Below are 72,089 nucleotides of genomic sequence, written 5' to 3'. Positions count from 1 at the left end.
TCATGACGTGGTTGCCCTGTTCCGTGGAGCAGCATTCATGTGGAGATACAGCAGGTGCTTGCTATCTGTACTTTTCGGAAACAGTTGAAGGCATTTTCGTTTTGAAAAGCTTTTTCCAGCTGCATGAAAAGGTTTATCTCCCTTAGATGTTCATTTTGGATTGTTTTTAAACCCTGTGCCATTTCTAGAAAAAGAGGTGCTGGAACTCACCATGAATGCCTCCCTTGTTCTCTTACAATGGCAATGGCGCCCACCTGATAAGTGCCAGAACGGATTTAAGGTGATTTCCAGCTGAAAGAAAGAGAGAGCCCTGTAGAAACCTATCTTCCATTACTTTTTGTACATTGTTTTTAGGTGTTTTGTATGGTATGCTTGAAAATCCCATTGACACACATGTAAAAGGTGATTCAATATATAATACGTTGGGTGGGATTCAACGTGACATTAATAAAATGGGTCTGTCACTGAAAGCATTTCTGATTGACAGACGACACAAACTCTCCTCCATGATACCTGCACACTGTTCTGGAGGTTCCCCTGCCCCCACCCCAGAGCTGATGTTGGTGTGTGTTCCCGGGGCTTATGGGGGGAGGGTGGGGGGAAGTCTTGTTGCGCTAGGTATAGAATTGAAGCCTAAGGCTATAATCTTATATCCAGTTTCTTGGGAGTAGGTCCCATCGACTTCTTCTGAAGAGAAACATATAAGATTGTGATGTTAGAGGTGAGAACCTGACATGGCTAACATGTAGTGATTTCACTCCAGGCTATCACTGTTTCCTGTCCTTGCAATATACCTGCAGAAACCACCCTGAAAAGATGGGTTGTCCTAAACATCTCAGTCAGTTTCTTTCCATTAAATAAACATGACTTTGGAGATTCTTCTGGTGGCTTCCCTATATGGATATTTGCAGAGCTCTGTGTGTTGACCCAATAAAAATGAAGTTTTATTGATTTTTCCGTCTTCCGCTCATTGTATCTATTTCTGTCGGGTCATGCGTGCCACACAATGGTAGACCATCAATGACAGCCAGGGATGTGATGCCATGTGGCACCAAATGTCTGGAAGCAACTTAGTGAAAACGTAGGAAGTGTTATTTTTACATATTCTAATGCAAACGGTGGAAAGTCATTGAGCCTTGCAGGCCCATCAGAAGAACAGTCATGAGCCTAAAAGGAAGGGGGGAACTGAGTCCTAATACATGGGTACAGATCCTCTCAGCTTCATCCCAAATAATGGACAGCAATAACTTTTATTTTCCTTGTTATGTAACAAAATGCAGAGTTGTTCTGCCACATCTCTCTCCTGATCTCCTTCTCTCCCTACTCCCTCCCTCCAAGACCTCATGTAAGTTGATTTTCATATTTATAGTTCCACTGAAATAAACAACATCCTCCAGCCTTTGACTGGGTCCTCCCCTAGCCTCGCTGCAGGAGCCTATCTTTGTGTATTACAGAGGAAGTTTCAGAGTACTTTGTGGAAGATGAACCGTTTATAGCTATGCCCAGAAAACCTGCCGTTCCTGTGATCCTTACCGAGATAAATGATTGATCCTTACCACACGATAGTATAATTGGGGCTGAGCAGCGAAGGTTCTTGTCTTTAGAGAGAATGTGTGTAAGATGAACTGGAATGTGGTCCACAATGGGTGGGCACAGAAACTTGACTCTTCCCAGGGAACAAAACATGCTGCTTGTTGTTCTGAATAGGCTAGTCCAGGGCTATTTTATGACTTGTTTTAGTTACAGCCTTAAAGGTAAAGGTACCCCTGCCCGTATGGGCCAGTCGTGTCCGACTCTAGGGTTGTGCGCCCATCTCACTTAAGAGGCCGGGGGCCAGCGCTGTCCGGAGACACTTCCGGGTCACGTGGCCAGCGTGACGAAGCTGCTCTGGCGAGCCAGCACCAGCGTAGCACACGGAAACGCCGTTTACCTTCCCGCTATAAAGTGGTACCTATTTATCTACTTGCACTTCGAGGTGCTTTCGAACTGCTAGGTGGGCAGGAGCTGGGACTGAAAGACGGGAGCTCACCCCGCCACGGGGATTCGAACCGCCGACCATACGATTGGCAAGTCCTAGGCACTGCGGTTTTACCCACAGCACCACCCGTGTCCCAGTTACAGCCTTATTTACCCATTATTAGGGATGGAAGGATTTGTCATTTTTGGTTCTCTCAGTTTATCATTTACTGAAAGTTAACTTCAGTTCTCCAGATTTCTGCAGCGATTTACATTAAAAAAAAAAAGCCTCGTGAAAATTCATTAGCATTTTAGTGTGAATTTCTGCCAATAAACACATTTTTCTGTGCAGTTCTGACTAACATACTTTTTTTGGTAAGCAATTTTCCCTAATGCTAAGAATGGTCATATGTCATTTTCATAGATAATGCTTATGTACAATTTTGCCATATATTGACATTTTTGTAAACACTCTTTGATTGGAGAATTGCATTGCGAAATTTGAATTAGTGCAAATTTTCAAGGATGACTGTGATTCTGTTGTCATATTGTTTTGGAAAGTGCAAATTTGATAGATTTGCTTTTAAATGTGAACTGAATTGAATTACCTCTACCCATTTTACATATCCATCCATAGCAAAACTCCATCTCTGGTCATGCACAGCAACTACCGTATTTTTTGCTCTATAAGACTCACTTTTTCCCTCCTAAAAAGTAAAGGGAAATGTGTGTGCGTCTTATGGAGTGAATGCAGGCTGCGCAGCTATCCCAGAAGCCAGAACAGCAAGAGGGATCACTGCTTTCACTGCGCAGCAATCCCTCTTGTTGTTCTGGCTTCTGAGATTCAGAATATATTTTTTCTTGTTTTCCTCCTCCAAAAACTAGGTGCGTCTTATGGTCTGGTGCGTCTTATAGAGCGAAAAATACGGTAAATGGCCCTGGGTCGAAATGATTATCTGCATTAAAAGGCTAGTCTGGCCAGTTCTCTGGGAACCATTTGAACATTCCATTGTAGATGTCGATATGCATTCATACAGAGAGCTGCTTTATTTACATATTTTTTAAGGTATCTCTGTCCTTTCCTCCCAAAAGAGTCCATGGAAGGAAGCACAACAAAAGTGATAAAACAATGCAACTAAAAATGCAATATAATTCTTCAAAAAACATTCAAGATAATGAATTGTAGCTGAGGGATCTCCGAAAAAGTCTCAGCACCCTTAACAAACTACAGTTCCCAGGATTCTTAGGGAGAAGCCCTGACTGGTACCATAAGAGGAGTTTAAATGTATAACGTGGATGTGACTTTAGTGCCCCCAGTCTCAAACTTGTTGTTCAGAGGCAACTGTACCACATCCAGATTGCACATTTCCCACAATCCACCACAGAGATGTTGTTGTTGTTTAGTCGTTTAGTCACGTCCGACTCTTTGTGACCCCATGGACCAGAGCACGCAAGGCACTCCTGTCTTCCGCTGCCTCCCGCAGTTTGGTCAAACTCATTCTGATAGCTTCGAGAACACTGTCCAACCATCTCGTCCTCTGTCGTCCCCTTCTCCTTGTGCCCTCAATCTTTCCCAACATCAGGGTCTTGTCCAGGGAGTCTTCTCTTCTCATGAGGTGGCCAAAGTATTGGAGCCTCAGCTTCAGGATCTGTCCTTCCAGTGAGTACTCAGGGCTGATTTCCTTCGGAATGGATAGGTTTGATCTTCTTGCAGTCCATGGGACTCTCAAGAGTCTCCTCCAGACCATAATTCAAAAGCATCAATTCCTTAGGTTTTTTTCATGTTGAGCTTCAGACCATAACCACAGAGATAGGGATGTTTAAAAACCTTATAAGCATTAAAAAATACTCCCAGAAATGTTGCTGGGGACAATTCCCTACCCCAAGCTAAATTCTAATGCATCTCAGGGTAGTGCACGTTTTGGTGTCAGAGGAAGGGCACTTAAGTCTGCTTCCCCAGAGCACATTTTATGTGGAATACTCTGTTCCCATATTTATCCTAATACTTTCCATTGGCCCAAACAAAGCACAGCAAACATGAGAGTCAGCAGGGGAATTTCTTGGGACTTTTTCTTTCCCATGTTTTTTTGGGTGTCCCATATTCTATGTGGGGTCTGCAGGTCAGATTTTTTTTTTGGGGGGGACGACAAGTTTACACCATTGTAGTAGCTGGGACAACCCCCCTTCCCAACCCATGCCTCCCTCCAAGATTCAGCTGTCATTTAGGGTGTGGTTTTTTTTAAAGGCTAGAGTATATATATGTGTATAAAAAAAGAAAATATGCTCATCATCTTCCAACAGCTCATTAGCATATTGACTAAGAGGAGCTTTCTACAAGAAGGCAGCAGTAAGCCAAGTAAGATCACAACTTAAAGGTAAGGACTCTTTTTTAAAAAACAACAACTAACATGCGAAAAAATAATCATAAGACTGTCAGAGCAATTGCTGCCCCTATGCATTTGATCAGCACTTCTTGTTTTGCATTGCATGTGACCAAATGGTTGATGACGAATGCCGGGTAAATGGGACTTGCAGGTGTTGGACAGAGCTTTTGTGTCTCGAGGTCCTGGTACCCAAACGGTGTCCTTCAAACTGGGACAGAAAGTTGAGGCTCTTTGCTACTCTTGTCCTTTCTCAGTTTTGCGTGAAAGTTCCGCTGCCCTGCTTTTCCCCTCCCTTCCCTTTCTCTAGTGACAACACCTCAAAAAGTCAAATACACTTTATAGTTCTGGCCTTTAGTTAATCGCATTTGATGCCTGGTAATTAACGGGAGCATTTTCTTCTTACGTTGGGACATGTACTGCTAAAATTCATTTACCAGCTACAAAGGAGAGGGAGAGCTGTTTGTGTTTTTTTCATCTGAACTAGCATTAACCCAAGGCTCAGAAAAGAGAGAGGCAGTCATTGAATCACAATGATTATTGGGGGCTCAGATCTAAATAATCTCCGTGCACTTGGATGCATATTTCCTTTTGAGCCATAGCCAAAAGTTATTCGAGTTGCTTACAAAAACTCTTTCTTCATCTTACACCGAATCCCTTAGCAAATCCTCAAATATCTTTGCAAATCTCAAAGATATTAAGGCATTTAACTCCCTCCCCCTACCTCCTCCCATTCAGACCTTTGATGCCTGGTGTGACTAGAATGATTTTAGAGTTGTAACTCATAGCCTGAATAAGAAATTAAGGGAAGCACTTTGCAAAAAGATAAAAAAGGGAGGGGGGAAGTAGCTAGTACAATATCTAATTACTTATAGATTTTAAGTCAAATTTGAACAAGATAAATATTTAAATAAAAGGTACAATCATTTAGAGTTTCTGCTAGCCACCCCCACCTCACCAGCCAGGGTACATTTCTGAATTCAGTAGATAGCCAAGTAAATGAATTTATTAGGATTACACATGATTTACATCAGTCTATCTAAAAGAAGTCTGGTGTGCCGGTTCTATAGGAAGTTCCAATTGTGTAATATGGTTGTGTTATCTAGCTCTCCATGCTATACTTACTGTTGATAGAAATCCCTGGATTGTGAGCTACTGTGATATGATGTGTAGCTGCTTGAGTGATTGACATAAATCTTCTAGTATGTGCGGCTGTTTGTCGCATGTATTTCAACATGACGACTGTAGCATTCAGTGGTAGTTTGCATATGTGAACGAACTATCTCAAATCAATACCAGCCAGATCTTTCATACCAATTCACCTCACCTCACACACATTAGACTCATGTTACCTATACCATATTTTGATTTTCAGTAGGCTCATTTTACATACACCACAGTCTGAAGCTGTCTCGTTTCAGTAAACCTAAGTTAAGACTAACCACAGTTTGTCCAAGTTCAGACATAACACCAAACCGCTGTTAGCGAAAAATGAAATCATGTTATATTCTTATGACTGCACTTGAGAAGAAGGGAGGAGACAGTTGACAAACCCAGGGCTCATTCATGTAATGCTAAGCTGTAGTTTAGCATTTCATCCTAATAAAGCCTCCCACTATTTGCCAATTTTTACATGGGTGCTCTTTTAAAAGGTCTTATATTTAAGCTGTGATCTTGGCTGATTTACTTCATGTAAAATTCATCTTCTTTAATTTGCTAATAAGTTCTTGGAAGAACATCAGCTTAATAAATTAATAAGACAGTCTTTTGAAAGGAGTAATGACTGAGCTTTCTATCTTTTCTAATATGAGTTACCAGCAACATTGATAACTAACCTAAGCATGGGGGATGAAACTAACCAGTTTCTTTCATTTGATGGAGAGATTCTGGGCCGGGTGGGTAGGGGCAGGATTGGGGAAGAAATTGTAGCAACAGTAACATAGATCCATTGTAATGAAGACAGAGAAAAGTTATGTTATGGCATGTCACTTGAGTAAGCTGAAATATTTTCCTGGAGACAGATAACAATGGGACAAGTGGTGTCAACAGAAAAGTGCACTATGTCTATCAGTTACAATCTGATGTGTACCTTCATCATTTAAATAACTTGTATCTAAATCTAATCCTGATGCTGAATCTCCAGGGCATTTCCCAGAATGCCTTTGGTGGCACTGAAAAACCACCAGTCCCTTATCCATGGGGCTGACAGATGCCCTTGTTTCTAAACGGACTGCTTATAAGCAAAAACAGAAATGCAGTTGCAGGCGTTGGCATGAAATCCAACCCTGTGAAGAAATGGATTTACTCCATTTACTTTTTTAAAAGTAGGACCTTGGTATTTGATGTTTAATACTATAATGATCAGCCTTTAAGCTGGAAGCAATACCAGAGATCATGCAGCTTGACCATTTTCCACGTGGGAGAAAACTTACGCTCTTGTTTCTCTAGTCCAACAGCAGCAATGAGACAATCATAAAACTATTGTTTACTCACTTGGGAAGCTGTTTTGTACTGAGTCAGACCCTCAGTCCACCTAGCTCAAGATTGTCAGTAACGAATGGCAGTGGCCGTTGCAGGATCCTAAGGAAGGAGCCTAGCCTGGACATGCTGTGTGTGTGTGTGTGTGTGTGTGTGTGTGTGAACCTGGGACCTTTTGCATGCAAAGTGTGTGCTTTGCCTTTCAGCTAAGATCCCTGGCCTTCAACATATCCTATCAGTGATCCCCTTCACATACTAGAATAATGCTGTGCAGTGAATGCACTATAAAAAGGCCCGTGTGAAGGTATGAATGATTTTTCTTTTGCTTTTTACAGAGAATTAATTGAACCAGGCCACCTCACACATCAACTAATAATAAGTCTGCATTGGAAGGAACAAGCTGTGAATCCACTGAACCAGATGGTGATGATTTTATTTTATTTGTGCCCTGCCCATCTGACTGGGTTGCCCCAGCCACTCTGCACGGCTTCCCACAAATATAAAAACATAATAAAACATCAAACATCAAAAGCTTTCCTATACAGCACTGCCTTCAGATGTCTTATAAAAGTTGTATACTGTAGTTACTTATGTCCTTCACATCTGATGGAAATAGAGTGGACAGCTAGCTAAGCGCAAAATGGAACTGTCCCAACAAGATGGGGAAATTTTAAAAAGGTCAACTGCTCTATGTTGTCCAGAAACACCTACACCCCCTTTTGCCTTCACCCCAACAGGTGCCTGCCCAGCCTTTCCTTAGTGCAGATGTGAAGAACATTTGGTCCATAATTCCTGGTCATTGGCTATGCATGCTGGACCTGATTAGAGTTGTAGTGCAGCAACATCTGGAGGGCCCAAATTTCCTACACCTGCTGTAACACCTCCTATTTGTAGCTTTCCTTAGGTGATTGCTAAGATTGCTGAACTTCGTGGTCTACAAAGCCAGGCATCTGGGAGATAAAGGGAAGCTTGTCCAACACTTTCTCATATAATATTGAGGGGAGAGACAGAGGACAAAGTCGACATTATGGGAAATCATTTTCTCTCCCTAAAAGGCCAACAACTTAGTCCTTCTTTGTAATCAATCGGACCATGTTCTCAAACAGCTTAGCCTCACATCATTAAAAAAAAAGGATCAAGGATGGAGAAGGGAAAACAGCTGGAAATAATAACCATTCCTTAGGGCAAATAGTCATTTTTAATTACTGGTATCCCTTTTATCCATGACAATGTAATTGCATTCTGTTTAACTAAATCTTAATTGGGGCTGTGAAGTAATGATAAGCATAGCTGTACAATTCTTTACTGGCTATCTTATACATACAATCGTTCATTCTATCTACTATGTAGAGAGACGACACAATGGTGCACATCAGAGTAACAGTCACAGCAATATGGTATGATTTTAAGGGAATCCGGTCCATGTTTTATGTGTTCCTGTTCACCAGAGTCTGGAGCAGTTCCAGTCCAGGTTTTACACAAAGCTCAGGGGCCCAGTGTAGAGACTAGGCTTTGATACAGCCAATGAGATAGAACATAAGAAGATCCTGCTGGATCAGGCCAAAGGCCCATCTAGTCCAGCATCCAGTGGCCAACCAGGTGCCCCAATGAGAAGCCTGCAAACGGAATCTAAGCACAACAGCAATCTCTCCACTTGGATTTTATTACCATTTTTCCTGTGGTGGTCTGGCTCCTGGAAATTGATGCTGCCACTGAGGCCAGGACCCCAGTAAGCCACATAGGTGGTGGTGGTGGGGCTGTGGGGGGCGTGGCCAGGGGAGGAGGGATATTCCTGTTTTGCCTCAGGCAGTGAACACCTGGTCCAACCCGGTTCCCAGTCCTGCCTGGAAGTGCTGGGAATTGGACCTGGGACCTTTTGCCAAGCAGATGCCCTACTGCCAAATGGTCCTTATGTCTGTTCTACACTGACAGCAACGGAACGCAAATTTTCCACTATCTCTACCATGCAATTTGTAGCAATGTCCTAAAAACCTTTTGAAGCCCTGATTGGATTGCGGAGATAAGAAGCCTGATGATCAGTCACAAAGATGTACAATAAACTTGAAATGCCTTCGGTTACAAGAGGACAATGTTTCCTGCTTTTGTCAAAGTCTTCTTTTAGTCCCTGGACAACTTCAGATATTTCTGTGCCACAATGGATGATGGGAATGTCAGGATTTTCAGGAGAGTGGGCCATGCAAAGAAGACATCAGGGCCCCCTACCCTCCTTCAGGATCATCTACCTCCAATTGTCCTATGGGGAAGATCCAGATGAATAGTTACAGTTTACTATTCTCGTTATTTTATCAGTGTATCCTTATGTCACTTGTAAGCTGCTTTGGACATAGGCAGTGGAAAGAAGGAATTTCACGTTGTACTCTGGCAGACCTAGAAAAATCTGAGTACTACGTTCCCTCTTTTCTCAGATTCAGGTAGGAATTGGGGAGAAATTTGATTCAGTTTGCATTTAGAGGCGAACCTCTGAAATTCAGGCAAAATATGTTCCTTTTTAACCAGGCCTTTGGTTGCTTTGCTTTGACTGACATCCTATGCCTTTTTAAAATAGGTATGTGGGGTTTTTTTGGGGGGGGGGTTATTGGGTTGTTGTTTTTATTTTGATTATATATTTTGTGGTTTTATATTCTGACATTATTCTGCGCACCGCCCTGAGACCTCCAGGTATAGGGCAGTATATAATTTTTTTATATATATAGCAAATTAAAACACAGCCATCCTTTGAAAGTTGCACCTCTCTGAATTCTGCCATGCAGTACTCCAGACAAGTAATGTGTAAAAATTAATAATGTATGTACTAGGGTAAGATATGCACAGAAATGCACTTACAGGTAAAAATATCATATGAAATACATTATATCGGGGGGAATCATTTTGCAAGAATGTGCATATTATGCAGAAGTGCATACCAAAATGTACACTTTAAGAAAAAGTTGTACTAAATTGCAAAGTGGTGTGGAAATGTGGTGAACAGCACCTATGACTGGATAAAGGAGAAACTGGGAGAAATTTGAATTGATGGATTCACCCATTGCTAGGTACAGAGTTAAAGAGGGGGAAGCAGCCATCAGATCCTTCTCAGACTCGTAGCCAATTTGCTTCTAATGGATAGTTGTCAGGCACAGCCATGCAAATTCTGAAGGTGAAAAGAGGCAAGATTTCTCTCTCTCTCTCTCTCTCTCTCTCTCTCTCTCTCTCTCTCTTTTTTTTTTTTTTAAAAAAAGAGAGATCTTTTGTTTATGTGAAATCTAAACATTGCTAAAATGACTGGAAATTATCAAGTAGCCTATCTGCCTAGGCACACACCTGGAGTCAGTGGCGTAGCGTGGGTTGTCAGCACCCGGGGCAAGGCAAGTAATTTACGCCCCCTAACCCGTGGATTTGCGCCCCCTAACCCGTGGATTTGCGCCCCCTAACCCATTGATTTGCCCTAACCCCAGATGTTGCGCCCGGTGCGGTCCGCCCCCCCTGCACCCCCCACGCTACGCCACTGCCTGGAGTAAGACAGTTTATATTTCAATGAATGTCCTATACTCACTGATTACTTTTGTCAGTGACTCCTTGCTATATTTCTCTCGTGACACTGGACTACATCTTTATTCTAAATGGGGATGAGGACCTTGAGCTCCACCTAGCGCTGGGAAGGAGCAATTTGTCAAAAGATCCGAAAGGAGACAAAACACCTAGAAGTAACAAGGTTGTCTGTTTCTATTGTGGATTGTGTTGTCTTTCATCACACAATAAGAAAAAAGTTGATCCACTGTAAGGGTTTCAGCTGATAAATCAATTAAGTCTATGTGCATTTGCATGTGGCTAAAACAGACCTGTGGAAGGAAAAAACAAAGGACATTTATCTTGTTTTTGGATGATGTGTATATCACAACAGCCAATGTGTCTCCAATGTGGCAAAGGAGGAGAAATTGTGCTTCTAAGGAAGTGCATGTTTTAAAAACAATTAAGCTTTTTTTAAAAAAATAAAAAAGCAACAGCAATAGCAACTGCTGCTCACAAAATTGGAGAGAGGGCACTATTTTAAAGCCATTTTTTAAATGTTTGATTTGTGCTCAATTAATTAATCTAATTGATGAATGGACTAGACATTGATGCCCTAGGCTTTGGACCAATGCCTGACACAGCAAAGAAAGTTTATCCACATTAAGAAATATGTTAAGGTGATTTTTTTCAGCAAACGGTGGAGGGGTGCATCTCCTTCTACTGTTCTGCAGAAGAGGTAGTCCCTGTTTTCTAGTAATGACCTCTAGGTAAGTTGCTGTCCTTTCCCCATCTTTTTTTTTGTCATTTCAGGGATGCCTTGTTAAAATTGTGTTTGTGTGAGCTGCTAGAGCAGGGATCAGCTCCTTTGCCAGGGTCGCCAGAACAGATATATTTGGAACCCAAGACTCTCCAGACATTGCTAGACCTATCTCCCACCATCTCCAGTCAGCATGGACGATGATCAGGGATGATGACAGCTGCAGTCCAACAACCTCAAAGGTCCTCCCTACCTGTTCTAGATGCTAAATCTCCAAATGAGGGGTCTGTGGATGTCTCTCTGTAGCAAGGCACCACACAGCGTGTTGCCCGAATGATGTGGATGTGAGGCTTTCTTCTGAAATGTCAGTGTTATATTCTAGGGCAGGGGTGGTCAGACTTCCAGCTTTATTTATGATTACTGTATTTTTTGCTCTATAAGACACACTTTTTCCTTTCCAAAAATTAGGGGGAAATGTGTGTGCGTCTTATGGAGCGAATGCAGGCTCCATGGCTTCAGCGAAAGCAAAGCGAGGCCTCCAAAGTGCAGCGGGACTGCTCCTGTCGCACTCAGGAGGCTTCGCATTGCTTTTGCTGAAGCCAGGAGAGCAAGAGGGGTTGGTGCGCGCTGATCCCTCTTGCTCTCCTGCCTTCGCTTCGCTGGAGAGGCGCTGCACAGCTTTCCCTCTCTGTGCAGTGCCCCTTCAGCGAAGCGGGAGGAAAAATGGAAGGGGCTCTGTTTCTCCTGCTGCTTCACTGAAGGGGCGCTGCGCAGAGGGAGAGAATTTCTTTTTCTTGTTCTCCCTCTCTAAAACTAGGTGCGTCCTATGGTCGGGTGCGTCCTATAGAGCGAAAAATATGGTATATTTCTGCTGCCAGAGCAGAGGAAAAGGCTTCTGTGATAACTTGGCCAGCCCTGGGTAGTAAGCATCTTGAGCTGGAGCAGTGGCGTAGCGTGGGTTGTCAGCACCCGGGGCAAGGCAAGTAATTTGCGCCCCCTAACCCGTGGATTTGCGCCCCCTAACCCTAACCCCCACATGTTGCGCCCGGTGCGGCCGGCCCCCCCTGCACCCCCACGCTACGCCACTGAGCTGGAGTGGGGAAGGGGACACACCATTCACTGTTCTGCATTTAAGTAGCAAACCCCCTTGGCCCAGCCCTGCTAGCCAGGCTGCTGGGTTCATGCACACAAGCTTCACATAGCTGTTCTAATGTATTGTTGATCCAGAGACTCCTTCTTCTAGTTCTTCCTGAATGCCAGTGCTTTCCCAGGGATCCCTTTGCACACAGCAACAGGCTACATTGATGCAGTGAAGATTCTTGGCTGCTGGTAGGTTGTGTGGCTCAGAAGGTGGGACAAGTTTGGAAAAGATATGGACTTATTGGCTTAAGTAAATTTTGTTCATCTGACTTCAGCCGCGTTGGCACTCCAAACCTGGGACCACGGTCGTACATTGCCTTTTAAGTGTACACTTAAGATAACCATTAAAACAGCACATATCACTAGAGGTGAAAATATATTTTTTAATTGACCCTCCATATCTTCTCTTCCAGATCTGATTGTATCCATAAAGGAAGCTTCATCTGATGCTTAATGACAGACTCCAGGATTCTGAGTTGAAGCTTGAAGGCATTCCCAGGACTCGTGTCTTAAAGCAGAGAGTGGTGAGGGATGAGTAGTATAGGGCTGCCATACATTACGGTGGGTGGGGGAATTGACATCCGGGTGGGGGGATTTCCAAAAGGTGGTGGATCCTAGACAAGTCAATCAAAAATTTGTGGGGTGGGGTTGGGGGGGGGTTGTTGGATTTTTTTAAAAAAAGCTCGACAACTTTGGGGGTTTCCTGTTTTTTACTTTTTGAAATATGGCAACCCTAGAGTAGTGAGGAAGGTTATTCAGCATGGTTTGCTTTTCTGGTTACATGATTTAAAAGATCTCGTATATATATGCACTCTGTGTTAAAGCTGGTCTCTTTCTCTCTCCGGCTATGTCAAACATGTTGATATTATGGTGTGCACATGTGTGTTTTAAGCCCACTCTTCTATATTTCTTGTGCAAAGGACAAAGTATTACAAGACTCTGTGCCACTGTATTTCTTCAGACAGAAATGCCTTCAGGTCAGCATTTGCTAGGCTTGCAGTTCAACTAAAATGACATGCGCTTTAGAAGAAATAATAAATTCTGCATAAAAACAATGGTCTAAAAATATAGTACTTAGCATTCAATTATATTCAACATTGAAATAGCAATTTCAATGATTTTTTCCCCCTTGAGTGTTTGGCCAAATACCAAATATTGGCATGCCTGTGCATAAGTAGGGGAAATATAGGAGAGACATCAGCTGGCAGTGCTGATTTTGGAAATTCCTGAATTGCTCAGCTAGGTACATCATGATTTTCTCCTGCCCGATAGGGACACCTCATTCATTCAATCCTTAAGAGAAACTCAAAAATGGCAGCACAGTGCATTCATATTCTGCTCTTTTATTCTGCACTGTAATCTAGATTTAGGTCCCGACCTGCTGCTAGAAATCAGCTCTCATCATTCACCAAGTCATTTAGGAGCTTCCAGAATCCTTTCTTTCCCTCTACATGTGTGGCTTGGCCCATTTTCAGCATGACTTTTCTAGGTGTCTGTTTAAATCCCCCAACCTTTGCCTAAGGCTAGCTGTGGGGTGTAAAATGGGTTTCCCCAGCCCCTTTCCATGTCTGACATGCATGTGCACTGTTGCAATGCTAGTTATTTCTGTGGGGAAGATGGTGAGCACAACGTTTTGACTATTGAATGTAAAGATAGCTGAAATTTCTCATAACCAGGATTCATTTTCTTTTCTTACGTATGAATAGATTTCTACCATTTGCAGAGGTACCCTATTAATTTTGGTGCCTCATGAGAATGAGACCCAAGAATCTTTATACAGTCACTAAAACTTAGGTCAAATCCATACCCTACAAATAAAGGCCACCCAATCCACATTTAAAGCACATGACTTCCCCAAGATTCCTGGGAACTGCAGTTTTCCCACTACAGGACTACATTTCCCAGTATCCTTAAGAAACTACATCTCCCAGGATTCTTTGGGGAAATCGTGCTTTAAATGTAGGGTGTGAATCTTTCCTTAGTGTCACACATTCATGGATGTACGCCAATTAACTGGAATAACAGGGCACATCTGCACTATACATTTAAACTAGATGACATTTGAGTTAACTGCTATGATTTCCCCCAAAGAATCCTGGGAATTTTAATTTTGTGAGATGGTTGAGAAGTTTTTGTCAGAGATCCTTTATAACTACAGTCCCCAAGACCACTTAAAATATTTGAAATGGGTTTAAAGGCGTAGCGCAGACATGACCTTAGTTCGGAATTGATCAGTCATGTATTTTGGCTCTCCCAGGAAGTGACTATGATAGGCTTTTGCTTATATCATCCACCTTTTCTGTTGGGCACTATGAGTTTGCCTTTAGACATTTGGTATAGGAGAGGTATTATTTAGTAAAGTATATGTAAGGTTTATTCATCAGTGAATGCAAGCCTAAGTATTTAATTAAAACCTGCACATTCTGAAATTTACATGATATCATTATTAAACCAGCAGAAAGTTAATCATGTAAACCTTGTTGGCTCCAAATGCAAGTACTCAGCACTTAAAATAAAACAAAATAATGCACGACTATGTTGTTTGCAGGAATGTTTTCACCAGTATACAGACTGACAAAATTCATGGAGAATAAGGCTATCAATTGCTATTAGCTGTGATGGTTATGTATTACCTCCAGTGCTGAAGCAAATATGCTTCTGTATACCAACTGCTGGGAATTGCCAGTGGGGAGACTGACACAGGCATCTAGTTGACCCCTGTGAGAACACGATGCTGGACTAGATGGGTCTTTAGCCTGATGCAGCAGGGTTCTCATTTTACAGACTGGAAATCTGGAGAAATCACTCAAAAGTTCATTTTCCCTTTCCCCGCCTCCCTCTCTCCATTGGCTATCTTTTCAATATCACCGCCATCCAATCAGGCAGCAAAACCAATGCCCACAGTCCAAAGGAATGCCATGACCATAAAAACATTGGTACAGTGGAGCAGGGACATAGGGGAATGCAGCACCAGAGTTTTTACTCACAGGAGGAGGGATGATGTGAACTGCTGGATTGGTTATTTGCCTGTGTTGCAAGCTTGGGAGTTTGGAGGATAGTTCTAGTCCGGCACATGATGCCCTTGTTATGGAGGCTAGGCTCAGACAATGACTGGTCCAAGGTCAACCAGTGAAGTTCATAGCAGATCAGGAATATGAACCGAGTTCTCACAAGTCAAAGTTTAACATGGTACTCACTACACTTACTATTACAGGACTGTCAGCTTATCCTAATATGGTAATGCCTATTGGTGCCGTATGGCAGGGGAGACCAATGTGGTGTCCTTCCATTTATTGCTGGACTACCAACTCCTTTTAGCTCCAACCAGCATGGTCAATGGTCAGGGGTGATGGGAGTTGAAGTCCAGCACATTTGGAAGGCACCATCTGCTATGTGCTTTTTGGTATGTATCTATAAGAAGAAGAAGAGTTTGGATTTGATATCCTGCTTTATCACTACCAGAAGGAGTCTCAAAGCGGCTAACATTCTCCTTTCCCTTCCTCCCCCACAACAAACACTCTGTGAGGTGAGTGGGGCTGAGAGACTTCAGAGAAGTGTGACTAGTCCAAGGTCACCCAGCAGCTGCATGTCGAGGAGCGGGGAATCGAACCCGGTTCACCAGATTACGAGTCCACCGCTCTTAACCACTACACCATGCTGGCAGGCTGCATTGAGTCTAGGGACTCCCCTTGGAAATCATGGCTATGCAAGCCATTGTGAACGTTGACATTTCAACATTTATCACGGCATCGAGAAATAAATCAGCACATTGATTTGGAGAGCTTTGCTTCTTTTTTCACTACAGCAGCCCCTAGCAATAGGAGCAAGTCACTGCTCTCTCTCTTTCTCTCTAAAGGAGAAGCTTGCCTCTTTGGCAATAGAAACAGTTTCATTTCTCTCCTCCACACCCAGATCCTTCCTTGGGATCATGGACAGTGTCATGTGACTTCAGCCAAACACTGCTAGAGCTCTAAGAGGAAAATAGTGAAATGAAGAAGTTATGAACAAGGCACAGAAAGGTAGACTAAATAAACATGGGCATTATCTTTCATAAGGTTCAGGGAGACAAAGGCTGTAAGTGTTGCCTCAAGTCTCATCTGCTTTCGGAAGTGTTTCTGTGATGTACGTTTCGATGGGTTTATGGACAATATCCAGCTGAAGACACCTGGAAAATGATTTGGCATGTTTGAATTACAAAAGCCAGCTGCACATATTTTTCAAGTCACCCTCCTCTATCTGGATCCTCTGCATCCTTACTCAGAAGTCAGCATCCCTGAGTTCAATGGGTCCTTCATTTCTTGATTTATATGGGGGCCCTTTACAGGGAAAAACTCTCTCAAGGCAGCTTCCACAAAAACGGAACAACATACAAGCATCAAACTTCCCCAATGCAAACCATGAACAAACCTATCAGTTATAAAAACACACCCAGCTCTCCCAGCCCAAATAAAACAGGACTACAGCCAAAACCATCAACAGCAAAAGAGCATGATAAATCATTACACAAGAGAAGGCTACTGAAAACAGTCAAGATTGTAGGCCTTTCTAAAGACCCTACTCCCAAGTTAATGTGATTAGGATGTAGTTCCTGTTTAAATGTTCAGTGTCATGATTAGGAACACAGGGAGTGCCCTTATACTAAGTTAAACTTTAGGTCGATCTAGCTCAGCATTGCCCACGCTTGGCTGGCAGTGACTTTCCAGGGTTTCAGACAGGGATATTTCTCAGCCATACCTGGAGATGCCAGGGATTGAACCGGGAACCTTCCTCATGCAAGGCAGATGCTCTTACCACTGAGCTACATCCCTTCCCCTGCAATAATAGTTCAGTTACTGGTCTTCTAATAAAGTGAGCCCAGTTACTGATGTTGATTCCTCACATACCCAATTAGAATAGCCTTGATCAGCAAAGGAGAATGTAGAGATGTGTTGGTACAGTGGAATTAAAGGAGTCAAACAAAATTAATCCATTCTCTAATTAGCCAAGAGATACACTCTGAAGGACAGTGCCATGCACACTTCTTCGTGGAATCATCAGTATTAAGGTATTGTTTCTCAGACATCGGAGCAGAACTGTTTTCCATTAGGCACACTCTACCCCAGCATCTTCACTATGACTGCAGTTGTTTATACCCCAGTCACGTTTTCTACATGAATAAATGGATAATTCTGTTCCGGTACATTCCACGTCATCCAACCAGATTTTTCCGGAGCCTGATGTCAAGCAGACATGTAACAAGTTAGCACAGGGAGGAAAAGGGTGAAAAATAACAAAGCAACAATCCATCGTGTGACTCACATGCTAATATCTCATTATGCCTAAGTACCAGGAAAGTGGGGGTGGGGAGGCTGCTTTAGGAAATGCTTCTGGAGCTGCATAACAACTGCATAATTACTCCAGAATGAAAATTGCTTGGGAAGAGAATCTCACTCTTCTTTTCTTTTCTACCATCCTATTGTCCAGCAAACAATTTCAGACAGCAGCAACTTCTAAAGCAGTAACTAGCCATAAAGGAAGCATGCAGACTTTGTTGTTGTTTAGTCGTTTAGTCGTGTCCGACTCTTTGTGACCAGAGCACGCCAAGCACTCCTGTCTTCCACTGCCTCCAGCAGACTTTAGTACACTTTAATACACTTTGGACACTGGGCTCCAGTGGTGAAACACCTTCCTGGTTGGACCTGGGACTTTTGGCATGCAAAGCAAATACTCTACGACTAAGTATGGCCCTTCCCCTATTAGGTGAACACTCCACATTCTTCTGAGAAGAAGCCAAGGCTGTCAGAGCCTTCTGTGAGCAGGCAGCACCTGTTGAGGTTCTGATCACACCTCCACTGCTTGCTACCCCATCTCCCAAGGAGCAAAGAACTTGATTTGTGGGTCTGTGATGGGGTACCAGGTACTAGATGGCTCCTCAAAGTGAAGGAGCCTCTCATCATTTCCCCAACTATTTGGAAAGTGAAGATCCTGCCAGTCTCTTTTTCAACCAGGGGTCATGGGAACTGTACTTCAACTATAACTCCCATGACCCCCAGCAATAAAAGATCCTGACAACAGAGTCTTCTCTTTACAAACAATCTGGGAAGGATGAGAGTCCCAGCAGGCATTTACCATCTGCAAGGGAGTTTCTACCCCATCACATTGGCCAACCTTTTTTCCCCCCTCTTGGAGTGGCAGAGTCTTTCAAGCACTTGAAAACTCCCTTTAAGGGGTCTCAAGGATTCAAACTGAATATTCAGAGGGGAGCAGCATAAGGCTGCTTGCCTAGTTCTACTCTAGTGACATGTTTTGGATGTTCCCTGCTATTTTTGAACACAGTCATATTACACACAATTGAATCTTTTGCGACTTGATTAAATCAGCCAGGGAATGAACTGATAAATTACCTGCAGTTGCAGTGAAGGTTTCAACTACTCGGCTAAATCCCAGCATCCGACAAATCACAGCTCCATCACTAGTGTCCCAGCTGTCGTCACATATGGTACCCCATACTCCTGAATACAGAACCTCAACTCGACCACGCTGATGTCCTCCAACAAGTCTTACAACAGAACTGCTCCCTGTTGGATGTTTTTGAAAGGCAACATTTATGCACATCAGGAGACAGAGGCAACACATCGAGATTTGGGGCAGGGTGTGAGTAAATGATGGGAGAGGTGGTCTCTACACATCCCCTCCTTTTTGGTTGCTGAAATATGTGTTGTACATTCCAAGAATGAAACCCAGCCTATTTCTTTGTAGGCTTCCAAATCAACTCTGATGGTGGTTTGAAGGGAAGCTGTTCCTGAGTAGCTGCCAACTTGCAGTGTAACACAAGGACACATGACATCACTTGGGACTTGAAGCCTAATCCTGTGATAAACATATAAAAATGATAATGTGCACATATGTGTTTACTAGTAGAATTGCTGCACTTTAGAGTACTGTTTCCTTGACCCTACTGACTGGTGTGTATGGAAATGAATCACGGATGGTGGAGGCTTCCAATGGAAACAGAAACATAAATGGCCAAAGTTGATTTGTTGGGTGTTCACTGTTGTTTTCAGTCCACAAATAATGTGTAATTGATGGCTCCCCCCCATACCTTGCATTGTGTTTCTTTTGCATTGAAATGAATGGTGCAGAATAATGTAAAGATAAAGGAATTAACAATGTAAAATTCCACCATGGCAGACAGCGAGATAAGTAATGTAGTTTTTGTCAGAATATGAAGTGCAGTGGGACAGAAACAGCAATGAATGTGGGTCGGAAGAGAAGTCGATGCCTTCTTACAAGCCTAATAGGACTCCCTACACGAGGAGAAGCTGTCCCACATTTGCTTCACTAACAGAGAAAGCTTGATAAGCAAGTTATTGTGCCTCTAGTGTTCTTCTTCTCAGACACCAAACAAAACAGAGAAGCCTCACTTCATGTGGGGCTCCGTATGTACAATAAAAAAGGTAAAAAGGTAAAGGACCCCTGGATGATTAAGTCCAGTCAAAGGCGACTATGGGGTGCGGCGCTCATCTTGCTTCAGGCCAAGGGAGCCAGCGTTTGTCCACAGACAGCTTTCCGGGTCATGTGGCCAGCATGACTAAACCGCTTCTGGTGCAACGAGACACTGTGACGGAAACCAGAGCGCTCGGAAATGCCATTTACCTTCCCGCCACAATGGTACCTATTTATCTACTTGCACTGGTATGCTATTGAACTGCTAGGTTAGCAGAAACTGGGATAGAGCAATGGGAGCTCACTCCGTCGCGGAAATTCAAACCGCTGACCTTCTGATTGGCAAGCCCAAGAAGCTCAGTGGTTTAGATCACAGCGCCACCCATGTCTAATGTACTCCATATGTACAATGAAGCTCCACGGAACACTGGATTGGGAAAAGTTTATATACTTGTAGAGAAAAAGACCATACTTGCCTGAATCCCCCTTTTGACCTTTAATCCCTTGTGCTCCTGTTGCTCCTGATTTAACACAAAAGGAACAAATGATTGATGGCACATCTAGATAATTTTTTGCATTAATTAGGTTCAAATGAATTTTTTTTGAGTTTCCCTTAACTGCATAAGATATCAGTATTTCTGGTTTTTGCCTAGTGCTAAAGCTGCCAAGTTTCCTAATCATATTCAGGAGATGGGGAACGCCCCCCCCGACCCAGACATGCCCTCTTCCTCTTCCTTCTCCTGCCTTCTCATGTTCAATTTCACTCTAAGCACAGTGCAACATTGCTAACCATGGTTAGGTCAAACCACAGGTTGAAAACCAAGTGTAATGATCATTGCAAACTGTGGCTAGGAGCTAACTGCTGGAATATAGTGGCTAAGAAACTGGACTATGAATAAGAAAATTCCCAGTTCAGAAGTAATCTCTGCCATGAACTTGGTGCCAATATAAAGCACATCAGATAGTAATCAGACGTCTCTTTCTGTCTTGCCTTCTTTCTTTTACCTGTATATCCCTGAATGCCTCTGTCTCCTTTTCTTCCTGGTTCGCCTTTCTCCCCATTAGATCCGGCACTTCCTTTACTTCCTTTTTCACCAGGCATGCCTTTGCTCCCTAAGTAAGAAAGGTGGGTGTCTCAATTTCACAGGGACAAGACAACAGCAAATGGCACAAGAGGCATTACCTGCAGAAGCCATGAAACCATTATTGTGCAATAACCAAATGGATCCTGCCATTCCTCTGCCTTTTCCACAGAAATGAAAGTTAAGGGTTGTGGTCCTAAACACAGAGTAAGCCCTGGGGAACACAGTGGGCTTTATTTATTTATTATTTAAATCTGTATGCCACTTTCCCCATTAAAACATGCTCAGAGTGGCTCACAACAGAACAGCAAAACTGCAAATCACTACATCATTACAATAGAAGTCAAAGGTCGAATAATTTTAGAACGTAACACAGCAATCCATCAAATTTCTGGCATGTGGCCCCTGGAAAGTTGCAGGGAAAGGAATGTGGCCCTCAGATAAAACTCAGAGGAGCAATGAATGTGAATTTCACCTTTGTACTGTGGGCTAATTTCTGCACACAGTCACATATTCCTCTCTATCCTCCATTCAGTCAAAAAAGAGGCATTATCAGAGTTGATGTTCACCAGGTAGCAACCGGGACAGATCCTTTTCAGTAGTGCTTCCCCGATCTCATGATTGCTCTCTCTAGGGAGGCTCAAGCTATTTTTATTTCCCAAAGCTTTTAAAGCAACTTTTTAAGTAGTTTGGGTACTGGTTTTTGCTTCGTCCTCTTGAGAGTTTATATGCCCATGTCACTATTATAGCTTTGCTGCATTTTAATACTGCATTGCATTGTATTTTTGCATTATGTTTTAAGTGTAAGTCTCTCTGGGGAGCATAATAATAATAATAATAATGAAGAAGAAGAAGAAGAAGAAGAAGAAGAAGAAGAAGAAGTAGTAGTTATTATTTCTACCCTGTCCATCTGACTGGGTTTCCCCAGCCACTCTGGGTGGCTTCCAACAGAACATTAAAAACAGAATAAACCTTCAAACATTAAAAACTTCCCTAAACAGGGCAACCTTCAGATGTCTTCTAAAAGTCGGATAGTTGTTTATTTCCCTGATATCTGATGGGAGGGCATTCCACAGGGCGGGATCCACCACCAAGAAGGCCCTCTGCTTGGTTCCCTGTAACCTCACTTCTCGCAGTGAGGGAACTGCCAGAAGGCCCTCAGCGCTGGACCTCAGTGTCTGGGCTGAACGATGGGGGTGGAGATGCTCCTTCAAGTACACTGGGCCGAAGGTATGGAGTACACAGCTTTGATTCTACTGAGTCGTCACTTTCATTTAGGAACTCCAGCAAATGCCTTACCTGTCATTCCCTGATCTCCCTTCGACCCTTTACTTCCCGGTATGCCTAAAATAATGGGGGCGGAGGGAGGGGGAAAGAATATAAAGTGGCAAATCCAAAGACAATGGGAATTTCAAACTTTTGCTTAATATTCAAAATTCTACTACATGTATGTATTGAGATAAAGTTTTAACTATGCGGAGGCAAAAGAGCCCTGCTACCTCCATCTAGACAGCTGTGATGCATGGGGAGTGGGGAGGTGGATTGGGAGCTGCTAACCAGAATGGGGCAGGGTGAGAGACAGCAGAGAGGTCAGGGGAACGCTGGGTTACAAAGGTCCCAACTCCCTGGGGCCCTGGGTGCTTGAGCAGCCACAAATTTTCCCCTTGAAAGGACTGAGCACCCACAAATTTTGGTACCAGGGCCAGGCACGCTGCATGGTACCCACAGCCCCAGGCACCCACGGTCGCAGGGCCAAGTTGGGTTAGCAGTGCACACCTGCGGCATACCAACACCACCCATCACACTGCTGCCTTGCCTTACCCCGCCCTCTTCCTGTCCCAGTGAGTGGCAGCAGGGTGCTGGGGCCGTAGAGGAGTGCCCCTCCTCATGCACTGCTGCTGCAGGTAGAAGTGGGAGAAATCCCATCTAAATCTAGAGAGCAGCTGCCAGTCATCGTAGGCCAATGTAGCCAACATAGTGCACTCCAAACACTGCTCGATTCAAACTCACAACAGCCCCAGCCAACATGGATCATGGTCAGAGATTACTGGAGCTGTAGTCCACACTGGATACTGGGTTAGATGGACCAGTGGTCTGATTTATTTCTCCAAAAAAAAAAGGACAGGAGATCCATGCTAGGAATTTGTATTGCACCACTCCATGGCTATTTTCCTCGGGGAATTTTCACAGGAGAGACTATGTCCCACTGATTTCTGTAAAGCAGTTTAGAGTCCTGAATTAGCTAGAACTGGGGTGAGGAGAAAGTGGACCAGAACCTACCAGCAGATCTCTGGGTAATTTTTCCGGAACTGGAAATGCCAACTATACCTTGATCAGCTTTTGACCAGGCTGTCAGAGGTCAGATAGCTCTGAAGGTAGATTCAGCCTGGGGAATGTTGGAGAACTAACAGACCGACTTTGAATAAAAACTCTTTTCCATTGGTGATACATCTCTGTAAAACACTTAGATACCACAGCAGAGGATTTGTCCTGGCCTTATGGCATCTCACATCTCTCTGAATGAGATGTGTTTTGCTCACACACTGGGTTCTTCCACTTCCATTTATATTTTTACCTGGATCGCCTTTGTAACCCCTTTCCCCCCGATCGCCTTTCACTCCTGGTACTCCTGAAAGAATAAAGGGGAAGGTCAGGTCAGAAACTTCTTGGGAATCAGTATTTCAACAGATTGAGCAACATTACCATTTGTATACCTGGAAGGGTGCTTGCTTCTCCTTTCTGTCCTTTCTCCCCTTGCGCTCCCTTTGGTCCAGGACTTCCTGGTGGCGCCATGCTGCCTGCAGGACCTTGTAAGTGAACCAAAGAAGCTTGGTCAAAGCCAGAATCACACTGGAAGAGCAATCAAGCACTGAAGTATCTGTCATATTTGGTGAACGAGGGAAGGTTTAGAAGGACTGCAGCTTAGTGCTGGCACAGCTCCTGCCTTGCATGCAGAAATAAAGTCCCAGCTTCGATCCCTGGCAACTGGGATTGCCCCTTGCCTGAAACCCAAGAGACCTGCTGCCAATCGGTGTTGATAACACTGAGCTAAATAGTCCAATTGGTCTGACTCAGAATCAGGAAGCTTCCTTTGTTCCGCATCCTTTCAAAGGCTCAGCCAGTGGCGTAGCGTGGGGGGTGCAGGGGGGGCGGGCCGCACCGGGCGCAACATCTGGGGTTAGGGCAAATCCATGGGTTAGGGGGCGCAAATCCACGGGTTAGGGGGCGCAAATCCACGGGTTAGGGGGCGCAAATTACTTGCCTTGCCCCGGGTGCTGACAACCCACGCTACGCCACTGGGCTCAGGACAAGACATTCCTTGACAACAACACAGTATCAGAACAACACAGCACTTGCATTCCGCAGAAGCCTCTCTCTTAAATATTGCTTTCCAACAAAGGGAAATTGTCTTCTTCAGTCATTTCACACCAGCTTCCTGTTGATTTATCATTTTGCGTTTGTGTGTATAACCACAGACTTTGGCTGCAAATCTATAAAGTAGCATGATAGTTGGAATGGACAAGGCCAGAGAGTCAGAATTCATTTCGATTATTAAGTCACCACCAAACTTATTGACAAACCTGAGGAAAACAAAAGCCTTTTCATGATCGTAGAGGCATCTGTTGATCAACCAATGGCAGCTGATCAGCATTTACTTTTTTGCTGTTGTAGCAAGTGATGCACAAGTTAGTTCTGAACCTCTTGCCCAAAATTCCACTGAAGAAACCAAAACAGCAACTTCCCAGCAGTATTTCACTAGATAAGTCAGTCGTAATTTGCCTTAAGACCCCAGAATGGAACTGTTTCAATGAATATTTGTCTTTTTAAATAATTCTTAGGAGTTAGTTCCAGGTTGGTGAAATCAGAAGCAGTTTACTAGTAAAATCCTAGGCATGTTTACTCAGAGGTAGGTACCACTGGGTAATTATTATTAGTGTACAATCCATATCACGTTTACTTCAGAATAAGCCCTACTGAACAGTGTTACACTTCTGGGTAAACATGTATAGGATTATACAGTTAGAGAAATTTATGTTGATTAACTATTCAATCCTAGGCATATCTGCTGAGAAATAAGCTCTGCTGGATTCAGTTGACTTACTCTCATGTAAGTGTGTACAACATTGCAGTCTAAATAGAACCTTAAATGAAGCACAAATGGTAGGAAGTATTTGTGTTAAATTGCATTTAACCTGGTTGTCCAGGAGGTTAACTGCAATATACCTGGTTGTCCAGGAGGTCCTTGGGGACCACGTATACCTGAAATAGAACACAAATGAACATAAGAGAACATAAATGAACACAAAAGAACATAAATTGCTAGTATATGGGATGCTTCTATCTTTATTTTGCAGCTAAGTTACAAATATAAGGAGGCATGAGAATAGGAACGGGAACAGAGTCTTGGACTGGGGCATAGGGAGTGTTGCTAGCAGGGGTAACGTTGTTGCTGCTGCTATTGATATTAATTTTTGATCTTATAATTTATGTGGAAATTGTTCGATTTGGTTGTGTACTTTTCATTGTGTTTTATTTATTGTTTATTACTTCTTTTGCTATGTTTGTAATCATGTAAATCTTTTCCTGCTGTAAGCCTCCTTGAACATAGTTTTAACTATAGAAAGGCGGCATACAAAAAATGATGATGATGATGAACAGACCCCTGAACTTTCAATATAAGATGAAAAGAGAAAAGCAGCAGCTATTTGTGCATGCCTGCATGTAACTGTGGCAAACAGTATCACTGGGTTCCAAGAAGATTAACAGAAATACGCAGAAGGAAGAACTATTCAGTTTGTGTGGTCTTGATAAACCATGGTTTAGCTTCCCCTGTTGTGCAAACCAGGCCTTAGAATGCCTGTCTGTCTTTACCCTTAAGAGTGACAAGATCCAGGCATGGTTTTCTCTGGTTATATTCTTCCCTTACGGTTTCTGAAACCAGCACTGACAAGATGAAGATTCAGGGAGTGTTGGGCTAAGTCAGTAAGGCTAGTCTCAAGCCTAAAAACATGGCAGATGTTGTTTAGGTTTGGCACTTTGCTGTGTCCACTCACCTGGCAGGCCTCGTTCTCCCTGCACGCCCTTCTCTCCTGTGAGACCAACTGGTCCTCGTGGGCCCACATCCCCCTTTCTACCAGCTGGTCCTTGGAGTCCTGGAAGACCTACAGAACAAGCTTGTTTCAGGCGTTAGCACATACAATATATTATTTATTAGATTCCTTATCTGCCCATAAACTCCCAAGTTAGAACAATGTGTAAGTGTTGCCAAAGGAAACAATAAAACTCTTAATAACCTGTCCCCTAACCACTCCAAACACTGAAGAAGCTTTCAATGCATGTTGATTTTATGTGGCTTTTGTTTTAAAGCTCCTGGAAGAGACGGGGTCAATATTTTGTTGCTTGGTGACCGACACAAACCCTGAGGGCTAAACTGTATAGAGCTGCACTAGGCTGCCCAACCTAACTGATATTCAACCTGAGAGTACAAGGCGGGCAGTGTCCTTTCCAGGTCCCAGTCAAACCACCCATGGGCTTCCCCTTTACAAGTATGGCGATAAAGGTTTTCAGGCTGAGCTTAGGCTTTGGAGAGACGATGCTGAGTCTTGAGTCTCTCTGCCAGTATTGTCTCTACTGCTGTTCACTATTTAACTGTTTCAGCTACTTTAAACATTCATGTAACATTGCTGAACAAACTGACAGCACAGTAATTTTTCCTGGCTTGCAAGTGCCTCTCTCCTCCGGTCCTCATTTCCTGTGTGCGATAGTTGCCTTCTCTTACGGACACACTTTCAGAACAACGAACTTCCACTTTTTAAGACAGGTTCCTCACCCTTATTCATAAGATGCAGCATAAAGCCCTCCTTTAACTGTGTGTGTGTTTTACTATTTCTCAGACCTTCCAAGTGTCCCTATTTTCCAGCGACGTCCCTGAGTTAGAGAAGCCATCCTGGTTTCTGATTTGATCCCAGAATGTCCCACTTTTCCTTTGGATGTCCCTAGTTTCATTGGAGGAATGTTGGAGGGTACGGAGTTATCCGCTTCCCGAGCTGTCTGAAAGCAATCCTGTATAGGGAAGGTTTTTTAAAATGTTTAATGTTTTGTTATGTTTTTATATATGTTGGAAGCTGCCCAGAGTGCGGGGGCAACCTAATAAAATCTATGGGGTATAAGTCGTAAAATTATCATTATGGAATGGGATGCCCCTATTTTCATTGGAGAAATGTTGGAGGGTATGAACTCTGCCTTTCTTCTCTCTCTTAGGTTTCAGGAAGCAAGAAAGCCAGGGCTCCAATGGAAGAAGGAACTTGGTCTGCTATAACTTCTTAAACAGGACAAGAAAAGCTATGCCTGCTGGATTTTCCATTCTACACAACTGCTGAAGATAAAGAGGGTCTTCTAGTGTCAGGGATGCAGAGGGAGGGGGACGGCCTTGAATAATAAGTCAATAATAATACTAAATTCCTTTGTATTCCTGTAAAGTACATTACATAAAATGGAAACATTAATTAATAAATGCCAATTCACTAGAGAGGCTAATGGTTTCATACCTAGCTTTTGGCTGGCGTGCACTTTTAAGAAATGTTACTGTCAAGAAAAGTATACTGAAAATTTGATCCATTTCTCAATCTTCTATGCATTATCTTGGCTCTTTTCTGCATTGGTGATGCTCTGGTTTTTTGGGGGAGGGTTTTGCCTTCTCTTTTTAGCATGCATGCCCCTGTTAAGGCTTGCAAATGCCAATTTAATGGAAGTTACACGTTCCATAATTCTTCTGTTTAACTAAGACAAAACTCTGGCTTATACATGATACAAACAACTCAGAAATCGACTTCACAATATCTCCAACTAGCCAAACACACACATGCTTATGCATATAAATTACACTGTATTAGTTTGTACCAGATAAATCCTACTATAAACACCTTTGCATTAATCAGAGACAGAAAGATAATTAAATACTCATTGCCTGTATTGCATACACATACGCCCAAAATGAAATACTAGACTGTACAGAGTTAAATTTGCTCTCTCCCTTTTCCAGTGCCTGATTCTGTGACGCAGTGTATAAAGAAAATAGGACATTATACATATTGTTGGCCTCCTTCAAAGACATGCATAGAGTTGACACGTTGGCATGGGGCTGTTTGAGGCCAATTTAATGATGTTTGCAAGAACATCATTATCAGTTCTGGAAAATGAATCTAGAAGTATATAGCCTTGGCTACCACAAGCAACCCAATACCTCGTTATGTCTATAAAAACAGCTAGTCTAGCTGGTTGCCTCCCCAGATCAACTCCATCATCCAAACCGGCATGATGGGAAACTGTGGGTGTATGTCTGACCTACCATGCTAAACACCCCCTACTGTTCATTGTTCAGCAGGTTCCACATGCCAGGCCCCAAGAGCACCAAACCAAGGAGCCTACACAAGTTGGTCAACAATAGGAGGTTAGTGAAGTGCCCTGCTCCCAACATGCATTAGGGTGCTGACCTCCCTCTAAGTCACTTACCTGGTCAGCAGCTGGTCCACATTGCTAGCGATCATTTCAAAGGGGGAAAGGTAACTCCACCGTCTGTTTAGTTTCTGAGATATACAGGACAGTCTACAGGCAGTAGTTCAGAAAAACACAATTCTGCTCCTGCCTCCCAGTATCTTAGGGAAGTCCGTATAATGATTAATATTATGGGCAACAGTGATAATCTTCATACTATTCCACACCATTGCATGCGGTGACCAACTGATACAAGCTGGAGCAACTCAAGCAAGCAGGAGAACAGTCCTATCTAGAAATGGGTGAATCTGTCCATTTCTCCAGTCTGAAGTTCAAGTCTCCACATTTCCATATCAGTTTGCAATTATTCTTATTTTTAAGTCCTCATGAAAATCATCAGCATTTTAGTGCAAATTTCTCCAAATATTAAATATCATAAAGATTATTAACACTTTTGGCAAAGTCTTACCTTGAGGTCCCCTGTCTCCTATTTCCCCTTTTGTTCCTGGTTCACCTTTTGGACCAGCCGGCCCAAGATTTCCTTCAGATCCCTTTTCACCATCAAGTCCATTTAAACCTGTATTTTTTAAAAACACACACACAAAAAATTGTGATTTATTTATTTGTTTGTTTTAAAGCAACACATTTGCTACACTAGTGATTCCACTGCCTTCTTTTGGAAGCACAGTGGTACCTTGGTTCTCGAATGGCTTAGTTGATGAACAAATCAGCTCCCGAATACCGCAAACCATTAAGTGTTCCGGTTTGCGAACTTTTTGGGGAAGCCAAACGTCCGACGTGGCTTCCGCTTGAGTGCAGGAAGCTCCCACAGCCAATCGGAAGCTGTGCCTTGGTTTTCAAATGGTTTCGGGAGTCAAACGGACTCCTGGAACAAATTAAGTTTGAAAACCAAGGTTTCACTGTAATTTGATGTAAGTGGTTTCAGGTCTTAAAACAATTCTGCCTGTGCATATTGCAGAATGTTTTCAATGGTCACAGGATGCCTTGCCATCAGAAATGTACATGTTAATTCTTCCCAGGATGCATGAAAGCTGCAATTTGAGGAACTGGCTTACTTGTGATGGCATCTTATGACATACTGATTGTCAGAAGCCAGACCTTTTATTGGGTTCTCACACAGCCATTGAGTCTTCTAAATCATCTGAAATTTGTACTGTTAGTTTCCAGTCATTGCTTTCTCCTAATTTAAGCAGCTGTGTGTTTTGTTCTATCACCTTGGTTGAGTTGTCTGAATCCTCGCTCAAAGCAGGACTGCCAGCTGGGTGGTTGTAAATATGCCTTACTGGTTTCTAGCTTGGCCTTAATTCTTGAAAAACTGACACTCTCAACTTGACATGCATTTGGATAAACGTGCACATGGAAGGTAGATCTAGGAATGGCTGTTAGCTCTGGAAGCCAGAGGGGACTTATATGTTCAGAGACAATCGTAGCTACCTCTGATTACCAAAGGTGAGGACAAAGCACAGGGGATGTCTATCATTTCCATGCCAAATCTGTGAATTTCATAGGGACATATGACTTGTTACAGCTGAAAACAGAATGCTGGACTAGGTGGACCTCTGGGCTGATCCAGCAAAGTTCTTATATGCATATACAAAACTGGGGGGGAGGGGTTTATTTTAAGAAAAAACAATAAGAATGGCACATTCTACCAGCAGTGGAGCAAGCTGATCGGGCTCCTGGGGTGGTGTGCAGGGTGGGGCCAACTGTCCATGGGGGTGGGGAAAGCCAGGGCAGGATGCTTCATGGGGCCTCTAAGGAATCTGCCTGACTCCTCCCCCTCAGCCACCCTACAGCTGAGGGGAAGGTGGTAGGTGGACTGTTTGGGCAGTGGGGAGCTTGCAGTCACACAAGCCACTGTGTCACTCCCAGGAGAGACGCATGGCTCAGGCACACTGCAGGCCCTGTGGTGAGTGCCGCCTGGCATTTTGTCACCCCCCTCAGGGGTGACACTCAGGGTGGCCCGCCCCCACTGCCCCCCTTTCCTGCCCCTGCATTCTACAACTGGGTAGATTGCTGTAAATCAGCCTCCCCCCAGTCTGGTGCCCTCCAGATGTTTTGGACTACAAATCCTGCCAGCCTAGTCAGCATAGCCAAATGGTCAGGAATGCAGGGAATGATAGTGAAAAACATCTGGAGGTCACCAAGTTTGGGAAGGCTGGTGTAAATCAATATCAGGGATAGATGCTGTTGACCTACAACTTCCATCATCCCAGATCATTGGCAAAAGTGGCTGGGACTGATGAAAGTTGTAGTCTGGCAAAACCTGGAGGGCACCACATTGGCTACCCTGATCTGGATTATTGCCATAATGCTGGTTCAGTTACTCTGGTAGTGCCAGTGGTGTAATGTAAAGAAGATTTCTCAGTGTGCATCAGAATGCTGCTGACATTACATCTAATATGCCTTCATCCATTGCAAGCCAGTGGAAGGGGCCTTACCTTGCAGTCCTTGCTCTCCTTTTGAACCCTTTGGCCCCATGGTTCCTGAAATAAAAATACAGAGAAATAATAATAAAGTGGAGAAGAAAGGAAATTATCAACTGCCTTTTTTGATATGGTGTCCAGTATTGACTTAACTGACATATGGTGACTTAAGCATCCATTAGATTGCCAATTTACTTTTTTCAAATGCAAACAATTCTTCAAGCACTTGTTTCTGTGTTGTTGAATGCCGAATTTAGTTACTCTCATATCAGTCGCTTTTGTGGTTTTTAAATTTTATGATTGTAATTGTACATTCTTTTTTTGGCTTTGGAAAAATTAACAAGTATGGTAAAAGGGGTAGACATTCAACCCAAGACATTATCTGATCACAATGCCATCTTGATAACAGTATTAACAGGTGAGAAATGTTCTTCGTTTAGGTGGAGGTTAAATTATATGGTATTACAAAATGAAGGGAAAAAAAGGAGTTGAATATATGGAAAATAACTATACAGCTGAAAATGCTGGCAACACTAAGATCAATTCAGCAGAGTAAATAATTTCTGAGGGATGTAAAAGTGGAAAACTGATTTGAATGATTATAGTAAAATAAGCAGGAATGTATGATACGTAAAATGAAACATGAAAAAATAAGAATGGATGTCATTGGATATTTTAAAGTTTGTAAAATGTTTATTTTGAAATGTAAAATTGAAAACTTAATAAAAATTATTATAAATAATAGTAAGCTTGAAAAGCAAATGAGGTGGAATTTCACCTGCTTTTCAACATTTGTTTCTACAGCTCTTCTTTCATTACCTGTATCGCCCTTCTCTCCCTGGGTACCTGGAGGTCCTCTCATCCCTGGAGATCCTAAAATATAAATACACTGAGGTTGCAGTCCTCTTTGCAACTACCTCGAAGTGAATCCCATTGACTACAGTAGCATTTACTTACCAAAAAACTTATATAGAAAATGGGATATGAAGACCCTTTACAAATATCACTAAGGGCATGTCACTATATAAACACACACCTAGAACTCTGAAGAGAGAAACATGGATGGGAGAAATGAGGATTGCAGTAGAACAGTGGAGAAGTTAGCAAAGTATCAATATTCCTTGACTCTTTTCTCCAATTCCATCCAATTTTCTCCTCCCCTTCTTTAAAAGAAGGGCTCCTATCTTGAATTTAACATCTCTATCCAGAATGAGGTGGGGGCATGCAATTCCCATTGCTTTCCCTCCTAAACTCAAAGGAACTGCCCCCTCTACTCTCCTTGGATTCTGCTGGAGCATTTAGGAAGTACGGTTGATTCATTTTAAAATGTATGTCCTCCTTACAGGCTTGCAAAGGCACTACATCACCATTATAGGGGCACAGAAGAGCTGCTCATCCCTTTCGACAATTCCTGCCATAGACCCAGTGTAAAAACTATCTGAAGTGCTTCCGTTCAATTGTGGGTTCAAGGGAATTGCCCAAATGTTTACAGGTATTATAGTGCCAGAATTGGGCAAACAACATTACCAATTTCTCCTTTTGGTCCAGGCAATCCTGCACCTGAAAACAACAACAGCATGTCAAAAATGTTAAATATTGATCCCCATCCCCCTCCACTCCTTGAAGATTTGAGATTTCATGTTTTTTGCTTGTCCTTTGGTCCTGGTTCTCCCTGGCTTCCTCTTAAGCTGATGCCTCCTTTCCTTACCTTTACTTTCTGAAAGATGTCCAGAACATGTGTGTGTTGCAACTCTAATACACTGTACTTATTGCAAATGGCTGAAGCTCCTACCTTACCTTTCCTCACTTAATCAAAGCCACATATTAGCCACATAATTTTTATGGGTTTCACATTGAACCCTGTTTGCCTGCCTTCCTGCCTGCCTGTTATTTCATTTTATTGAAGATGTAAATTTTCACTCATTAAGATGTGACATCAAATATATTTCTGCATCTTTCAGTGGTCCCATTCAGGCACCACAATCTTAACACAAGATTGTACAGTAGAAAAAAATGAGCCATGTGCTCATTCCTAGCCTGGTTTGGATTTCATAATCTGGTTTGAAAGTTGTCCTTAAACCACAGTTTCCTGGTTTGAATGTCACGTGAAACTGTGTTGTGCATATGAATTTGCAATCCTATCGGGTACTTGTTTCTGCGTTGGTGAATGCCGAATTTAGTTACTCTCATATCAGTTGGTTTTGTGGTTTGTAAATTTTATGGTTGTAATTGTACATTCTGTTTATGTTATTTGTCATATATTTGTCTGAGAGTAAATAATAAAATATGAAAATAAAATAAATGAGAGCAATCAAATAGGGCTGTTGGGTCATCTGCAGCTGCTTCATAGGACTTGGGCAAGAGCTGTAGATGGAGAGATTCAAAATGATGCGTTTCCACCCACCTGGAGGTCCCGGAGGCCCTTGAAGTGCACGGCTTTCCAGTTGTTCTGAAACAGATATTGATAGCTACTAGAAATCTCCTACCAATGGCGGAAGAAGTCTACAGTTAAAATGTAACCTTTAATCTCGTGAGATGACCACTTTTTCTTCAAAAAGAACAAACTCTAGGCAGAATTCCACCAGCTCATTAGATTCAGTGCAAACTGTAGCAAAAGAGGACAATTGTTTTAATGGGGAGTCCAAAAAATGTTTCCCCCTCCCCCAAATTTACTCTGATCCTCCATGCTTGTCCTCTGGATGCTGTACAGGCTTAGAGTAAGTGAGCTGAACTTTCACATGAAACTGCTTAATACTGCAGTTCACACCCTGAACAGTACCAGGCTATTGTTATTGACAAGCTCAGCTTTAGAAACAGGACTGGGCTCCTGACAATGGGCTGGGCTGCATCAGAGCACTGCTCTTTCTTTGTTTCAGCATACATACCTTCACTGTGAAGCCAGAGAGCTGTGTAGTGCAAAGGTATCATTTGGAGAAAGCTTCAGCCTTATTGAATGAGCCGTTAATGCATTTCTCTTCACTACAAATTGTCTTAGAGAGACTGGCTCCTTTCTCCGAGAGGCTCAAACACCGATTATAGATTGCATTAATGACTTATTCAATAAGACGGAAGGCCTAATTGCCAGCCAGGGCAGTAGCTCCTGTAATGGACTCAATAACCACTGGTGATTAGTTTTATTGGCTTTACCTTCCCGTTGTGTGTGTATATACTGTTTCCTCACATCTTGATTCCTCCTCTCTTTCCCTTCCCTTGCTTTTTTGTTAAAAAAACAACACACCCTGTCTTTTGTGTAGTTCGTGTGAAACATGTAAGATTGGATGGGAAGGTTACTGAAATGCCTATTCACACATTAACTGCCCCCCAAAATGATGTCCAGCCAAGGAGAAGCAAGAAAATACCTGTAAAATTGGTCATTCTCCATTGTAAATGTTGGTTGCTCAGTTTGATTATGTGAATTTCTTCCTTTAGATTTCTGATCCAATTGTCTCCTTGTCTTTGTGAGCTTGCCTCCATTTGCTCAATATCATTGGCAAGCATGCTGTCATTGACAAAATAGCTTGCCAGTTTTTCTGCTAAAGGTAAGCTGACTTTGTTCTTTTCCAAGTCTTTGTTCATCTCATAGACTGAAAGTAGAGGAGAAGAAATCATGACATAGGTAAAGTACAATGTTTTGTGTTATGTACTGAGCTTGGATCCTAGAACAATAGGCAAGTAGGATCCTAGAAGGCAGCATCCAGATTAGTCTGCAGGAGCCACCCAATCCGGCTCCAGGAGGAAGTGAATCATGTGCATTGCCTCTTTCTTAACAGCTGCCAATCAAATGTTAACCTTCTACACTCATTTTGTTATTTTCCCAATATGGTAATGCAATACTAAGACTGCAACCCAATCGCCAAGGAACATACTGCTAAGCAGACATGCATAGGATTGCATTTTAAAGTGAAGAACTTCCCCATTTATCCAAATCTAAGAGTCACAAGGTCTTTTCAAGAGCCAGGTTTTAGTGCAGCAAATGTGCAGTGGGAAAGGGTCGTAGCTCAGAGGCAGAACCCCTGTCCTGTATGCAGAATGTCCCAGGCTCAATCCCCACCATAGGGTTGGGAATGTTCCCTGTCTTAAACCCTGGAGACCAGTTGCATGTCAGGGTAGACAGTACTGAGCAAGAATGTTCTGACTCGTTATAAGTCAGGCTCCTATGTGCCTAGATGTATTTTCTAGCGATTGCAAAGATACTACATTTTGTGAGCCTCGGTGTCATAGTGTTTTGTACCTGGGAGAATGTGGTTCCACCCCACTCTCCAGCAGCACATCTATTATTGTTACTACTGCCATGTAAAATATGGTTGTGCAACTGTTTGCCTATTGCTTATAGTGTGAACGATGACGGAGGGCACAAATTCCCCCACTTCTTGTGTCCACACAGTAGTAGGGCTAGCACACCACAACAAGGCCACTTCCCCTTCCTTAATCCATTTGCTATTGACTGGCTATGACTTCATTAACTTAGGAGGGGGCGATCATGCAAAAGCTATAACGTAGTTGGGGGCAGGCATTCTCTGATTGTTCAGACCTATAAAATAACCAGACAGTGGCAGCCCAAAGCCACTTGTTCCACAGCTGGGGCCAAGTGAACACATGCACACCCCATCCCTTGAGGAACAGAGCATCCAGTGATGGATTCCATCTGTGCTCTATCCAGAACCATGGACAGAACTTGCATATCACCCCATGCACAATGCTTTCGGACCGTGAATCACCTCACACACTCTGGCCCACTGCAGTGCAAAGGTAACAATCTTGTGGTCAGATTTGGCAATTTGGTTGTCTCTCTCTCTCACACACACACCAGCATTTTCAGTCCCCTCAAGTACCAGATGCTGGCATGGTAGAAAACCACATGGTCATCCCCATCACACACATGATAGATTTGTTCCACACATTTACCCACAGCAATATTGGAGCAGCCACATTGCGGTTGCAAGCGATGGATACTCCAGGCCTCAGCCGTGAGGCATTAACTGGTAAGGAATCAAATGAAGCACATGCAGCTGGGGCTGGCTCTTGTTTGTGTGGCTTTATGGACATTTACAATGTCCCCGAGGTAAGCAGCCTTCAACCTTTTGAGTCCCATGACCCAACTTTAACCTCAACCCACAGTATGGGGTCCTCTTTAACTATTTTACCATATATGGCAAGACAGGCATGTTCTGTTCATCATCATTTTTACTCCTTGCTCCTTTCTCCCTCTTCCCCGTGTTCTTTTCTCTCTCACCCTCTTTCTATTTCAAAAAAGTCAACCAAAAAGAAAGATAAATTGGTGATATCACTACCATGACACACTTTGTATCCAGCTATGATATAGGATCTGGTCACAGGAGCCACCAGTTCAAGACCAGTGCCTAATGCCATTTGGATGAATAGCATCGTACAATATTGTAATTCCTAATTACCCCAGCAGTATATTCTGAACAGCTCTGCATTAGAATGAAGAAGTCACTAGCAACCTGTAGGATAAGAAGCACTTGAAAGCACTTCTACCCAAGCTGTCACCAGGGTCCTTAAGATGACAAATTTGTCTAACATGTGGCTGGATGGGAGAACATCTGAGGAAATAGCTTGGGAGGCAAAAGGTCTGAGGGTTATTTACTCGCATGTACGGAATTTGGCCTCTGTGAATTGAGCAGCCTTTGTGTTTGTTTTTCACAAACACGTTACATGCTTGGGACTTTTAGAGTTGTAATATATTGTTACAGATCTGGGGTAACAAGAGTTTGAGGGTGGAAGGGAACCCATAACTGCTAGAGTTAGTGAATGTTAGAAATTAATTAAGGGGTAAGAATTAGTTGGTTTATGAAGTATTGAAGGGAAGATGCAGGCCAGTGGAAAAATACAAGGTAAGCTCCCTTTCCAGGCCAGGGCCTCATCTGGGATGGAAGCCATTAAGCATGACAAAAAAACTAGGCTTGGAACAGCAGGGAAAGGGGGATGAGTTGCTTGGCAAGGGGTTTTCTGGGACAGAGAAGCAGGAGTTGGGGACAACTCTATGTTGGGGAGGGAGCTGAAAGGCAGACACCACAGGGGCTGGCTGGAGACAAGCTGGGGCAGAGGCACAGAGGTGGTGCTTAGAAAGCCTCTGGATGCAATGCCCAGCTGCTGTGAAGGACAAGCCTTTCTTGGGATGTGAATGCTGTTAACTCTGCACTCCCTCCACCTGTACCCTGGTTGTAAATACGTGTTAATAAACCGTATCTCTTAAAGACATGACAGTCTCCACTGTGTTTTGATTCCCAGTGGAAACATGACCCTGGGTGAGTGCCTGGAACCCCCTGGAATCTTGCTGCCATGGCAGAGATTGGGGGTGGGTGCAACCCTTGTAACAACTCTTTTGTGTGTGTGTTTGTGTTTTATACTGCCATTCTTTCTGAGTTTTTAAAGGTTTGACTATAACTCCTTTTAAAACTGAGAACACACATTTTAGGTCTTCAGCAAATGATGCAGCTTTCATCCCCATCTAACCTCTTGTCCTGGTGGTTGTTTCCTTTCTGGAAACAAATTTACTTATTGGATATTTAAAATATAACCAGTGCACAATCTTTTATCTTTAGGTTCAGGACAGGAAATAGCATTTAAAATCAATTACCTTTATAGGCCAACAGTCCGAAGCCTGCAGTGAGCAGAATCAGGTATATTGTAACCAGAGCCGAAATGTACCTTTTGCAAGTCTTTTTCTGGCCTTTGGGTTCTAAAGTTTTGGAGAGGAAAGAACACACTAAGAACTGATATTCCATCCTTTTGGCTTGCAAACGAGTGACCAATGTGCTGTGTTACTGTTTAAGGCTGCAGCCCTACGCACAAGTACTGAGAGTTAAAATCAATGACTTGCTTCTGAATAAATAGGGATCCTATCAAGCTGCATGGCTGAAGCTGACAGTGAATTCATGCAGAAGCAGGCTGTGATATAGTACTTTTTAATAACTTTGTTCAACTTGGTTGTATTTCCAGACAAACTTTCCATTTGCTGGGTTCTCAGAACGGCAAATAGGGCTGTGCAGAGTGAAAAGCATGTTTCACTGAATGTTTAGCTAATGTTTACACCCAAACAAAAAAAACATTGTGTGAACTCAAGTCCTTCGCCTCTTTCCCTTTGCTGGTCACAGAAATACAACAAAGGCAACTAAAAGCTTGTTTTATGGAAGCATCCATCTTCATATAGCCTTCATTGTATATTCTGAAATGCAAGACAAATTAATTCTTCCTTTAAAGCACAGTGAAACATCTGTTTGTAGGCAGGCATACCCCAGTATAAAATATACACACAGCTTGTGTCAGTTGGCATGCTATGTAATCACATTTAACTTGACACTTTTTTTTTAGTGAAATATTCAGAAATAGCATAAGTGTGATTTTTGTGTGTTATGCTGTGGGGAAGGGCGGATTAAAACACATGCATGCTATTCTTAACTAATGTGAAGCACATAGACATTAATAAAGTGAGTAGCGGTCCCTAGGAATCCTCTAACCTTACTTACCTGGAAGTAAGGGCTACTGAATTCAATAGGGCTTATTGAGTATACATGGTTAGGGTTGTGCTGTTAAACCATTCAGTGCCATATTCTGCTAAATTTGTCAATGGCACAAATTTAAATAAGACAATGTTTTTAATGCAATTGAATCCCAATTAAACCTTTAAAAATAAAAGCACCTTTGAACACTAGTAAAATGCCTTGAGATATTGTGCTTTTAAAAGTCTCTATCATTATGAAACAGTGAAAATACTTTACCATCTATTTCAAAGGGTGTAAGTCCAGATGCTGAAAACTTCATCTTGTCCGAAAATGTAAACGATCCAGTATCTTTGTCACTTCCAGCAAAGTTGTCCATGATCAAATTTTGACAGCCACACTAAATCTTGCCAGGATAACCTTAGGCACTGAAGAAGGAGGGGTTTCTGAGCTTTATCTGCTGGGAATGTGTGCTATTAAGCAAACCTTTTCTGTTGGCTTGGGGTTATTTTGTACTGGACTTGCAAAAAAACAAAACAAAACAAAAAAACACCCAGCAACTTTCTGATGTGGCATTTTCAGCACTTCCTCCAAAACTTCTAAGGAGGTTGGTCAATGCATGTCTTAATACAGAAAGCAAAAAAGATGTGCATTAAAAATGACGGTGATGTGAATTTGATTTGTCAGTGTGAATCGCATTTTATAAAACTTTCAGGTAACAAATGCATTATTCCAGATCCAAGTAGGTAGCCGCGTTGGTCTGATGCAGTCAAAATTAATATAATATAATATAATAATATATAATATATATAATATATAAATAAACAAATGTAAAAATTGTCCAGTAGCACTTTAGAAACCAACTAAGTTTGTTCTGGGTATAAGCTTTCATGTGCATGCACACTTCTTCAGATACACAGTGTGCATGCACACGAAAGCTTATACCCAGAACAAACTTAGGTGCTACTGGACAATGTATACATATATATAATATACCGTATTTCAAAAGGCATTATTGTTGGATTGGCCTAACTTGCAGGTTTCAGATAATTAATGTGGCATAAAAGAGACTTTGCAGACAGGCTGGTATTTATGCTCCCTCTGGATCAGCTCACCTACCCTTTGAACTAATATTAAAACACTATTAATTGAAATTAGCATAAATAAATAAATAAATGGGCTTTGTTTGGGGCAGGCAAAAACTTTTAGGGTGCAAAACTGGGCCATACCTCCCCCCCAACTTGAGGCTCCCCATTTATGTGAAGGGATCTCCACATGTAGAAGAGGGAGCTGAGGGGCGAGCTGCACTGTTGTGCCTGCTTCACCCCCACCCATGCATTTTGTGTGGCTGCCTGCTTGCCCAGGGCTGGATTTAGGTTTGATGAGGCCCTAAGCTACTGAAGGTAATGGGGCCCTTCATATGTCCAGCTGTCCTTTGTCAACAACAAATTGTCACTGTTTTTTGTGTTGAATATATGATGATTTATGGACCTAATAGGTATCTAAAGCCATTTGCACATAACAAAATATGTATTTTATCAAAGTTAATTGTTGAACTGAAATACAATTGGAAATGTACATCCAGTGTCCCCCCCCCTTTAATTTTTTTGGGGGCCCCAAGAGAGTGGGGCCCTAAGCTATAGCTTGTTTGGTTTATACCTAAATCCAGCACTGTGCCTGCCCCTTTCTATACTTGGAGCCGCATTCATGTGACTAATGTGTGAAAGATTTTAGTATCCAATGGCTAGAGCAAAAGGTTACTCTCAGACAACGATCCATTTCTTGTAAAATGACTGAGCTGATGATAGAATCGGTGAGGATTTGAAAGAACAGACTCATGGGACTGGGCTTCTCACATCTCCCTTAATTGAAAACGTATCCTTTACTCCTGAATTTGTGACATTACCTCCAAATTTCAGGGTGTGCCAAACTAGCCCCACAGCACTTTATGGAAGACTGTGAACCAACAACAGCTTACACAGCTGATTTAGCATTTTAGTGCTAAAGCAGAAGAGAAGAAAGAGGTACCAGCTAGCATCATCTGTCTGTGCTATGGACATTCTTTGGGGGATTTCTGTACGACTGTGGGGGATTCTGCAAACTTTTTACCTCCTTGTCTCATCCTATAAATGGCACAAGAGGACTAAACCTCTGCAAAATAGTAAAAAATTTATTCAAAATAAGAATTCATACCAAAAATGTATAGGTCATATAGGCCAACTTTTCCTGCTACCAAAGCTGGACTAGCTTCCTATAGATTTTTTATATTTTTCCTCCATTATTATTTTTTTCAAATGCAGCCCACATTCAACTCTTCCTGAAGACCAAAGATCTACGAGGAAAAAGGCTCCCTGCTCTGATTTCTCTTTTCTCATGGGGGTGTTTGGCAGGGCTCCCCAAGTCAAACCAGATTGCTTTCAACCTCTGCTGTCTGCTACCTCTGCCTATTATTTCTGATGGAGTTCAGGTAATTGTGTCCATGTTGCCTTTTGTAATTTGGTGTCCTGGCAGCAACAGATGTTGCTCCCCTAATAAGTACCACCTTGCCTGACTTCTCTTCCTCTCTGTGGCTCTAACAGATTAGTTTCTGAACATTTCGACCAATACTGCTCTAAATTAATTGCTTAACTAACTAATGACAATTAGAAGAGGGACTTTGGAGAATAAACCAAATCAATCGGTTCCACAGAGGAGAAGGCTGATCAAACCTGGCTGTTATGTGGACAGTGATGGAGAAATGTAATAAGAAAGTGATTTGTGGAAGCCCCTTTCCTCATCCCCCGCCACAACCCTTCCTGCCACTTCCCCATTTGTCAAGTGAGCTTTGCAGAATTTAACAAAGTGGATTTTGAATGAAACCCAATGAAAAGCAGCACAACAGGAGGTATCTCTGCCATAGAAAACAATGAAAGCAATGCAGAAACCCAGCTGGTACCCTGGGCACTGGAGCTGACTCTGGAATCTATTAAAAAAAAAAAGCAGCAACATGTATTTTAATTAATTGACTGTTGTTTTATGTAAATCGTGCTATTTTTGCTGTTGTTAGCTGCTCTGAGCTCAACTTTGGCTGGGGAGGGCGGGATATAAATAAAATTTATTATTATTATTATTATTATTATTATTATTATTATTATTATTACATTCACAAAGCTTAATGCATAAACGGTGTTCATTGGCAACAGTTGTGGTTTTGTTTATCAGATCCCCACCTTATCTGAAAGGATAAATGTTGATTAAATAAGGGGAAATATGGGTTGGCATTTTGACAGCAATGGTGTCATGTGGGCACTGAAAAGAAGAAGAAGAAAAACCATGCATGAGGATCACTTATCCCACAAGGAACACAATCTGGAAGTACCCAGTTGTTGTTTACATTGCGTCTGACGAAGGGGTTTAGTGGAAGAAATGAGGCTTGTATGTGGCTTTTGCGTGGCTTGAAGCAGATGCAGTTCTGTTGCCAGAAGTGAAGGAATCTCTCTCTATGTGTGCTTGGACAACTAAGAAATGCATACTGAAGTTGTAATACTATGGAAGCTGCTTGAATAGCACACCAACCTTTATGTTCAAATACTAAGAAGATGTAACCAAAGAAACAACCTTTCCCCACTAAGAGAGAGAAGGAAGAGATCAGCAGATTAATCTCACATTCAAGTTGCATGTGTAGTATTTCCTCTGCAGCATGGTTTGACAATCTGTTTTCTCGTAAGCATTCGCAGCAACTCATTGACTGCTGTTGTGAAATGGGTTGCTAAATAAAGGAAGAAAATGTGCTGACTCAGGTTGAGATTTTAGGCGTAGGGTTTTGTGGAAGCAGAAAGCTTATTAATAGCATCGTAGCTTCCTGCATGTTCTGTGAGTACCAAAAACCAGCCCCTGAGAGGAAGTATCCATAGTAGGGAGCAGTCCATGGGAAATCCAGAAATGTGTAAACTAAGAACACGGCATACACACAATATGAACAGTATGAACATATTATACATATTATACACTTGCAAAGTGTGAATGTTTCTGCATGCAATATCTCTCTTTTCATCTCTGGTGTGTGTGTGTTTGTTGATCTGGCAAAGTGGGAGAAAAGTGACCAAGATGCTGGCACTGATGTTACTTACTCAGAAGTCCAAATGTGCTACACAGCCCAACAAGACAAATCCGCCAACATTACAGGGGTCAGCAAACTTTTTCAGCAGGGGGCCGGTCCACTGTCCCTCAGACCTTATAGGGGGCTAGATTATATTGGGGGGGGGGATGAACGAATTCCTATGCCCCACAAATAACCCAGAGATGCATTTTAAATAAAAGGACACATTCTACACATGTAAAAACATGCTGATTCCCGGACCATCCGCGAGCTGGATTTAGAAGGCGATTGGGCCGGATCCAGCCCCCGGGCTTTAGGTTGCCTACCCATGGCCAACAACATATGAATCAATCTGGCTAACCTGATCCAAAAACACACACATACCCCACTCACACACAAAAACAAATTTCACTACAGCCAGTCAAAGACAACCAACCACACCCTAGGCCACCCCCAACCTCTCTCACCACCAAAGAAATACAAGTGAATAGTAAGAAAACCCACACAAGTGACGCTGACACAAAACCCCACACATACACTAATTAGAAGAATAGAAGCATTGCCACCCACCCCACTCACCATTCCCTCCTCCCCCTCTTCTACCTAACCTAACACTGTATATGACGCTAATGTCTCACAACAAATGTAACATCTGTAGAAAACACAACTTGAAAAAAGAGACAATGCACGTATTTTTGTAAACTAATGAATCTTTAATAAAAATATATTTTTTTTTAAAAAAAAGAAATCCAAATGTGCCATGGTCCTTAAAAAAGTTGGTGACCCAAGTCTTAGCGAGTCACACATTGTTTAGGCTTGTATGAGAAATTCACCAACCTTCTTACAGAATGTTAATTACCAGGGTCATTAGGTTTTTACTTGCTTTTGAAGCTCACATTGATTTTTCAGGAGATGTGTGCATTCCCATTTCCTTAGCTTGTTTATTTGTGCACACAGTATAGTCAGCTCGACATTTCCAAGATTAGAGAGAGGGGCTGCATGATGCTGTGATGGAGGAACGCTATGAGACACTTTCCATATTCCCTGCAGATGGATCTGAGTACAGTAATTGTATAACCCACTTTGTACTGGGTTCATAGAATCATAGAATCATAGAATCATAGAGTTGGAAGAGACCACAAGGGTTGAAACATGCATTCTGCCCTTTCGGAGGAAAAGCTCAACTGAAGTAGATTGTGGGGAACCTTGGCAAGTATCTTTTCCAATGAATCAGGTGGTCAAGCTCAGAAGGCTATGAATTTTAGAGATAAAACCAAGGACTGTATAAAATAGTTTTGGGCCCTTCATTCTCAGGTTAAAAAGTATGAATTCAGATATTGATTAGGGCAGGCATTGGCAAACTCCGCCCCTCCAGATGTTTGGGACTACAATTCCCATCATCCCTAGCCAACAGGACCAGTGGTCAGGGATGATGGGAACTGTAGTCCCAAACATCTGGAGGGCCGGAGTTTGCCTATGCCTGGATTAGGGTGTCCACTTAGGCGTCATCAATTAATGAGGAAATGCATCATCACAAAAAGAAGACACCAGCTTGCATGTGCTAATTCATATTCACAGGTGCTAATTCAAAAATGCTTACTGTAACTCAACCATTATGATCAGATCTATTGTATTTGACTGGCTGACCTGTGTACCTGCTCAGGTCCAGATGCTTCCTTCTGATGTTTCTTTAACTTGGATAGGACTGCCCTTCGAAAGCAGGACTTCTTGATGGAAAAACACAGCCCTACCTGCAACAGAAAAATGGCTGATAAAACTATTGGACCTGGTTGAGATAGCCAAGTTAACATGTTTAATTAGAGAAAAAATTATTACTGACGCTGGTTAAGGATTGGAAATTCCTTATAGACTTTTTGTGTGAAAGAGAATTTAATCTTGTAATACTTGGATTTGAAGGTAGAACAAATTCTGGTTTATAGATGGCAGAATGGTTGTATTTTAAGGAATTAATATCATATGTAGCTGCAGCCCAGAGGCGGGAAAGCAGTACAGTGGTACCTCGGGTTAAGTACTTAATTCGTTCCGGAGGTCTGTACTTAGCCTGAAACTGTTCTTAACCTGAAGCACCACTTTAGCTAATGGGGCCTCCTGCCGCTGCCGCGCCGCCGGAGCACGATTTCTGTTCTCATCCTGAAGCAAAGTTCTTAACCTGAAGCACTATTTCTGGGTTAGCGGAGTCTGTAACCTGAAGCGTATGTAACCTGAGGTACCACTGTACTTCTTCAGACAGGTGACTGTTCTCGGCAAAGCAGCACACACAGCCACACTATGTTTGGTAGTCCTAAGAAAGGGGGAGGACTTGCCACAAGGATAATAATACTTGATCGGAAACTGTGTTCTCTTCCCTGTGCAACCCTTTCTGTTTTCCTCTGCTGCAGTGGTGGCCAGAGGCCTAATTCAGCCTGCCAGGGCTCCCACTTTGGTGTTTTGGGCAAGCAACACCCACGGATAAAGCCGTGGTTGCAAAGGAACAACCAAGAGCCTTTGAATGCACTCCTGATTGAGTACCTATACTTCTTCAAGCTGACTGATTTTTAGTATTTTGATTCCCAAGGCTCCTGGGACTGTACATGATTTGTAATCCAGGAACATGCATGAAAATATCATGCGAAACTTATCTGTGACACTGTCAGGGCTCAGGCCTGGGGCGCAAGGATCCCTGTCTCAGTTGATTCCCCATAATCGATTCATAGCACTGTAGAGTTGGAAGGGACACAAAGGGTTGTCTGGTCCAACTCCCTGCAATGCAAAATAGATACATACATTTACTTGGCCTCGGTGAATACATCCTTGCTGAAAAGCAGTAAAAACACAGATGCTGAATAGTTGACATATCTCCATCCAGTCCTGACAAGTTGCTTGGCTTTATCACACAAAATGAAGCCAAGCTCTGAGTTATGATCATTCCTGTATCATTAGGACTTTTTGGTGCTTTCTATCCCAATCCCAGCTGTGCTACCGATACAAAAAACCACCTGGAAAGTGTTTTGAAGACTCCAGCCCAGAAACTGAACCAAAATTGGGGTGGCCTGGTAAAATAATCAGTGGGGTGGGAAGGGGCCCCACCAGGGAGAGGAAGAGAGAGGAAGAGAAGAAATTATCTGCATCAAAGCAGGCACACCTGACAGAAATGATTCTCTGAGTCATCTTCCCCATATCATATGGGCTTAAGTGAGATAATATTATTTCCCTCAGCCAATCTAGAATATGATGCATAGAGAGAATAGATGTGTATAGAGAGACACCTTCCAAATCCACCATTCTCTGTTCACAATAATGCTACAGGAAGACATAGGAGAGATATGGTGCTGTTCATATCAAGGTTGTGTTCTGATGGATTGTCAGGACTAGAAGGTGCTTTTAGTCCTGGGATTCAAATGTGGTGTTAAGACACTTCCCCCCCCCCCACACTTTTGTTGCACTAGAGCACAAGAGTGTTTCTCAAGACAGCAATAACTTGATGACATTGGGGGTGCAGAAGAATGAATAAAGTGGAACAATGTGTGGGCATTCACCATTAATGCACTATTTATGACATGTTGCAGAATGTATCAGCAAAACAACAACAACAACAAACACCACCACCACCAATCTAGAGGGTCCCCTGTTCTTCCAGACTCACACAAGAATTGCCAATTCAGAGGTTGTGCTACTGAGGAAAATGGGGAAATCCTTGCAAACCTACCACCCCTTTATATGACTCTTGAAGTTTCAAGTTATCAGGAATTGTACATGATGGCCCAACTCCCTCTTGACTTCCAGTTTTTGCTTAGTAGGCCCCTTGTCCTCCCTTCCTTTCTCCTAATTCAGGCAAGGATCACGAGATTGTGATGACCTCCAGGGCATGGATATCCTCCATTGCAGATTTTAGACTTTCATTTCACAAAATGATGGTTCTCGTTTCCTATTAGGCTGGAAGAGAGTTTTAGAACTTTGTTGCTCAATCTGATGGCCAGGATGGGTGGGATCTTGCTAGCATCAACACCAAGAAATACTTCCCTTCAGCAGCTTTATTCTGTTGACACTCTATACCGGCATGCAGAAACTAGAAGAATTATCCGGGGATTTTTATGTTCTGTCCCTCAATTCTCTGCCACATCCTATTTGTGGTTAGGACCAGTGTTTCAGCTGAGTGTGGTGGTGGTGATCACAATATAACAGATCCATCCGTACTAGATAACTGTGCTTGACTAGTTAAAGAATCACATGCTGATTTTCTAGCACACATTGTGGAGTCACCTGAAGATCTCAGGGCAGTTCACAAAATAAAAACACAAAATATATAGCAAAAGTGGGAACAAAAACAAAACAATAAACCCCTCTCCAAATGTCCTGAAGTCGGAAAATAATTCTAAACACATGCACATTCTAATAACTTCATCTTTTCTGTATGTGGGCACCATCTACACATGCAGCTGAATCAGCTGAAAATGAAGTTCTGAGGTGGACAAATTAACCTTTTAGGCTGTAGTTTTAGGATTTGGGGTGGGTATTACTTTTGCAGGCATTAAGAAAACTAGCCCAACAGGGAAAAGGCTGGTTTTCATCCAGGAATTCCCCTAATAAAATGCATTTTTGAATGTTATTTTCACTAGCATGGGCACTTTAGGCTACCAGGTGATTTTTTTGTACAAATCACTTGACTGGAGAACTGCACTGCAAAAATTGGAGAAGTTCAAATTTCAAAGGATGGCTACAGTTTGATTCACATATTGTTTTAGAAAGAGGTTCACCTTTGAATGTGAGTTGAATGAAATTTCTCCCTGCTCTCTGTGCAGAAAAAACATGGAGCTCCCAACTCCATGTTGTGTCTTCTCATAACACTAATGTGGAAGAAGTGATGCACTTGTGAGAGGGATTTTTATTACTGCTGTGGGATATATATATATATACATATACATATATATATATATATATATATATATATATATATATACACACAGGAGTGCCTGGCGTGCTCTGGTCCATGGGGTCACGAAGAGTCGGACACGACTAAACGACTAAACACAACAACAATGTATGTATATGGACTCAAAGACACATCTGATATGGTAGATGTGCACACAAAAATTCCACTGATCATGGGGATAGGTTTCTAGTCAGCTCACTGAATCGGCAATATCCTTATGCTTTATTCAATCATTGCTTTGTTAGCAAATGCATTTTGCTTGTCCATTAAAAATAAAATAAAATCATACTGATACTACATCTTTACCATGGCTTTTTTTTTTTACAAGTTAAAGCTTTTTATTTTCTGTGACCCACCTCTTTTGCTGAATTTATTCCCCCCCTCCTGCTAGGAATTGTGAGTAATGAAATCCCAAAAAAGTTCAGGGGAGTGTTTATGTATGTTACAGTTGCTGCCAGAATTCTAATTGCAGAAGGCTGGAAGGGAGAGGATATTCCATCTAAATTAGAATGGCAAAGCAAAGTAAGAGAGTACTCTGAGCTGGCGAGATTATCTGCAAGGTTAAGATAATCATTTTACAGATGAAAAATTTATCAGAGAGTGGGATATATACAGAGTATATGTAAAAGAACACTGTCAAAAGATCAATCTGTTGGCAGATCTTGACTGAGCTTCAGTGTGTAAGTAGGATAATTTTATAAAATAAAATTTATAGTAAGTCAAACAACATAGAGAAAGTAAAGCAGAATTGGACAAAATGACAGGAAGGATTCGAAACCTGCGGGACCAGAGATTTACAGAAGATTGGAAGAAGTATATGAATTATTTGAAGAGCAACTGTAATCAACAAATTACGCTAGTAGGACTACAAGAAGTTTTGCAAGGAGAAATATACGAAGTGTTACAAAGTAGAAAAAGATAGAGATATTGGTTATGAGTTTGAAATGTAATAGGGAAGATAAGAAATGCATACTGAGAGATTAGATTGGAAAATTTTCAGACAGGATTGATGGAAGTCAAAAAAATTGAATAAGATGTAAAAGTGTGTTTAATTACTGTTGAAAATGATATGCTAAAAAACTAATAAAAAATTATATATATAGATTGCTGAATATCAAAGACGTAAAAGAGAGAGAGAGAGAGAGAGAGAGAGAGAGAGAGAGAAAGTAAAGCTTAAGCGTGTATTTAAGGAACTTAATTCAGGAACGCAAGGGGAAGCTCGGAGGTTTTGTCAAATCTAAGCACAAATGGATGTACAAAGCAAGTATTAGTTAAAGAATGAATACTGTAATTGTTTATTTTGTATTTCCTATTTTGCCTGTAACATCTATTGCATATTTCTGTTATAAAGTTTTCAACCAATAAAACATTTTTTAAAAAAAGAATTTATACCCCCCTATTCCATTTGGAACAGCTTTGCTTGTTTTATAATTATAACGGTTTCATCTGTTTTTATAATTCTATATTCTGTTGTCGTAATCCACCCCGGGACTTTACGGTGAAAAGTGGGTAAGAAATCTTACAAATAAATTGCCTCTTAAGGGTAATATAGATGGATTGTTATGAATGAGAACAAATGATGGGATATTCAGAAGCCTTTATATCATACCTGTATGTGTCTTACTGCTGGAATAAAAACCAAAGTTGAACAAAGCATACATCTGCGGATGAGATGGGGGGACGGGGACAGGGACAATGTGGTCTCTTTCTTTAAACAGCCAATAAAGTTTGATAGGAATGAATTTAAAAGGCATGAAAATGAAATAGTGGAAAAGGGGAACACATTTGGGAAAGCAAATGTGCAGCTTATTAGTAAAATGTTTGAACTCAAGGCAATCATTCTAGACTGTCATTGTTTACCTTTATTAATCAGCATCTAATATTTGCAAATCACTGCAATAATCTTAATGGAATGAAGAGGCCTTGCATGAAGAAAGGCGATTTATAGCCATGCCTTTGTTTAAATTAGCTTAGCAGATGTTCACAGACACTCCCGTGTGGAATGCTGCCTTTCCGAGACAAATTTGGGGCTTGATGCAGAGTCTTTGAAGTCAGTATGATCTTTTCTGTCAGATTCCCGATAATAACAGTCCTCAAATCACTTACGCCACAGACATTCTGGGAAATTTTGGACTTTCAGAGCGCTCACAATGAAGTAATGCGTGGAAATTTCACGTTGAAACAAAACGAATTCTAATTCAGCTTTGTCTTGTCCAAAAGGGAACAGGTTCCAGGGCACATGTGTCCTTTTACAAAAATAAAATAAATAAATAAATAAAAAGCTATAAAGCTGAAAGCTTATCCTCGGCAAAATAAATTCTGAATTCAGAATGCTGTGAGCTGCTGTGCCGAAGTATAGGGTCCAAAAATAAGCCAGGGGCCACACAGAAGTAATACGATGTCTTATTTGGATTCAGATCCAAGTTGGGTCAAATGAGGTCTGGATCAGTCCAGGCTGGATCAGGTCTGATCTGTATTTACAAACGCGGGCCACAGATCGGATCAGGGGAATTGGTTGGCCTCTCTGGAAATATTTGCATATTACCGTTTCATTTAGTTAGTACCTCGTCCTCCTGTCCCTGACTATTATTCTCTTTCAATGACTTTTAGCTACCTCAAGTAGTCCCTCAGGGTAGAACCACTGCTGGGAACCACTGCTCTATGAGGAAGGCATTGGCAAGAGCCTTCCTCTTAAGGGGGAAATGAAGTAAACGAAGCACTTCTCTATGCAGCTAGTTGAAGGGTCATTTGTGTTCACAGTCAGCCTCAAGGGAAAGAAGATCTGGAAAGTTACATTCATTTGTGGCCTAGAACGTATAATTTGCCTAAATGACAAAAATGAAAAACAGACTTAGGAAAGTAGGCCTGGTGTGCTTTACTTTGCTATTGTGTCCACTATCAAGGGAGGATCTCATTCCCCCCCCCCCGAAATTGGTTGTGAAGTCTGGAGAAATCTTTCAGAACTCTTCATAGACTCCTTTGGGCTTACCCTGAATCTATTAGTGTCATCTATGTTTAAGCATGGCCACCCCACCTTTATGGAGTTCCATTTCATATCCTGCCTCAGCCATGAAATTCACTGGTTGACATGGAGCCAGCCTCTCTCTCTCTCTCTCTCTCTCTCTCTCTCTCTCTCTCTCTCTCTGCCTAACCCATCTCACTGGGTTCTCATAAATTCTCAAATCCCTGAAGCACATTTAATATTGGGGAGGTGTTCAAAGGGTAATTAATGTTGCCTGCTTTTCAGGAACATATTCACACCTGCTTATTTGATAAGCAAATAATAGCATTATAAGCTCCCCCCCCCACCTTTTTCTTTACATTGACCTAAAAGGAATCAAAGCATTGGCTTGTTCTTATAAATTACACAGACATTAATATTAAAATAATTTTTCTTCTGAATAAAGACGCTTAGGAGCAGGCAGTTAGATAATAAGTTTGCTCTGTTTGAAAAGGTGAAGGCAAGCTGTAAACTGGGGCAATATTAATTTAAAAACAAAACAAAAACAAGAGTGATCCCAACTGTACTGAAGAGACAGAAGTGAGTTCATGAGTAGTAAAGGTAAAGGTAAAGGTACCCCTGCCCGTACGGGCCAGTCTTGACAGACTCTAGGGTTGTGCACTCATCTCACTCTATAGGCCGGGAGCCAGCGCTGTCTGGAGACACTTCCGGGTCACGTGGCCAGCGTGACGAAGCTACTCTGGCGAGCCAGTGCAGCACACGGAACGCCGTTTACCTTCCCGCTAGTAAGCGGTCCCTATTTATCTACTTGCACCCAAGGGTGCTTTCGAACTGCTAGGTTGGCAGGCGCTGGGACCGAGCGACGGGAGCGCACCCCGCCGCGGGGATTCGAACCGCCGACCTTTCGATCGGCAAGTCCTAGGCACTGAGGCTTTAACCCACAGCGCCACCCGCGTCCCTCATGAGTAGTAGAGTTTGGTAAAATAAATTTGAAGCTCCCTTTTCAGAACTCAGCCTGCCCACTATCAATCTCAGCTGTGTGTAACTGGAGCCCGAAAGAAGTCTAATATCTCTCGCTCAGCTCTGCACAAAATACAAGACTATGTTCAAAGTGTGGTCATACAGGGAACTTTTATTTTGAATATCTCCAATCCAAAACATGGTCCTGCCCCCAATCAGGGCCCCACACCAGTTACCACACCAAAAACCCTCCCCTATGGGTGCTTTATGTCCCTGAAGGTGCTGTTTGCAGTAAACAAACAGCTTCCAAGGCAAAGTGAACAAGGCTCAGCAGTGTGCTGCTGGGTCCTAGAGAAGGAGATGCCTGCCTCCCAACCTTTTATCATTTTGGCCTGATCACCAGGGGAGGGGAGGATTCTCTGCCTCTAGGAATGGGGATCAAGTACAAGGTGGGGGGGTTGTGTATATAACCCTGAATTCATTGGTGGAAGGGTGGGGAAGATCGAGAGAAAGTGATGCTAGCCAGTTCTCATTAGGTTCTCCACAGGAGTTAGGTTTGTCACAACTGGGATGGATAAATCTGTCAGTTATTGCTTCTCTCTGTTTCTCATTTTACCTGTCTTAAATTCAGCTCTCCACATTTCTGCAGCAATTTGTGATTTTTTTTCAATTTAAAAAACCCCCAGCCTTTTAGTGTGGATTTCTCCTTATATACACTTTTTTTTTTTGCAAGCTATCTTCCCCAATATAATTAATTTATGTATGCTGTTTTCACTGATGTATGCATTTATATGCATGTGTTACTCCAGTATATGCGTATTTGTGTATAATGGTCTGCTGGAGAACTGTGCTGCAAAATTCAGAAAGGCACAAATTTCGAACGGTGGCTGCCTTTTGATTCGCATATTGCTTTGGAAAGTGCAACTTTGCCAAGCTGGCCTTTAAATGTGAATTGAATCAAATCTCTCCTCCATCCATAGCCATGACTCATTGGTTCAGTGGGACATGCAGAGCAGCTTGATGCATGTTTTCCCAGACAGAAGTCCTGCTGAGTCTAATGCAAAAATGGGCAAATCCCGCCCCCCCTTCTGCTGGAGCCTGATTTCCCACAGGGGTAATCTGTCAGGATCCACACACTGTGGGTAGGCAGGGCCAGAGACAAAAGTGGGTGTGATCAGAGCCTCCCTCTCTCTTCCTGCCACCCATATTAACTTAAACCAAAGTCTGCATGAAATTAATGTGAGAGCCACAGGCAGTCCAGCCCCTGGGTCAATGGAACTTCCTACCAAGTGCACAGTATTTTCAACCTAAGGCAGCGAATCTAAATAGCCTTACTAGGGAGTAAGCCTCACTGAACTTAACACACTTAGGATTGCACTGTGAGTGACTACTGACTTTAACCAGACTGACCCCCTGGCCTTCACTTCTTTGGGTCATTTTCTGCACCACTATGGAGAAGATCTAGGATGCCTAGCAAAAGGCATTCTATCTCCATCTTGTGGTTTAACTGTGGATTGCTTTCCATCAGCTGCAAACCCTGCATTTCACATCAAACCAGTTTCTGGAAACTTGAGAGGAGAGGAAGTATCCTTCTTCAGATTGCAGCTTAATTTCATTGGCTCTGTAGGAGAAAATTACTGGGGCCTTGTCCCTTGCTGATTCGCATTAGCAGATGCTGAGAGCCTCCACTCTGAGTATCATGTTGATTATTACCAAATTCACATGGTCCTGCTGCTGAACGCTATATTTCGATAAGCTAATATTGACATGTGCCGTATCAAATAATGACTCCCTTGTTCCTCAAACAAAATCACCAATGAAAAGAATCTCTGAAGCTTTTTGTTAACACCTCATAACCAGTAAAGCTGACAAATAAATGTTGAGCCTTTTGAAGGTATATTGCTGCTATATGAATCAAGTAATCCACACGATATCTGAAGTGTGTGGTTGGTCAAATACTGAGAGAAACAATTGAGCTTTCTACATACCTGAAAACTATCACATTCCTCATCTGAAAATGTACAGCAGAAGTTGATACTTGGTACTGATGAGCTAAATTAAAATAATAGGAATCATGAGTTATTGATATTTAAAGAGCAACCAGTTGCTCGTGAAAAAGCTCAGCTGAAGTCAGAAGGACTGTGAATGACTGTACACTTGATGGACTTCGAAGAAATCAAACCATCAAACCAGCCAGTGTGGTGTAGTGGTTAAGAGCGGTAGTCTCATAATCTGGGGAACCGGGTTCGCGTCTCCGCTCCTCCACATGCAGCTGCTGGGTGACCTTGGGCCAGTCACACTTCTCTGAAGTCTCTCAGCCCCACTCACCTCACAGAGTGTTTGTTGTGGGGGAGGAAGGGAAAGGAGAATGTTAGCCGCTTTGAGACTCCTGAAGGGGAGTGAAAGGCGGGATATCAAATCCAAACTCTTCTTCTTCATTTTAATCATCTGAGTTTCGACAATTCAAGTAATACAAAGAATTCACAGTTTGCTATCCTCACCCCAATTTCACATTAGTTCATGAATCAAGTTACATCTAGCTTTTCCCTCTAGCAAAAAGACTTTCAGATGAATTAGATTACTCTAAATTTCCAGTGCATTAGAAGCAGTATTCTCTGAAGAGACCCCCAGTCATCATGTCATGGAGAGTAGTAGCTGTTGTTGTTGCTGCTGTTCTCATCTCCCAGCAAAGACTAAAATCAATATTCTCAACAGCACAACAGAAGCCTAAACATCTTGAAACATTCAGAAATTTTTATTTTTTTTTTAAAAAACAAGCCCTTAAAACATTAAATGGGGTTGTTTCCAGCCTTAAAAAGCCAAACGTTCTTCTCTTTGTGCCAAAGATACCACAGCATAGGCAAGGCTTTCTGGGGTGGACATTTCACAACTGGGGTGTCACCATTAAAAAGGCCCTCATCCCAGTAGCTGCCCTTTATACCTCACTTGGCACAGCTAAGAGCAGTGCCTTAAAAGATAATCTAAAGCAGTTGGGAGGATATGATATTCGAGTTTGGGATGTTATAAGATTAAAACCAGCATCAGGAGCATCCTGGAAGCCATTGTAGACAAAGCACTGTTGCAATTTGATCAAATCGTCAAGTCCCAGTAAACTGTTTTTCACCACTGTTCTGAACAAGCTGAAGATTCCAGGTTGTTTTTCAAAGGTGGCCCCACTTACAGTGCACTAGTTAGACTTCATCCATTTTGACTATGCTTGATACGCCACTGCAGAAAAGATGCCATGGATAAAGAACTATTGACCTTTGGAAATGGATTCATTACAGACACAAGTCAACATAAATCAACACAACAACACTTATATTATGGGGCTTAGCTGATGGAGACCACCTGAAGATCAAGCCGGCTTCTTCCTAGTGTTGTTTTGTTTGGATAACAGAGCCCACTGCCACCTGACCAACAGGAATTATTCACCGTTAATATCGAAACAAGCTGCCCATGATTTTTAACTAGCCAGCACCCGATTTACACAGCTGTGTCCCTTCTGTTCTCTAAGCTTCTATAAAAGCTGTGAATGTGTTGCTGCAATGAAAACAACCCATAACCATTTCCATCAGGAGCCCAAGAGAAGGAGGAGAAGGAACATAGAGCCCTCTTCTTCTAAAGTCAAGATGGGAGGTGTGTTAATGAGGGGACAGCTTGCAGGTGTGCTTTTCAGAAGCATTGCTTCTCCTGGGAAAACACATCTAATCTCAACCTGCTGGTTATTTAATATGAAGCAGAAGTCTCACAGCAGCGAGAAGCCAGAGTACTGGCTGGTGAAGCCTGGGCAAGCTATTGATTCAAAAGACAAAACAAAGCAGGTCCTTAGAAACTATGTGCTCATCTACATGAACCTCTAGCAATAGTGGCATGTGGATTGTTTCATATTTACTTATTCTAATCATTACACTTATACCCCACCTTTTGTCCAGGGAGCTCAAGATTGGTCCCCATTTTCATTTTACTCTCAGAGCAACTGTGTGGGGTAGGTAAGTCTGAGAGACAATGACTGGCCTAAGCTCACCCAGTCAGCTTTGTGGATGAACGGTGATTGGAAGCTCGGTCTTCCTGATGATGGGAGTTGTAGTCCAAAAACTCCTGGAGACCCAAGTTTGGGAAACCCTGTCCTAGTCCAACATTCTAGTCACAACCCCACACTGACATAGTAACTAGTCACAAAAGAGGCACATCACGGTATCCAGGCTGTGACGCTAACTTCCAGTTTATTCCATGTTTCAAAAGAATATTTAGAGGCACCACCTTAGCTATCCAAAGAGTCTATCAGCACACAAAAAACCATGTGCAAACGATCAATTATCTCAGTGAAATATGTGTTTTGGAGTCAGGAACAGATGCTTTTTGTGCCGTGTTTCCATTCTCAAACTATTGCCCTTTGTCAAGGGTAAATTTATTTCAAAGGCAGCTGTTTAAGATAAACATGTCTATCTTGGACCCATAAGCTATTTTTGATTTTGACTAAGATAGTTTATCATTTTGAAACTTGCAAAGGATGTGACATTCTCTGGGCCTCAGATATGGACAAGGAATTGACAGCAACTCTACCAGTGATCTTGGCTAGGCATCTCTCATGATCCCTGGACTGTTTGGCCATACAAGGCGATCTGTCTGCTTACAGCTGCCAGTCGTGGCTTGGATGCAAGGAGGTTTTTCTAAGCATTAAGTGGAACATTTGCCAGAAGGCATTATATGGCTTTAGATAAGAACTCGAAAAAAGCGTAAGTAACCAGGCTCCTGCAGTAAATCTTTTATTAGTGCCCAAACAATATGTGTTTACATAAGGTTGCCTCCCACCTGTTGATAAATCAGTGCCGGCTCAGAATCGGACTAATCTGAGAAAGGAAAGGTTGCAGTCCTGTTGCATTCTTTCCTGGGAACAAGTCTTGCTGAAAACAGAAGGACTTTCTTTTGAGTAAGCAGTGCCGAAGTTTGCACCACAAGGCTTCTTGTTGGCAGACCATGAGGCCATCTCAGCCAGTACAAATAGGAAAAAGCAAAGCCAACATCATTTGTAGCCTCACGGTATAATGAGCAGAATCATCATCATGGAAATCAACAGGGGACTGGACTACATAGAGGACAGCAGAGAGTTCAAGGACCTCCCTGGTTTGGATTCAATGGAGAAGACTGATTCTGTCCTCTTTACATATATCAGATGCCTTCTAATGTCACATGTGTACTTGTTAAATTTAAAAATCAATACATAACACAATACAAACTGCCCCCCCCAGTTTCTTACATGTTTATTTTTAAATAGATCCATTTTTGCCTTCAAATCATTTAGTTGGAATCAATGTTTCCTTTGCAGAGAATGGCACCACCCAGCAGCTACGGTCCCATGGCCAACTATGCCTTTGCTGTTCCACTGAAATCTGCATGGATGCTGGGGATTAGCTGGATGACGAGGAGCGGTGAGAGGCTCCAGCCGGAGAACCCCCTAGGGAAGCCTCAGAGGATGAAGGATCAGAGCCAGGGGAGTGGTGGTGGGACACTGAAGACAGATCAGAGGATGAAGGCTGGGGCAGAATGGTTGGGTGCTGAGCAAGCAACAGGCTTGAGTGAGAGGGAGGAAGAAGAGGAGGCAGAAAGCACTTGCAGATGCAGGACAGGCAGCTGAGGAGAAGGTGGGGACTGAGATTGTAACAGATTCACAGGAGCCTGCCGGTCCCACTGTATTCATCTCCTCTCTGCCCCTTGTCTCCAAGGGCACAGAAAGGAGACCTTCAACAGCATAACACTGCATGCATCTGTTGCAGTAGACTGTAGCCCACAAAAGTTTAGATTGCAATGTTTCGGTCTTTAAGTTGCCACAAGGGTCTGCTGTTTCTGCTGCAAGAGACTAATATGGTTATTTCTCAGGTAAAGAAAGAAAAAAATAAATACTCCAGTGTATGTACAGCCCTACCTATCTACCTACCTACCTACCATCTATCTAGCACACACATCTTGCCCTTCCTCCAAGAAGCTCAGAGCAGCATACTGAAGGCTATCTCAGGTTAGAGAGTTTCCAGGCAGGGTCTTAATATTGCTAATGTTGTTGAGATACTGGAAATGGGTCACTGGCAACATTTCTGCAAGTTCAGGGTTTTTTAGTGTACATTAATAAGTTTATTATCCTAGCCATGACAAACTTGTATGAATAATATTAGTAAATAATAATAATAATTTATTTATACCCCGCCCATCCTGCTGGGTTTCCCCAGCCACTCTGGGTGTCTCCCAAAAGAATATTAAAAAAAACTTTCCTAAACAGGGCTGCCTTTGATGTCTTCTAAAAGTCGGATAGTTGTTTGTTTCCTTGACATCTGATGGGATGACGTTCCACAGGGCAGGTGCCACTACTGAGAAGGTCCTCTGCCTGGATGCCTGTAACCTCACTTCTCACAGTGAGGGAACCACCAGAAGGCCCTCGGCACTAGACCTCAGTGTCCGGGTTGGACAATGGGGGTGGAGACGCTCCTTCAGGTATATATCATGGGTGATGGCTCATATTAAGGATGTAAGAGAGAGAAGTTACTAACAAACTCAAATCCAGCTTGATTTCAGATTAAATTTCCAAATCACCACAACAATCTATAGCAACTTCATCTAACTCATTTTTTCCTGTTTTGATTTGTTTTTTGTGTAGCTAGTGCATAAAGGACCACTTTGTATGTTACATAGCTATTATTGTCTCTCAAAAGAAACCAGACCATTTCTGCCAGGATGTACTTGCTTGCTTGTGTGAGCAAAGGTCTCTTCTGTATTCAACAGATGTGTCTTTTTGTGAAAATAACACATAAGGTGCATTATATTAGGGGAAGTTGCTCGCAAAAAATGCTTCTGTAAGGCAGAATTGCATTTTTAAAATGTGCACATCAGAATAAATGCTCACTAAACTGCTGGTGAATATTCATGAGATCTTTTAAAATAATAATAATAATCTGCAAACAGAGTTGGAAATGTAACACTAATGTCTCAACAAATGAAACTGACCTGTAGAAAATGTAACTTGCAAAAGAGACATGGCACATACTTTGTAAACCAAGAAATATTTAATAAAAATATGTTTTTTAAAAAACCAACAACACAGAGATGTAAATGTGGTGAATTGAATTAAAGACTGGAGGGGAAATGAGAAACAGAGACAAACTGACAGATTCACCCTACCTTACTTACTGGTTCACAGCTTTGTTTTAACCACAGGATTGCCCTGTGCATGAGTGAGTGGGGGTAGAGGTAGCTGCCTAGTAGTTTGACCTAGGGAACAATGACATGGACAATACGGGGGCCACTAGGGGCGCATCGGAAGATGGCTGACAATAACATCTCTCCGACCCACACGAGGCAATTAGGAGGCTGTGATGGGAGTAAATAGCCTCCCTACCCCCCCTAGGTTGTGGGGGGGCTGCCCTTGCCTGCTGTGCCCTATACCACCCCCGAAATTTGTGGGGATGGGGGCACTAGGCAGAATGCCCTCCTGTGGATCTCGGCGCTCCTGGACGCTGTCTCTGATCTGCGCCTCTAGCTGCAAGAACTTCAAAAGAAATAATTAGGAGGAAGCGAATGCACATATTTCAAGGAAGGAGGGGGAGTAAAGACTGCTAACTGAAGAGATCTCTGATAAACAAGACGGGTCGGAGGAACAAGAATAAATCATGAGAAGATACACCAAGGCTCGGTATGGCAAAGGGACTGGATGGGGGAGGGGAAAAACTTTCCTTTTTCCCCCTCTATGTGATTAACCAAGAATCCCCCCCTACAAGTCAGAAATGTCGTTTTAATGACTTAAGCTGTGGATTTATGACTGTGTGGAGATAAATTTTCTAACCAAAGCATGTTTTAAGAAGATCGTGGAAAGTATAAGAGCTTTGGAATGACGCAGTTAAAAATACCGTCGCCATGTTGGCAAGTTCTGTCGGAGGACTTAAGTCTGGGAGGAGAAATAGAGCTGTTTTTATACAGTGGGTGAGACTCCTCAGAGGGACTTAAGAGCGACAGTTTTGCGAGATTAATGATGGAAAGAGCGATGTTATTTATGAAAGCAATGATATATGGAAACCATCTCGATATGAGGATTGGACGAACGGAAAATTCACACAGGATTATAATTGGTGTTTATCTGCTTAAGGAGATTATCAGAAGAGATCATAAAGAAAAAAATAAAAAAATATATGAACAAGATGAGATGTGGAAACAGCAAGATAAGACTGGATAGAATTATGAACTTTATTTGGACTGATTTGGATATTAACGCAGTAGCAAGAAGATGATCGGAATCCCTCTTCGGAACTTGAAATATGGGTCCCCTCAACAAAAATTTAAAATTTGGCTTTGTAATTCGGAATTTATGTGATGTGATTTGATTTGATTTGATTGGTCAGTTAATAAAAATTATTTTTTTTAAAAAGGACATGGACAATATAATCCACATGGAAATGCGCTGAATTTATCTCAATAGTGAAATGAAGCATCAGGGGCAAGGCAGTTTAAAACCAGTTGGGACATTTTTTACCAGGGTGCTGACAAAGGCTCAAGTTATTTCAAGTATTTCTGTAACTTGGGCCCACCGCTAGTCCATGAGTTTTACATGTACATACAACTATGGCGAATGAAGTGCGTATTAACAATGCCCATTTTGTCCTCTCTGTGATAGTGGTGACACTCCTAAGAAGAATTTCGAATTGTGTGCATTAATATGCTGTGAGTGGACTGGACCAGATAGTGAAATGGTTTGCATCAGCTTGTTTTCCAGGCAACTCCAAAAGTAGGACTGCAGATCCATCTTACGAAATGCTATCAAACCACAAACAATCAGAAAATCAGTGTCCCGTCTCTTGCATGAGGATTCCTAGTAATGTAGCTACACTCCACAGTGCTAAATGCACATGAGAGTTTGCTGCACATTCTCAGACACACTCTGGTTGTTTCTACAGCAGAGCCCCATGCTGCATTACAAATTGCTTCTGAACTGTCTGCACATCAATAGGGTCTTAATACTCCTCTGAGTATTAAGGCAGAGGAAAGAGTGGCTATTCGATAAACACATGCAAGTCCCACTGGGCACACAGAATAGTTCTGCAGCGCTGTAGAATTTGTAGCCATTCTTTTTCATTAAAAAGGGGGGTGGGGACCACTTAGGGATGTGCAGTGCCTAAGGAAAACCACAAGATGTCTCTTGAAACCTGCAGTTGAGAATAAGATGCACAAGATCCGGGAATTAATCATCACTGCTGCCACCACCATCATTATAATCAAAAGAGCCCTTTTTAACTTGCAGGGTGTTCTCATCTTATCCATGGGCATAATCTGAGAGGCTGCATTCCCTGCTGGAATGATAGTGGTGGACAGCACAGCCATGACTCTGACACAAGGGACAACACACACCATAGGGCCAAAATAGGGCTGGTGATGAGGTCATTCCTGATGACTGATTGAGAAGCTCAGGTACTGGACTGCATTATGCGTGCTGTGAGGCCCATGTCCCTCTCTCCTTCTGATAAATACTGCCACCCCCTGCTACTAAATCATCTCCATCCTATGCCATGAATCTCAATGTCAATGGTATTCTTGCATGCCACCCCAATAAGCACAGCATCATCAGCCCAAGAGGTTCTAGCTTCTCCCATAGGCACAGCCTTGGACTCAAACAGAAATCAACCACAGTGCTCTGACCTTCTCTCCAGTTTGCTGCCTTTACCAGCCTGCAATCTTTTTTCCTCTCGGTCACAGCCAACTCTAAACTCTGCCTTTGACTTCTAACTAAGGGAGGGGCCCCACCCACCCATTTGCCAGCTAGCCCAGAGCCTTTGCTTTCTTAATGGCCCATCTCCCAGACGATCTCCTCAACAAGGGAAGCTGGGTCCAGGGATTAGGAGCCTAGGACTTCCGGTTAGCGCCAGCGCTTAATGGCGGACCTCACCCGGAGCTCCGGGAGAGGTCTACTTCGTAGGTTCGGGTCCTGTCAGCTACGGCGGAGCGGGGACCCTTAAAAATCACAGGCGCGTTGCCTGTGAACCGGAGACTCGGCGGGCACCTTTGCGCCCCCCCGACGCTGTGAAATAGCCTTTTTAAAGGCTGCGGATCAGCGGAGGGGGTGAGAAGCGGTGCTGAGAGTCGTTCTTACCCAGCCTGCGAGGAGAAGCCGCGTCGCCATTAGCGGAGAGCGCTGATTTCTTCCGGCGAAATTGGACTAAAAAACAACTATCCGTGAGTAGGATTGACCGCTAAAATATAATTGGATATCAAAATTAAAGAAATTGGGCACCGAGACGGACAAGCACTAAAAAGGAAGTCTGCTTTCCGTTCTGTAGCAAGATCAAAGCGAAAGGCATTCCAGCTGTAACTGCTTGAGAGGAAATTTGTGGGAGCTAAGAAATTCATCACCAAAGCAAAGAACTCCCTCCCCGAAGGGCAGAAGGGGGGGGGGGAGAAGATTTTAAAGTGTTTTTCTGCCAATTTTAAAGAATTGAGTCAAATACCGTTGTTCTTATACCTGGGATCGGACGCTCGGAGGAAAGGAACCGGCTAAAGACTGTTGCTATAAGAAGGTTAAAAAGTATCTTTAATTGACTTGGGTTACTCTCAACTTGAAATATTTACTTTGTTGCACTGCAAAGCTACTTATAGGACACTATTGATTTTAGACCCCACAGAAAGAGAAAATAACAATTGGAAGGGATTAGGAAAGTTTTGTCTACTTTTAGGAGAGTGTGGGTTTACTTGGAGAAGTAAAAATTGACTCTGCGCCCTCTGGTGGATCTACAAATTGTTACAGCAACGAGTGAAATCTATGAGAACTTTTGTTTGACGGCTCAAGAGTCTGGGAATGACCTTGACTAAAAGACTTTGTTATGGCAGATGGTAAAGAGAAAGGGGATTTACAGGAAACAACTTTGAGATCTGGCAAACAATATAAAATTGACTCTTTTATGCAGAGAAGGGCTTCAGTATCAGGAGCCTCTGGAATTACAGCTGTTCCAAAGGCAAGAGTGAAAACAATGTCTACAGAAGAATCATTTGCCAAGGTATTGGAGAAGATAAATGACTCTCTGGAGGAACTTAAAAAACAAGGTGCAGAAACTAAAGCACAAGTTGCTGAAACTAAAGTACAAGTTGCTGAAACAAATAAGAAAATTGAAGAAATCTCTGGGAAAATTGACTCAAATACAAAAAGTATAACTGACCTTGGGAATAAAGTGAATTCAAATACAGAAGCAATTGGGCAAATATTGCAAGAATCATCTACAACAAGAAAAATAGCTGAGGAAGCCAAAGAAATTGCAACTGCTGCGGAGGCAAAGTTTCCACCAGTGTTTAAGAAACTAGATGAATATGAACTGGCACTTTCTATGCAGGACATGCAACGCAAGGAGAGAAATCTAAGGATCAGACTTGTGCCGGAAAAGGAAGAAGATAACCTGGTGGACTATTTGACAAAAGAATTTTCTGACTTTTGGAAGCAGGAGCTGGGCAAAGAAGAATTTAAGATAGAAAGTGCTTTCAGATTGGGAGCAAGGCAGAGGAAGAATCGACCCAGAGATTGTCTTATAACTTTAAGATCAAAGGAGGAGCGAGATAAAATATTGAACCTGCATTATCAAACAACCCTTCGAATCGAAGACTTTTATGGAAATTTTGGAAAAGGAGGGGGACAAAATGAGATTGCAGAGTTTTGAGAAACTAAAAGGGAAGGTGAGAGATTGGCTGCATTATCATCAAATAAATGAAGCGTTCAAATTGGATAGCAAAATTGGCTTCCAGGTGGAAAAATCAAAATTGGAGACAGAATTGCTAGAACTCAGTACTAAGAATTTGTCAAAAATGTACAACTTGCTGCTGAAATGGAATACAGAAGATGAAACGGTTAAATCAGCTATGATTAAATGGGCTCAGGACATTGGTCATAATATTTTGTTTGCTGACTGGGAAAAGTTGTGGACCACTGGGATGAAATTTACGGCATGTAATGCCTTAAGAGAAAATATTATGAAAATGATCTATAGGTGGTACATAACCCCAGTCAAGCTTGCAAAGATTTACCATTTGCCTGACAATAAATGTTGGAAATGTAAAGAAAAGGAAGGTACATTTTTTCACCTTTGGTGGACGTGCCCAAAGATTAAGGCATTCTGGGAAATGATCTATAATGAACTTAAAAAGGTATTTAAATATACTTTCACCAAGAAACCAGAGGCCTTTCTCTTGGGTATTGTCGGCCAAGGGGTGTTAAAGAAAGATATAACTTTTTTCATGTATGCTACAACAGCAGCTAGAATACTCATCGCGAAGTACTGGAAGACGCAAGATCTACCCACACTGGAAGAATGGCAGATGAAGGTGATAGACTACATGGGTTTGGCAGAAATGACGAGCAGAATCCGAAACCAGGGAAGAGAAACAGCGCAAGAAGAGTGGAAAAAATTCAAGGACTATTTAAAGAAATATTATAAAGTTAATGAAAGTTAGAATGATGTTGGATTAGAAAGTAAATGGTTACTATTAGTAATGGTTAAGACAAGGAGAATAAGGAAGATTAGTCTAAACTTTAACTAAAATAAGGGAAGATTTGCTGAACAATTGATAAGAATTTGGAATACAGAAATGGGAGGTATGAGGAAGTCGGGGAAGGAAGGTATAAGAAATTAGGATACGAAATGGTACATGTTTTTTGTTTCGTTTTGTTTTTGTATGTCTATGTATGTCGTGTTTACATGGAAAAACTTTTGAATAAAAATATTTTTTTAAAAAAAAAAAGGAGCCTGGGATCCAATTTAAGTCTCCAAGCCTTGATTAAATTTTAACGCCTTCTGGACCCAGGAATTTAGGGGAGCTTGGCACCCACAAACTCATAACAGTATTCTAATTTATTTCAACATAATGCTAGCAGAATGGCTGGAAAGGACCTGTGTGCCAACTAAACTATTTCCTTAGACCATCTGCTTGCCATCAATTAACCTACAGACCACAATTTGCCTCAGAATAGGGAGCTGATTCAAAGGAGAAAGGGGCATACAGTCCAATGGCTCCACATGAGCATGCAAGTCAAGTCACATGCTTCAAAGAAAGACAAACACCAACTCAGTGAAAGTTTAGTCCATATTTAGCCTGAAATTGCATACATGCTTTTCTGGAAGCAAATCCCATTGAACTCTGACTCCCAGCAGCTCCAGCCAGCATAGTTTGTGGTCAGCAATTTTGGAAGTTGTAATCCAACAACATCTGGAAGTCTACAGCTTTGTCACAACCTTGACATAAAAATAACTAAGACCATGGCCACTGGTCCCATCACCTCCTGTCAAATAGAAGGGGAAGAAATGGAGGCAGCGAGAGATTTTACTTTCTTGGGCTCCATGATCACTGCAGATGGTGACAGCAGTCACGAAATTAAAAGACGCCTGCTTCTTGGGAGAAAAAGCAATGACAAACCTAGACAGCATGTTAAAAAGACATCACCTTGCCAACAAAGGTCCGTATAGTTAAAGCTATCGTTTTCCCAGTAGTGGTGTATAGAAGTGAGAGCTGGACCATAAAGATTGCTGAAGAATTGATGCTCTTGAATTATGGTGCTGGATGAGACACTTGAGAGTCCCATGGACTGCAAGAAGATCAATCCTCTCCATTCTTAAGGAAATCAGCCCTGAGTGCTCACTGGAAGGACAGATCATGAAGCTGAGGCTCCAGCACTTTGGCCACCTCATGAGAAGAGAAGACTCCCTGGAAAAGACCCTGATGTAGGGAAAGATGGAGGGCATAAGGAGAAGGGGAAGACAGAGGATGAGATGGTTGGACAGTGTTCTCGAAGCTACAAACATGAATTTGACCAAACTGAGAGAGGCAGTGGAAGACAGGAGTGCCTGGCGTGCTCTGGTCCATGGAGTTACGAAGAGTCGGACACGACTAAACGACTAAACAACAACAACACTGTAGTGCTTTGGGGTAAGAATAATTTAAGTTTAGGCTATTTGGGATTTTCTGTCTGGGACTAGATCAACCAAAATCTATCCAAGTACAGTGTACCAGTTTTAACTAGACTGAATTGAGCTGAGTGACATTTTGATGACTCAAGAAGCATGGGCTTTCAAAGAGTACTGAAAATCAGACAACCTTAAATCATCATCACGCTATCCAAGGCTCCCTACAAATTTACAATGATCGTGAAATTCTGGGTGGGAAATCTCTGGATCAAAGAGAAATTAGTAAACCCCGTGTTCATAAAGTGTTGAGAGAGAATTATATGTGCCTCTCAAAGCTCATGGGGGGAGGGAGTCCTTTCATGAGAGGGTTGCTGGGAGCTTTCATCATTTGCCTAGTTTAGGAATGTCATGTTTTTAGCCTGATGAAGGAATTCAAACATGGCTGTAGGGCTAAGCAGAAGTGTAGCATATCAAACCAAGTAGTACATTTTCTTTTCTTCTTTTTTGGTCTACAGCATGGATTTTAAAAAAAAGACACACACAAATTGAAGGTGCCTTTATTCAGTGGTGGGAAAACTTTGGCCCTCCAGATTCTGTTGGACTTCCATCATGCCTGGCCATTGTTGATGCTGGCTGGGTCTGAAGGGAGCTGGAGTCTGCTGTGGAGTGCCACAGATTCCCCAACCCAGCCTTTATGGGAGTGATGAGTAACACTGGAGTCCAAGATTGGCAGCATTGAAAGCAACCCAACAACCCAACTTGCTTAGTCCAATGGAAGCAGGAGTGGATCTACTATGAAACTAATGAAGGTTAAGCCCCTAATCCCAGAATGGCCCCAGAAGTGATTTAAGTCTACAGTGCTTAATTTTTTTGGGTCTAGTAGACCCAATTTGAATCACAGAACTCAAAAACTATAAACCACAGGAAATTTGTATTCACGCCAGTGACTTTGACATGTAAGATAACGCAGTGCAGCAATTTTAACCGAAATCTGTGATGCAGCAGTTAATTATTTTGTGTGTGTGGTGATCTGTTGTAGAATAAGTCAATTGAAGAAGATAACAGTGGCTACCCAGACACCACTGCTGATTGTGAAGGGCACCCCATAACAGTTTGAGCTTCAGGGCCTCCAAAATGTAGGTCTGCAACTGCATGGAAGGTGAAGTTGGAAGGTCCATCTGGTCATGTTGTGTGAGTGCCTGATGATCGTCTTCCAAAGCAGCTACTCTATTCCAAACTTAAAAATGGAAAGCATAATGCTGGTGATCAACAGAAGAGGTTTAAAGATTCTCTCAAGGCAAATCTTTAAAAATGTCATATAAACATCAACAATGGGGAAACGCTGGCCTGCAAGCGCTCCAGTTGGAGAACAGCCTTTACCAAAGGTGTTGTGGGCTTTGAAGACGCTCGAACTCAGGACACAAGGGAGAAACGTGCTAAGAGGAAGGCACGCTTGACAAATCCACACCGTGATCAACTCCCACCTGGAAACCAATGTCCCCACTGTGGAAGGACGTGTGGATCCAGAATTGGCCTCCACAGTCACTTACGGACTCATTGTTAAAACTGTGTTTATGGAAGACAATCTTACTCGGCTATGACTGTTCACCAGAGAAGAAGAAGGAAGGTGGATGCAGTTGTCTTTATTAAACTTCCCTCTGTATAGGATCGAGAAATGACTCAAACTGTTTAACCAGTTTAACCGCCCGCCTGCCCCCAAGCATTTTACATCTCTACTGTGCAAATTAGACTTGTGAATATGTGAAGCAGGCCACCTTTGGCTATACTTTACCATCTCCTCTTTTCTGTCTATGGACATAGGAAGCTTTTAAGTATCTCTTTAAACAGTCACAATAACAGGAGGAACTTTTCAGAGAGGTAGCCTTATTAGTCTGTTGCAGCAAAACCAGCAAAGGGTTTTACAGCACCTTAAAGACGAACTAATGTATTATGCATTAGCTTTTGCGGACGATAATTCATTTCATCAAATGCATGAAGTGCTATCCTAAATTACAGGGGTTTGTGGGGTGTGTGTGTGAAGGATGGATGCAAAGAGGTCAGAGGGAAATAACATGTGCAGTGCTCAGGTAAAAGCTAACAAATAGACCACCTGATAGTGGTGCAAGACATCTGTGTGTATACACTGTATCTTTAAAGTACCTTCAAAGCACATCATCCCCTCAAAGAATTCTGGGCACTGTAGTTAACCTCTCACAGGGTTACAGTTCCTGTTAACAAACTACAGTGCCCAGAATTCTTTGAGGGAGGAAATGTGCTTTGAAGGTGCTTTAAAGTTATGGTGCGTACACAGCTCCTCACATTGGTTGGTGAGCTGGTTGTTTGCAGGGCAGAGTTGGGACCACACATAAACAGAGATCACACTTCAAGGTAGTGCAGCCTCGACTTCCTCAGGCAGACTAAACAAACCTGATCGATCCCACCCACTCCAGCCTTTGTGGGAAATCCCTTGTTTCCTTGCAGGTCTTTCCATCACCACAGAAAGCAAGTTTGATGTTCAGATAAGGATGAGTCAGCTTCGCAATTGGCCTTTGATGCAATGAGATCAGCAAAAAATCAGCTTCAAGGGATTCTTGGAGCTGGCTTTGTTCTCTGAAACTTGTTGAATGGTCTGCTGATATACAGCTGACATATATCATGATGAATATCACAGTTGCCTGACATAAAAGAGTGGAGTTCCACAGAGTGGGCTGCTGAGACGGTAATGAACCCATCAACATTTTTAGTTGGGGGAAACAGTCGAGTCCACGCTGCCGAGACTCTCAGAATCATCATGAGCCCTCTTCACCAACACCGTCCAGTTCCTTCCAGTGCATCAGGGATGGGGAACTGGTAGCTCTCCAATCCTCATCAGCCACAGCCAGCCTCACTGATTTTCTCAGCCTCACTCTATACCAGCTGCCTCACTGATTTTCCATCGCCACTTGCTCATTTTGATTATTGTCCAGCTTATGGGAAGAAAGCTCGGTTTCTAAGATGAGAAGGAATGGCCTTGCAGCCCAACACACAGAACAGGGAGCTTCAGGTGCTGGGTGTGGTGCTCAGGTCAGTTTCAAAGGGCAGGAGCTCATCGCGACAGCCCCACTAGCCATGGGCGTAGCCAGGACTTTTGTTAGGGGGGCAGGACTTTTGTTGGGGGGCAGAACCGACATGATTGGTCAGTTAGTTAAGTATTTCTATTGTTTTACTTGATCTAGGGGGCACAACTGTCCCCCCTGCCCCCCTTGGCTACGCCCATGCTAGCCACACATCCCAAGGACAGTCCAGAAAAAGAGGCTTCTCATAGGAAGTTGCCATATACTGAGCTGGACCATTAATCTATCCATTGTGTACACTGACTGGTAGTAGCTTTCCAGAGTTGTGTGCAGGAGATTCTCCCTGCCCTACCATGTTATGCCACAGGTTTCCTATCCCTGCACTGAAATAATATGCTTGGGGTTAAAAATGAAGTTAAAATGCACCATTCTTCTCAGGTTCATTTCAGTCTCCAAACAGACTGGAAGCTTTACAACGAACCGACACTGGGATGGAGCCATCTCCATAGGACTGCTATAGCAGCAGGATCCCTATGGGAGTGCAAGAGAAGCACCCATTGACAGGCAAGGAATCTTGAGTCTAGGTGGCAACATGGGCAAAGCCAGGATTTATTGGGGGGGCGGGCAGGACAACCACCTGTCATCACCCTCTGTTTGGCTCTGTCTAGCGGATTTGGAATGAAATGTCTCAGCAACAGTTGTTTTAAATTTCCATATTTTTCGCCCTATAGGACGCACCGGTCCATAGGACGCACCTAGATTTGGGGGGGGGGGGAATAAAGGTAAAAAAATTATTCCCCCCCCAGGCGCGGGGCTGGGGCGGGGGAAGTCCGAGCTTCCCCCAATCCCAGCCCCCAGAACGGGAGCCGGAGCGATGCCGAAGCTGCACGCAGCTTCGGCATCGCTCCCAGAGCTTGCGGGGCTGGGGTGGGGGAAGCCCGAGCTTCCCCCGCCCCCAGCCCCCAGAAAGGGTCCGAGAGCGCTGGCGAAGGTGCGCTCACCTTCGCCATCGCTCTCGGAGCTTGCGGGGCTGGGGGCAGGGGAAGCCGGAGCTTGCCCCGACCCCAGCCCCCAGAACGGGTCCCAGAGCGATGGCGAAGCTGCGCGCAGCTTTGGCATCGCTCTGGGAGCTTGCCGGGCTGGGGGGATAGCTTCCTGAAGCCTGGAGAGCAAGAGGGGTCAGTGCGCACTGACCCCTCTCGCTCTCCAGGCTTCAGCGAAAGCCTGCATTCGCCCCATAGGACGCACACACATTTCCCCTTCATTTTTGGAGGGGAAAAAGTGCGTCCTATAGGGTGAAAAATACAGTACTTTCTTTTGACCCCCCAAGTGCTCAGGAAAATCTGCCAAATTCTTTCTACAATTTCTACTTTTAATTATTTCTATTTATTTATTTATTTATTTGATTTAGGTGGGGTAGCTGCCCTCCTGCCCCCTGGCAACAAGGACCAAGAAATGTGGGGGGTTTCCCCCCAGCATTTCTATCTTTGGCACCAGGATCCGTCTCCCTTCTTTGCTTGTGGGTGCAGGGAGAGGCAAAGAGCGCCCATGTCCCATGTGCCTTGTGCTCAGAGAGCAGGGGCTCAATATTGGCCTCTGGGTAGGGGCTCAGATCACTGAGATTATCCCCCTGCCTGCCCCCCCCAAGCTTACTAGATGCTCTGCATAAATCTGGATTAAACAGCAGGGTAGGGAAGAATATAGGCTGACATTCTGATGCAAACATCATCATGTTGATGCTGGGAGGGACACCCACATACACGCATTCCACAATAATCCCACAATGCGCACCTGTCTGGAAGCACCCCAAAAGTTATTGATTCATTTATTTCAGCCATTTGTATGCCACTTAATCACAGTTGCTTCTAAGGAGCGTGCAGAAGGCTCAGTACAATGAAATCAATAATAAGTTTAAATAATAACATCAGAATTCAATATAAAAGCCTGCTGGAATAAAGAAGAAGTCAGTAAGTGTGGGGAGTTTCTGTGCTGCTTGGTGCACACTCATGCACGCACAGACACACAAATGTCAGTCTCTCTGGCGAATTCTTCACACCTGTGATAGATATCTGTGTGCTGCATTAATGCCATCAGCCAGCTTAGCTATCAGTTGTTTTATTAGCCTCCATAATTAACTCTGCCTCCGTTTCCCATCAGCTGCACTTCAGGACTGTGGTTCTCCCAATGCACAGGCACCTTTCTTTTCTAGTGAACAGCACCTGTCACCTTCTCTATTCCCTCAGTCCTGTATCAGGAGCCCTTTCCTTCCTCAGTCAGATCCACTCTCCGCTTGCAAGTAAATTCCACGGGGACCAAACCTGTGTAAAGATCAATGCTGTTCACTCCAATTCCAATGGGCAACATTTGGTACCATGGTGAGCGAATGTGAATCAGACGACTGTCAAACTGCCCTCCATGAATTTCTTTGGAGGGGGGGGTGGTTTAATATTCCTGGCGGGAAGAGGGGAAGGGGTGTGGTTGCTTCTGTTTTTATTCTGCTTGGTACAGGATCTTTTAAGGGAGGCGAGGTTCCCAGTCAGGCCTGCAGCTTGGATGAAGGGTATCTAGGTTTTAAGCATGTACATTATACCTAGGCAGTGAGCTAATGCCTTAACACCATCAGGGTGAGGGTGTGGAGCAGGCATAGGCAAACTCAGCCCTCCAGATGTTTCGGGACTACAACTCCCATCATCCCTGACCACTGGTCCTGTTAGCTAGGGATGATGGGAGTTGTAGTCCCAAAACATCTGGAGGGCCGAGTTTGCCTATGCCTGGTCTGGAGCAATCTGCCCAAGCCAAGGTTGAAGGTTGCCTTGCTCACTAGGGGGTGCCTTCACTCTCCATTCCTACCTCGGTGCTTGATTCATTGGCAGAAGAAATCAATACCATCTAACAGGGCAACCTAGCCTGCCTACTCAAAAGTAAGCCCGGTTGAGTTCAATGGGCCTTACTCCCAAAAACAACAACTGGATGGTAGCCCAGGCAACCTAGAAAACCCCTTCAGGTCAAATTACATAAAAGTTATTATTTAGTTAAAGATTCCAGAGCAGGACTATATCCTACCTAGGTCCTCATCCTAAGCATCTTGAGTTCAGGATGTCCAGGCCACTGAACCCAGTGTGACCCTTGGGTCCTAGCCTAAGGACACACACGAGACAGAAAGTCCCAGTGGAGGGATTCCTCACCTTAGGAAAGTGCTGGAAGAGGAACACAGCTACGGGATTGTGTTGTGTCTCTTTAGGATTAGGTTAGCCCACTGGCAGGCAGAGGGAGCAAGCCAGCAGCATGTGGCACAGGAGGGTGCTGTGTCAACAAGTTAACGTCCGAATGGGTCCAGCCACTGAGAAGTGGACTGGGGTGTTAAGAGCGCAGACCACTGAACTCAATGGGGAGGGGACGGTGCCATTGAATTGGTGAGGTGCAGATTAGTCCTTGAAACAATAAGCATTTTCTATAAAATATTGCACTAGATGTGAATATCAATGAAGACTTGCTTTTTTACAGGTCCTTCCTTATTTTATGCCACGTTGGAGATCTCCCTGTCTGCTACCTTCCTGACAAGTGACAACTATCCATAATTCAAATTGACTCCGGATTATTGCTTAGATACTATTTTCTTTTCTCCCGCCCTTCTGAAGGCTGATTTGGTCGCATCGAGGCTGGGATCTGTAGCTTCTTACTTCCAAATCACAGCGCAATCCCACGGAAGTAAATCATCCATGCCTGTTATTCCTAGTTAAGGGAGCAGGTGGCGCTGTGGTCTAAACCACTGAGCCTCTTGGGCTTGCCGATCGGAAGGTCAGCTGTTCGAATCCCCGTGATGGGGTGAGCTCCCGTTGCTCTGTCCCAGCTTCTGCCAACCTAGCAGTTCGAAAGCACACCAGTGCAAGTAGATAAATAGGTACCACTCCGGTGGAAAGGTAAACGGTGTTTCCATGCGCTCTGGCACTCATCACGCTGTACCATTGCGTCAGAAACGGTTTAGTCATGCTGTCAACATAACCTGGAAAGCTGTCTGTGGACAAATGCTGGCTCCCTCGGCCTGAAGCGAGATCAG

The 72,089-nt window shown here is 42.9% G+C and overlaps 1 protein-coding gene across 2 annotated transcripts; it reads right to left on the bottom strand.

Annotated features, from left to right (window-relative positions):
- Positions 1-16,689: 16,689 nt before the first annotated feature.
- MARCO (macrophage receptor with collagenous structure) lies at positions 16,690-41,919 on the bottom strand. 2 transcript variants are annotated; one of them, XM_083582406.1, is made up of 18 exons: positions 41,779-41,917; positions 38,413-38,756; positions 37,272-37,373; positions 34,030-34,254; positions 33,075-33,119; positions 32,198-32,230; positions 31,490-31,543; positions 30,686-30,730; positions 28,693-28,800; positions 25,784-25,891; positions 24,954-24,989; positions 23,444-23,536; positions 23,305-23,358; positions 22,029-22,073; positions 20,653-20,760; positions 20,120-20,168; positions 18,606-18,775; positions 16,690-17,435 (listed from the first exon to the last, which is right to left on the bottom strand). In XM_083582406.1, exons 2-18 carry the CDS (start codon positions 38,510-38,512, stop codon positions 17,305-17,307), a joined length of 1,506 nt encoding a protein of 501 aa, XP_083438532.1. In that variant the 5' UTR covers positions 38,513-38,756; positions 41,779-41,917; the 3' UTR covers positions 16,690-17,304. The 2 variants fall into 2 exon arrangements, with proteins under 2 accessions (XP_083438532.1, XP_083438533.1); XM_083582407.1 differs by lacking the exon at positions 37,272-37,373 and having other exon boundaries at positions 41,779-41,919.
- Positions 41,920-72,089: the final 30,170 nt, after the last annotated feature.

The sequence above is a fragment of the Podarcis filfolensis genome (genome assembly GCF_964270895.1).
Source record: "Podarcis filfolensis genome assembly, chromosome: 1".
NCBI lineage: Eukaryota > Metazoa > Chordata > Lepidosauria > Squamata > Lacertidae > Podarcis > Podarcis filfolensis.
Note: the sequence above shows the minus strand (reverse complement) of the source record. Positions and strands in the feature narration are given on the sequence as shown.

Coding starts and splice junctions, on each gene's coding strand:
- MARCO (XM_083582406.1), bottom strand. CDS start 38,512: ATGGACAACTTTGCTGGAAGTGACAAAGATACTGGATCGTTTACATTT. Junction 24,990..25,783: donor GGGAGAACGAGGCCTGCCAG/GTGAGTGGACAC, acceptor GTTCTATTTCAG/GTATACGTGGTCCCCAAGGA. Junction 20,761..22,028: donor GGGAGATCAGGGAATGACAG/GTAAGGCATTTG, acceptor TTTCTTACTTAG/GGAGCAAAGGCATGCCTGGT.